Raw genomic sequence first — 72,089 nt, 5'->3', positions numbered from 1 at the left:
ACCTTATTCTCTGTCTTTACTAGCACATTTTTTTGAGACAGATGATGATGGGAAAACTTCAAAGCCCTGTAGATTACCATCAACTCCATCTATTTCCATGACCTCCGACTCTCTAGGAAAGACCACTTGAATCGACAGGATCAGTCCAACACAGTAGCTCTCCAGCCAGGTTTGCTGGCATCTGTTGCGAGGATTCAGGAGCATCCAGGTATATTAGTGTCCACTTAGACCAGTGGTCTTCAAACTCTTTAATGCCGCATCCACCCAATGGGAAAAAAAAACATTGGTGCCTCCCCTCTGAATTGTCCACAATTCTTCTATTAAATTGACACTGTTTAAATATGTCTAGACCTATTTAAACATTGCAGTTAAGTTCTGTTACTGTTTTAAAAATGCAATCAAATACATGACCCCAAATATACTATTCTGGTCAGGCCTGCCCTACTAACCAATTGCAGCGTCATGCTCTGCTGAGTAAACTGATCTCACGACAGTGAGGAATGCACAGGCCGGGTGGTGCCTGGCGCACAAAAGCGCGCCTTCTTGTGTTGTACGTCTCTTCGCGCAAATGCAAACTCAGATTTCCTGCACTGTGGTCGGCAGGAGAGACATGGGAAGGCGAAGTAGGGAAGGCTTGAGCAACGAACCGTTGGCTATGTTTTGTTGTTACTTTGTTGACATGAGCTCAAGTAATTTGAAGCAGAAGGAACGGCCAGACCTAAAAAAAACTCTCTTACCTCCAACGCCGAATAACCACTATAATTATAATATCTCAAAAGCAGCTGGCCTTGTAAACTTAATGAGCAAGCAAGCCGTTGCATTTTGGGTTTTGTTGTAAAAGAATAAAAATACTATCCCTCCTTTCCTTTTTTTCCGGCAACAAGCGATGTTACAAAGATATCACAGCACACAGTGAGATTGAGTGAAAGAAGAGGCACTGAGGCTGGCGTGCAGCACTCCACAGCTCTTGTTATTGTAATCCAGACAGGGGGCGGAAGGAGAAAAGTATGAAGGAATTGCGATAGTGAGACCAACTCTTCTATCTATCTGCATTACATGGAAAAAGGATAACTTTAGTACTCATTGCTGGTTAGCTCAGTTGGTTAGAGCGTGGTGGTAATAACGCCAAGGTCGTGGGTTCGATCCCCGTACGGGCCAGGTTGCATTTTTTCTCTCAACTAAACTCTTTTTTTATCATTTCATCAAGCTCTTATAAATCCATACACTCTGTTGCTCCAGTATACGTTCACTTTCCATTAGTCCTTCTTTTGCCACTGCTGACCAAAGCTCAAGCCGGCAGCGCCAGTAGAACAACACAAGTGCAAGGGATTGTCTCTCCAAGATGGAGACACTGCCTCAGACTATGTCTCGTGAGAGGTGGAGGGAGACCAAGAGCTGATTATTAGATGAGTGGGGATAAGAGGAACAGAACTCAGGTGAACAGATTCTGGATAGTGATGCTATAGCTAGGATCAGCAACGTTACAGGGGAAAGGATATTAAAATAATTAGGTGACAGAAGTATAGAAGTGGCTACAAGGGGGTGTGTCTCTTAAGAGGGCCGAAAGATACACTGAAGGCGAAGGTGAAGTGAAAGAAGAAAGAAAGATCAAAGGAAGTCGACAGTGATTGAGAGAAAACTCACAAAGGCAAATTGAGCAAAAGACAAGGCCTGGGGAGTTAGACTACTTCAATGCAAATTTACGCCGCAGATGAGCATGACAACTGACCCTTGTACAGTGGTGCTGAAATAATTTTCAGTGTAGGGGTGCTGCCATCAAAGGGCTTCTGAAAATCCAGGAATCATACAAAGAACTAGTCCTGCGGAATGAGCCACGCACATTCAGAAAGAGTGGTGATGCGTTGGTTACTTATTGGTAATCTTCATTAGCCTTAGTCCATTGCGTCCTTGTGACAGTCATTACAAAGTAAGGTGATGTCACCTTCCAACAGGAAGAAAGAACAGGAGGATCCTTAAATGCTAGCCCCATGCACCCAACCTGGGTGCCAAGCCCTTGCCAAAGGACTGATGGGAAGGTGGGCAGGATGTAATGTTTGTGACAAAGACAAGATGGACTAAGGGTAATGCAGAGTTCAAAACATTGGTACTCAAATGCAAAACAGAAAAATTATTAAGCCATAATGCTTGACAAATGTATGCTCTGAGGACCAAGTAGCCACCCTAGGAATTTCCTAGATTGTTACTCACTGGAATTCAACCCAGGAGGTGGCCATTCCTCTCGTAGACCATCCCTGAACTGGAAGATATTCTAAAAAGCCTTGCAAAGCCAGAAAAATTGACAACTTAATCCACCTACTCAGAGTCATAAAAGTCACCTTCTTGTCTTTTCCAGGCTGTCCAAAAGTCACAAACAAGGAGTCGGTTTTCCTGAACTGCAGAGGCCTGGTGACATAAATGAAAAGAGCTCTTTAAACATCAAGTGTATTCAGAAAATATTCCTCCGGAGAGGAAGGAGAGGGAATGAAAGAAGGAAGAATTATTTCCTAAGATCTATCAAAAATAGACTTAACCTTTGCAGCAAAGGTAAGGCTAGGCCTTAAAGTTACCCCATCTTCCAAAGTATCAAATGAAGAGAGGACAGCATTTTAAGGCTCCCAGCTCCCCAATTGTTCTCAGCAAGGTGATAGGAAATAGGAAAATAACTTTATAGGAAACAATCTTTATGTCTACAGTATCCAGATCCTCAAAGAGATAAAATTGCAAAGCCTATAAAAGAGTAGGAAGATTCTGAGTTGGAGAAAAGGGATTTTTCAACTGGTCTTACAATTGACAAAAGATCAGAACAGTCTAGACACCAAAGATTGTAACATCGACGAAGGTACAGAAAAGTCCCTAAAAACCTTTATCGCAAAGCAATGAGCTTTCAGTGTGGAAAGAGATTCAAGTGAAACCCATTCAGAAGAAAATGCAAAATAGCAGACAAACTACAGGTAGGTGCCAAAAGATCATGAGCAGAACATCACGTCTCAAAAGACTTCCAGTTCTTTGAGTAAGACTTCGAAGTAGAAGGCCTGCTGGAGTGCTGAATTAACTCCACTAAGGAAGAGGAAAGACCCTTTGCTAGCAGTCCAGACTTCTCAACCTCCAAAGCGATAGAGTGAGTTGGAACAAGAAGGTCAGGGATGACGTTCTGAGAGAGACACACTTGAGCAGTACCCAAGGAGGTAGAAGAGCCAGGGGTTCAGAAGAGGAAACCATGACATCTCTGGCCAATAAGGGCCCACAAGAATAAAGTTCCCTCGCCCCTGCTGAGACTTGAAGAGAACCATCTGGATCAATAAAAAGTGGGGGAACGTATAAAGGAGACTTCTCAGCCACTTTATCACCAATACGTCCACTACCTAGGCTCCTTGTTCGCGAAGCCTGGATCAGAATCGACAAAGATGAGCATTGTCCTTGTTTGAAAAGAGATCCAGAAAGGGTTTCACAAACTCTCGGCATATCTCTCAAAACAACGACCTGGATAACGTCAACTCCAGCAAATTTGGAAACCTCCAGCTGTCTGCCATCACATTGTCGGTGCCCTTGATGTGTACTGCCGACGTGTGCAACAGGTTGATCTCTGCCCAATATCCCAATTGTTCTGCTATTGCATTGAGGGATTTTGAATGCATGCTTCACTGTTGGTTAATGTAAAAGACAGCTACCTTATTCTCTGTCTTTACTAGCACATTTTTTTGAGACAGATGATGATGGGAAAACTTCAAAGCCCTGAAGATTACCATCAACTCCATCTATTTCCATGACCTCTGACCCTCTAGGAAAGACCACTTGAATCGACAGGATCAGTCCAACACAGTAGCTCTCCAGCCAGGTTTGCTGGCATCTGTTGCGAGGAATTCAGGAGCATCCAGGTGTACTAGTGTCCACTTAGACCAGTGGTCTTCAAACTCTTTAATGCCGCATCCACCCAGTGGGAAAAAAAAACAGTGGTGCCTCCCCTCTGAATTGTCCACAATTATTCTATTAAATTGACACTGTTTAAATATGTCTAGACCTATTTAAACATTGCAGTTAAGTTCCGTTACTGTTTTAAAAATGCAATCAAATACATGACCCCAAATATACTTTTCTGGTCAGGCCTGCCCTACTAACCAATTGCAGCGTCATGCTCTGCTGAGTAAACTGATCTCACGACAGTGAGGAATGCACAGGCCGGGTGGTGCCCCGCGCACAAAAGCGCGCCTTCTTGTGTTGTACGTCTCTTCGCGCAAATGCAAACTCAGATTTCCTGCACTGTGGTCGGCAGGAGAGACATGGGAAGGTGCAGTAGGGAAGGCTTGAGCAACGAACCGTTGGCTATGTTTTGTTGTTACTTTGTTGACATGAGCTCAAGTAATTTGAAGCAGAAGGAACGGCCAGACGTAAAAAAAACTCTCTTACCTCCAACGCCGAATAACCACTATAATTATAATATCTCAAAAGCAGCTGGCCTTGTAAACTTAATGACCAAGCAAGCCGATGCATTTTGGGTTTTGTTGTAAAAGAATAAAAATACTATCCATCCTTTCCTTTTTTTCTGGCAACAAGCGATGTTACAAAGATATCACAGCACACAGTGAGATTGAGTGAAAGAAGAGGCACTGAGGCTGGCGTGCAGCACTCCACAGCTCTTGGTATTGTAATCCAGACAGGGGGCGGAAGGAGAAAAGTATGAAGGAATTGCGATAGTAAGACGAACTCTTCTATCTATCTGCATTTCATGGAAAAAGGATATCTGTAGTACTCATGGCCGGTTAGCTCAGTTGGTTAGAGCGTGGTGCTAATAACGCCAAGGTCGCGTGTTCGATCCCCGTACGGGCCAGGTTGCATTTTTTCTCTCAACTAAACTCTTTTTTTATCATTTAATCAAGCTATTATAAATCCATACACTCTGTTGCTCCAGTATACGTTCACTTTCCATTAGTCCTTCTTTTGCCACTGCTGACCAAAGCTCAAGCCGGCAGCGCCAGTAGAACAACACAAGTGCAAGGGATTGTCTCTCCAAGATGGAGACACTGCCTCAGACTATGTCTCGTGAGAGGTGGAGGGAGACCAAGAGCTGATTATTAGATGCGTGGGATAAGAGGAACATAACTCAGGTGAACAGATTCTGGATAGTGATGCTATAGCTAGGATCAGCAACGTTACAGGGGAAAGGATAGGAAAATAATTAGGTGACAGAAGTATAGAAGTGGCTACCATGGGGTGTGTCTCTTAAGAGGGCCAAAAGATACACTGAAGGCGAAGGTGAAGTAAAAGAAGAAAGAAAGATCAAAGGAAGTCGACAGTGATTGAGAGAAAACTCACAAAGGCAAATTGAGCAAAAGACAAGGCCTGGGGAGTTAGACTACTTCAATGCAAATTTACGCCGCAGATGAGCATGACAACTGACCCTTGTACAGTGGTGCTGAAACAATTTTCAGTGTGGGGGTGCTGCCATCAAAGGGCTTCTGAAAATCCAGGAATCATACAAAGAAGAAGTCCTGCGGAATGAGCCACGCACATTCAGAAAGAATGGTGATGCGTTGGTTACTTATTGGTAATCTTCATTAGCCTTAGTCCATTGCGTCCTTGTGACAGTCATTCCAAAGTAAGGTGATGTCACCTTCCAACAGGAAGAAAGAACAGGAGGATCCTTAAATGCTAGCCCCATGCACCCAACCTGGGTCCCAAGCCCTTGCCAAAGGACTGATGGGAAGGTGGGCAGGATGTAATGTTTGTGACAAAGACAAGATGGACTAAGGGTAATGCAGAGTTCAAAACATTGGTACTCAAATGCAAAACAGAAAAATTATTAAGCCATAATGCTTGACAAATGTATGCTCTGAGGACCAAGTAGCCACCCTAGGAATTTCCTAGATTGTTACTCACTGGAATTCAACCCAGGAGGTGGCCATTCCTCTCGTAGACCATCCCTGAACTGGAAGATATTCTAAAAAGCCTTGCAAAGCCAGAAAAATTGACAACTTAATCCACCTACTCAGAGTCATAAAAGTCACCTTCTTGTCTTTTCCAGGCTGTCCAAAAGTCACAAACAAGGAGTCGGTTTTCCTGAACTGCAGAGGCCTGGTGACATAAATGAAAAGAGCTCTTTAAACATCAAGTGTATTCAGAAAATATTCCTCCGGAGAGGAAGGAGAGGGAATGAAAGAAGGAAGAATTATTTCCTAAGATCTATCAAAAATAGACTTAACCTTTGCAGCAAAGGTAAGGCTAGGCCTTAAAGTTACCCCATCTTCCAAAGTATCAAATGAAGATAGGACTGCATTTTAAGGCTCCCAGCTCCCCAATTGTTCTCAGCAAGGTGATAGGAAATAGGAAAATAACTTTATAGGAAACAATCTTTATGTCTACAGTATCCAGATCCTCAAAGAGATAAAATTGCAAAGCCTATAAAAGAGTAGGAAGATTCTGAGTTGGAGAAAAGGGATTTTTCAACTGGTCTTAAAATTGACAAAAGATCAGAACAGTCTAGACACCAAAGATTGTAACATCTTCGAAGGTACAGAAAAGTCCCTAAAAACCTTTATCGCAAAGCAATGAGCTTTCAGTGTGGAAAGAGATTCAAGTGAAACCCATTCAGAAGAAAATGCAAAATAGCAGACAAACTACAGGTAGGTGCCAAAAGATCATGAGCAGAACATCACGTCTCAAAAGACTTCCAGTTCTTTGAGTAAGACTTCGAAGTAGAAGGCCTGCTGGAGTGCTGAATTAACTCCACTAAGGAAGAGGAAAGACCCTTTGCTAGCAGTCCAGACTTCTCAACCTCCAAAGCGATAGAGTGAGTTGGAACAAGAAGGTCAGGGATGACGTTCTGAGAGAAGCCCACTTGAGCAGTACCCAAGGAGGTAGAAGAGCCAGGGGTTCAGAAGAGGAAACCATGACATCTCTGGCCAATAAGGGCCCACAAGAATAAAGTTCCCTCGCCCCTGCTGAGACTTGAAGAGAACCATCTGGATCAATAAAAAGTGGGGGAACGTATAAAGGAGACTTCTCAGCCACTTTATCACCAATACGTCCACTACCTAGGCTCCTTGTTCCGGAAGCCTGGATCAGAATCGACAAAGATGAGCATTGTCCTTGTTTGAAAAGAGATCCAGAAAGGGTTTCACAAACTCTCGGCATATCTTTCAAAACAACGACCTGGATAACGTCAACTCCAGCAAATTTGGAAACCTCCAGCTGTCTGCCATCACATTGTCGGTGCCCTTGATGTGTACTGCCGACGTGTCCAACAGGTTGATCTCTGCCCAATAACCCAATTGTTCTGCTATTGCATTGAGGGATTTTGAATGCATGCTTCACTGTTGGTTAATGTAAAAGACAGCTACCTTATTCTCTGTCTTTACTAGCACATTTTTTTGAGACAGATGATGATGGGAAAACTTCAAAGCCCTGAAGATTACCATCAACTCCATCTATTTCCATGACCTCTGACTCTCTAGGAAAGACCACTTGAATTGACAGGATCAGTCCAACACAGTAGCTCTCCAGCCAGGTTTGCTGGCATCTGTTGCGAGGAATTCAGGAGCATCCAGGTGTATTAGTGTCCACTTAGACCAGTGGTCTTCAAACTCTTTAATGCCGCATCCACCCAATGGGAAAAAAAAACAGTGGTGCCTCCCCTCTGAATTGTCCACAATTCTTCTATTAAATTGACACTGTTTAAATATGTCCAGACCTATTTAAACATTGCAGTTAAGTTCTGTTACTGTTTTAAAAATGCAATCAAATACATGACCCCAAATATACTATTCTGGTCAGGCCTGCCCTACTAACCAATTGCAGCGTCATGCTCTGCTGAGTAAACTGATCTCACGACAGTGAGGAATGCACAGGCCGGGTGGTGCCCCGCGCACAAAAGCGCGCCTTCTTGTGTTGTACGTCTCTTCGCGCAAATGCAAACTCAGATTTCCTGCACTGTGGTCGGCAGGAGAGACATGGGAAGGCGCAGTAGGGAAGGCTTGAGCAACGAACCGTTGGCTATGTTTTGCTGTTACTTTGTTGACATGAGCTCAAGTAATTTGAAGCAGAAGGAACGGCCAGACCTAAAAAAAACTCTCTTACCTCCAACGCCGAATAACCACTATAATTATAATATCTCAAAAGCAGCTGGCCTTGTAAATTTAATGAGCAAGCAAGCCAATGCATTTTGGGTTTTGTTGTAAAAGAATAAAAATACTATCCCTCCTTTCCTTTTTTTCCGGCAACAAGCGATGTTACAAAGATATCACAGCACACAGAGAGATTGAGTGAAAGAAGAGGCACTGAGGCTGGCGTGCAGCACTCCACAGCTCTTGTTATTGTAATCCAGACAGGGGGCGGAAGGAGAAAAGGATGAAGGAATTGCGATAGTGACACCAACTCTTCTATCTATCTGCATTACATGGACAAAGGATATCTTTAGTACTTATGGCCGGTTAGCTCAGTTGGTTAGAGCGTGGTGCTAATAACACCAAGGTCGTGGGTTTGATCCCCGTACGGGCCAGGTTGCATTTTTTCTCTCAACTAAACTCTTTTTTTCTCATTTAATCAAGCTCTTATAAATCCATACACTCTGTTGCTCCAGTATACGTTCACTTTCCATTAGTCCTTCTTTTGTCACTGCTGACCAAAGCTCAAGCCGGCAGCGCCAGTAGAACAACACAAGTGCAAGGGATTGTCTCTCCAAGATAGAGACACTGCCTCAGACTATGTCTCGTGAGAGGTGGAGGAAAACCAAGAGCTGATTATTAGATGCGTGGGGATAAGAGGAACATAACTCAGGTGAACAGATTCTGGATAGTGATGCTATAGCTAGGATCAGCAACGTTACAGGGGAAAGGATAGGAAAATAATTAGGTGACAGAAGTATAGAAGTGGCTACAAGGGGGTGTGTCTCTTAAGAGGGCCGAAAGATACACTGAAGGCGAAGGTGAAGTGAAAGAAGAAAGAAAGATCAAAGGAAGTCGACAGTGATTGAGAGAAAACTCACAAAGGCAAATTGAGCAAAAGACAAGGCCTGGGGAGTTAGACTACTTCAATGCAAATTTACGCCGCAGATGAGCATGACAACTGACCCTTGTACAGTGGTGCTGAAACAATTTTCAGTGTGGGGGTGCTGCCATCAAAGGGCTTCTGAAAATCCAGGAATCATACAAAGAACTAGTCCTGCGGAATGAGCCACGCACATTCAGAAAGAGTGGTGATGCGTTGGTTACTTATTGGTAATCTTCATTAGCCTTAGTCAATTGCGTCCTTGTGACAGTCATTACAAAGTAAGGTGATGTCACCTTCCAACAGGAAGAAAGAACAGGAGGATCCTTAAATGCTAGCCCCATGCACCCAACCTGGGTGCCAAGCCCTTGCCAAAGGACTGATGGGAAGGTGGGCAGGATGTAATGTTTGTGACAAAGACAAGATGGACTAAGGGTAATGCAGAGTTCAAAACATTGGTACTCAAATGCAAAACCGAAAAATTATTAAGCCATAATGCTTGACAAATGTATGCTCTGAGGACCAAGTAGCCACCCTAGGAATTTCCTAGATTGTTACTCACTGGAATTCAACCCAGGAGGTGGCCATTCCTCTCGTAGACCATCCCTGAACTGGAAGATATTCTAAAAAGCCTTGCAAAGCCAGAAAAATTGACAACTTAATCCACCTACTCAGAGTCATAAAAGTCACCTTCTTGTCTCTTCCAGGCTGTCCAAAAGTCACAAACAAGGAGTCGGTTTTCCTGAACTGCAGAGGCCGGGTGACATGAATGAAAAGAGCTCTTTAAACATCAAGTGTATTCAGCAAATGTTCCTCCGGAGAGGAAGGAGAGGGAATGAAAGAAGGAGGAATTATTTCCTAAGATCTATCAAAAATAGACTTAACCTTTGCAGCAAAGGTAAGGCTAGGCCTTAAAGTTACCCCATCTTCCAAAGTATCAAATGAAGAGAGGACAGCATTTTAAGGCTCCCAGCTCCCCAATTGTTCTCAGCAAGGTGATAGGAAATAGGAAAATAACTTTATAGTAAACAATCTTTATGTCTACAGTATCCAGATCCTCAAAGAGATAAAATTGCAAAGCCTATAAAAGAGTAGGAAGATTCTGAGTTGGAGAAAAGGGATTTTTCAACTGGTCTTACAATTGACAAAAGATCAGAACAGTCTAGACACCAAAGATTGTAACATCGACGAAGGTACAGAAAAGTCCCTAAAAACCTTTATCGCAAAGCAATGAGCTTTCAGAGTGGAAAGAGATTCAAGTGAAACCCATTCAGAAGAAAATGCAAAATAGCAGACAAACTACAGGTAGGTGCCAAAAGATCATGAGCAGAACATCACGTCTCAAAAGACTTCCAGTTCTTTGAGTAAGACTTCGAAGTAGAAGGCCTGCTGGAGTGCTGAATTAACTCCACTAAGGAAGAGGAAAGACCCTTTGCTAGCAGTCCAGACTTCTCAACCTCCAAAGCGATAGAGTGAGTTGGAGCAAGAAGGTCAGGGACGACGTTCTGACAGAGACACACTTGAGCAGTACTCAAGGAGGTAGAAGAGCCAGGGGTTCAGAAGAGGAAACCATGACATCTCTGGCCAATAACGGCCCACAAGAATAAAGTTCCCTCCCCCCTGCTGAGACTTGAAGAGAACCATCTGGATCAATAAAAAGTGGGGGAATGTATAAAGGAGACTTCTCAGCCACTTTATCACCAATACGTCCACTACCTAGGCTCCTTGTTCCGGAAGCCTGGATCAGAATCGACAAAGATGAGCATTGTCGTTGTTTGAAAAGAGATCCAGAAAGGGTTTCACAAACTCTCGGCATATCTCTCAAAACAACGACCTGGATAACGTCAACTCCAGCAAATTTGGAAACCTCCAGCTGTCTGCCATCACATTGTCGGTGCCCTTGATGTGTACTGCCGACGTGTGCAACAGGTTGATCTCTGCCCAATAACCCAATTGTTCTGCTATTGCATTGAGGGATTTTGAATGCATGCTTCACTGTTGGTTAATGTAAAAGACAGCTACCTTATTCTCTGTCTTTACTAGCACATTTTCTTGAGACAGATGATGATGGGAAAACTTCAAAGCTCTGAAGATTACCATCAACTCCACCTATTTCCATGACCTCCGACTCTCTAGGAAAGACCACTTGAATCGACAGGATCAGTCCAACACAGTAGCTCTCCAGCCAGGTTTGCTGGCATCTGTTGCGAGGAATTCAGGAGCATCCAGGTGTATTAGTGTCCACTTAGACCAGTGGTCTTCAAACTCTTTAATGCCGCATCCACCCAAAGGGAAAAAAAAACATTGGTGCCTCCCCTCTGAATTGTCCACAATTCTTCTATTAAATTGACACTGTTTAAATATGTCTAGACCTATTTAAACATTGCAGTTAAGTTCTGTTACTGTTTTAAAAATGCAATCAAATACACGACCCCAAATATACTATTCTGGTCAGGCCTGCCCTACTAACCAATTGCAGCGTCATGCTCTGCTGAGTAAACTGATCTCACGACAGTGAGGAATGCACAGGCCGGGTGGTGCCCGGCGCACGAAAGCGCGCCTTCTTGTGTTGTACGTCTCTTCGCGCAAATGCAAACTCAGATTTCCTGCACTGTGGTTGGCAGGAGAGACATGGGAAGGCGCAGTAGGGAAGGCTTGAGCAACGAACCGTTGGCTATGTTTTGTTGTTACTTTGTTGACATGAGCTCAAGTAATTTGAAGCAGAAGCAACGGCCAGACCTAAAAAAAACTCTCTTACCTCCAACACCGAATAACCACTATAATTATAATATCTCAAAAGCAGCTGGCCTTGTAAACTTAATGAGCAAGCAAGACAATGCATTTTGGGTTTTGTTGTAAAAGAATAAAAATACTATCCATCCTTTCCTTTATTTCCGGCAACAAGCGATGTTACAAAGATATCACAGCACACAGTGAGATTGAGTGAAAGAAGAGGCACTGAGGCTGGCATGCAGCACTCCACAGCTCTTGTTATTGTAATCCAGACAGGGGGCGGAAGGAGAAAAGTATGAAGGAATTGCGATAGTGAGACCAACTCTTCTATCTATATGCATTACAAGGAAAAAGGATATCTTCAGTACTCATGGCCGGTTAGCTCAGTTGGTTAGAGCGGGGTGCTAATAACACCAAGGTCGTGGGTTCGATCCCTGTACGGGCCAGGTTGCATTTTTCTCTCAACTAACCTCTTTTTATCTCATTTAATCAAGCTCTTATAAATCCATACACTCTGTCGCTCCAGTATACGTTCACTTTCCATTAGTCCTTCTTTTGCCACTGCTGACCAAAGCTCAAGCCGGCAGCGCCAGTAGAACAACACAAGTGCAAGGGATTGTCTCTCCAAGATGGAGACACTGCCTCAGACTATGTCTCGTGAGAGGTGGAGGGAGACCAAGAGCTGATTATTAGATGCGTGGGGATAAGAGGAACATAACTCAGGTGAACAGATTCTGGATAGTGATGCTATAGCTAGGATCAGCAACGTTACAGGGCAAAGGATAGGAAAATAATTAGGTGACAGAAGTATAGAAGTGGCTACAAGGGGGTGTGTCTCTTAAGAGGGCCGAAAGATACACTGAAGGCGAAGGTGAAGTGAAAGAAGAAAGAAAGATCAAAGGAAGTCGACAGTGATTGAAAGAAAACTCACAAAGGCAAATTGAGCAAAAGACAAGGCCTGGGGAGTTAGACTACTTCAATGCAAATTTACGCCGCAGATGAGCATGACAACTGACCCTTGTACAGTGGTGCTGAAACAATTTTCAGTGTGGGGGTGCTGCCATCAAAGGGTTTCTGAAAATCCAGGAATCATACAAAGAACAAGTCCTGCGGAATGAGCCACGCACATTCAGAAAGAGTGGTGATGCGTTGGTTACTTATTGGTAATCTTCATTAGCCTTAGTCCATTGCGTCCTTGTGACAGTCATTACAAAGTAAGGTGATGTCACCTTCCAACAGGAAGAAAGAACAGGAGGATCCTTAAATGCTAGCCCCATGCACCCAACCTGGGTGCCAAGCCCTTGCCAAAGGACTGATGGGAAGGTGGGCAGGATGTAATGTTTGTGACAAAGACAAGATGGACTAAGGGTAATGCAGAGTTCAAAACATTGGTACTCAAATGCAAAACAGAAAAATTATTAAGCCATAATGCTTGACAAATGTATGCTCTGAGGACCAAGTAGCCACCCTAGGAATTTCCTAGATTGTTACTCACTGGAATTCAACCCAGGAGGTGGCCATTCCTCTCGTAGACCATCCCTGAACTGGAAGATATTCTAAAAAGCCTTGCAAAGCCAGAAAAATTGACAACTTAATCCACCTACTCAGAGTCATAAAAGTCACCTTCTTGTCTTTTCCAGGCTGTCCAAAAGTCACAAACAAGGAGTCGGTTTTCCTGAACTGTAGAGGCCTGGTGACATAAATGAAAAGAGCTCTTTAAACATCAAGTGTATTCAGAAAATGTTCCTCCGGAGAGGAAGGAGAGGGAATGAAAGAAGGAAAATTTATTTCCTAAGATCTATCAAAAATAGACTTAACCTTTACAGCAAAGGTAAGGCTAGGCCTTAAAGTTACCCCATCTTCCAAAGTATCAAATGAAGAGAGGACAGCATTTTAAGGCTCCCAGCTCCCCAATTGTTCTCAGCAAGGTGATAGGAAATAGGAAAATAACTTTATAGGAAACAATCTTTATGTCTACAGTATCCAGATCCTAATAGAGATAAAATTGCAAAGCCTATAAAAGAGTAGGAAGATTCTGAGTTGGAGAAAAGGGATTTTTCAACTGGTCTTACAATTGACAAAAGATCGGAACAGTCTAGACACCAAAGATTGTAACATCTTCGAAGGTACAGAAAAGTCCCTAAGAACCTTTATCGCAAAGCAATGAGCTTTCAGAGTGGAAAGAGATTCAAGTGAAACCCATTCAGAAGAAAATGCACAATAGCAGACAAACTACAGGTAGGTGCCAAAAGATCATGAGCAGAACATCACGTCTCAAAAGACTTCCAGTTCTTTGAGTAAGACTTCGAAGTAGAAGGCCTGCTGGAGTGCTGAATTAACTCCACTAAGGAAGAGGAAAGACCCTTTGCTAGCAGTCCAGACTTCTCAACCTCCAAAGCGATAGAGTGAGTTGGAGCAAGAAGGTCAGGGACGACGTTCTGAGAGAGACACACTTGAGCAGTACCCAAGGAGGTAGAAGAGCCAGGGGTTCAGAAGAGGAAACCATGACATCTCTGGCCAATAAGGGCCCACAAGAATAAAGTTCCCTCCCCCCTGCTGAGACTTGAAGAGAACCATCTGGATCAATAAAAAGTGGGGGAATGTATAAAGGAGACTTCTCAGCCACTTTATCACCAATACGTCCACTACCTAGGCTCCTTGTTCCGGAAGCCTGGATCAGAATCGACAAAGATGAGCATTGTCCTTGTTTGAAAAGAGATCCAGAAAGGGTTTCACAAACTCTCGGCATATCTCTCAAAACAACGACCTGGATAACGTCAACTCCAGCAAATTTGGAAACCTCCAGCTGTATGCCATCACATTGTCGGTGCCCTTGATGTGTACTGCCGACGTGTGCAACAGGTTGATCTCTGCCCAATAACCCAATTGTTCTGCTATTGCATTGAGGGATTTTGAATGCATGCTTCACTGTTGGTTAATGTAAAAGACAGCTACCTTATTCTCTGTCTTTACTAGCACATTTTTTTGAGACAGATGATGATGGGAAAACTTCAAAGCTCTGAAGATTACCATCAACTCCACCTATTTCCATGACCTCCGACTCTCTAGGAAAGACCACTTGAATCGACAGGATCAGTCCAACACAGTAGCTCTCCAGCCAGGTTTGCTGGCATCTGTTGCGAGGAATTCAGGAGCATCCAGGTGTATTAGTGTCCACTTAGACCAGTGGTCTTCAAACTCTTTAATGCCGCATCCACCCAATGGGAAAAAAAAACATTGGTGCCTCCCCTCTGAATTGTCCACAATTCTTCTATTAAATTGACACTGTTTAAATATGTCTAGACCTATTTAAACATTGCAGTTAAGTTCTGTTACTGTTTTAAAAATGCAATCAAATACACGACCCCAAATATACTATTCTGGTCAGGCCTGCCCTACTAACCAATTGCAGCGTCATGCTCTGCTGAGTAAACTGATCTCACGACAGTGAGGAATGCACAGGCCGGGTGGTGCCCGGCGCACGAAAGCGCGCCTTCTTGTGTTGTACGTCTCTTCGCGCAAATGCAAACTCAGATTTCCTGCACTGTGGTTGGCAGGAGAGACATGGGAAGGCGCAGTAGGGAAGGCTTGAGCAACGAACCGTTGGCTATGTTTTGTTGTTACTTTGTTGACATGAGCTCAAGTAATTTGAAGCAGAAGGAACGGCCAGACCTAAAAAAAACTCTCTTACCTCCAACACCGAATAACCACTATAATTATAATATCTCAAAAGCAGCTGGCCTTGTAAACTTAATGAGCAACCAAGCCGATGCATTTTGGGTTTTGTTGTAAAAGAATAAAAATACTATCCATCCTTTCCTTTATTTCCGGCAACAAGCGATGTTACAAAGATATCACAGCACACAGTGAGATTGAGTGAAAGAAGAGGCACTGAGGCTGGCATGCAGCACTCCACAGCTCTTGTTATTGTAATCCAGACAGGGGGCGGAAGGAGAAAAGTATGAAGGAATTGCGATAGTGAGACCAACTCTTCTATCTATATGCATTAAAAGGAAAAAGGATATCGTTAGTACTCATGGCCGGTTAGCTCAGTTGGTTAGAGCGGAGTGCTAATAACACCAAGGTCGCGGGTTCGATCCCTGTACGGGCCAGGTTGCATTTTTCTCTCAACTAACCTCTTTTTATCTCATTTAATCAAGCTCTTATAAATCCATACACTCTGTTGCTCCAGTATACGTTCACTTTCCATTAGTCCTTCTTTTGCCACTGCTGACCAAAGCTCAAGCCGGCAGCGCCAGTAGAACAACACAAGTGCAAGGGATTGTCTCTCCAAGATGGAGACACTGCCTCAGACTATGTCTCGTGAGAGGTGGAGGGAGACCAAGAGCTGATTATTAGATGCGTGGGGATAAGAGGAACATAACTCAGGTGAACAGATTCTGGATAGTGATGCTATAGCTAGGATTAGCAACGTTACAGGGGAAAGGATAGGAAAATAATTAGGTGACAGAAGTATAGAAGTGGCTACAAGGGGGTGTGTCTCTTAAGAGGGCCGAAAGATACACTGAAGGCGAAGGTGAAGTGAAAGAAGAAAGAAAGATCAAAGGAAGTCGACAGTGATGGAGAGAAAACTCACAAAGGCAAATTGAGCAAAAGACAAGGCCTGGGGAGTTAGACTACTTCAATGCAAATTTACGCCGCAGATTAGCATGACAACTGACCCTTGTACAGTGGTGCTGAAACAATTTTCAGTGTGGGGGTGCTGCCATCAAAGGGCTCCTGAAAATCCAGGAATTATACAAAGAACAAGTCCTGCGGAATGAGCCACGCACATTCAGAAAGAGTGGTGATGCGTTGGTTACTTATTGGTAATCTTCATTAGCCTTAGTCCATTGCGTCCTTGTGACAGTCATTACAAAGTAAGGCGATGTGACCTTCCAACAGGAAGAAAGAACAGGAGGATCCTTAAATGCTAGCCCCATGCACCCAACCTGGGTGCCAAGCCCTTGCCAAAGGACTGATGGGAAGGTGGGCAGGATGTAATGTTTGTGACAAAGACAAGATGGACTAAGGGTAATGCAGAGTTCAAAACATTGGTACTCAAATGCAAAACAGAAAAATTATTAAGCCATAATGCTTGACAAATGTATGCTCTGAGGACCAAGTAGCCACCCTAGGAATTTCCTAGATTGTTACTCACTGGAATTCAACCCAGGAGGTGGCCATTCCTCTCGTAGACCATCCCTGAACTGGAAGATATTCTAAAAAGCCTTGCAAAGCCAGAAAAATTGACAACTTAATCCACCTACTCAGAGTCATAAAAGTCACCTTCTTGTCTTTTCCAGGCTGTCCAAAAGTCACAAACAAGGAGTCGGTTTTCCTGAACTGCAGAGGCCTGGTGACATAAATGAAAAGAGCTCTTTAAACATCAAGTGTATTCAGAAAATGTTCCTCCGGAGAGGAAGGAGAGGGAATGAAAGAAGGAAAATTTATTTCCTAAGATCTATCAAAAATAGACTTAACCTTTGCAGCAAAGGTAAGGCTAGGCCTTAAAGTTACCCCATCTTCCAAAGTATCAAATGAAGAGAGGACAGCATTTTAAGGCTCCCAGCTCCCCAATTGTTCTCAGCAAGGTGATAGGAAATAGGAAAATAACTTTATAGGAAACAATCTTTATGTCTACAGTATCCAGATCCTCAAAGAGATAAAATTGCAAAACCTACAAAAGAGTAGGAAGATTCTGAGTTGGAGAAAAGGGATTTTTCAACTGGTCTTACAATTGACAAAAGATCAGAACAGTCTAGACACCAAAGATTGTAACATCTTCGAAGGTACAGAAAGGTCCCTAAAAACCTTTATCGCAAAGCAATGAGCTTTCAGAGTGGAAAGAGATTCAAGTGAAACCCATTCAGAAGAAAATGCAAAATAGCAGACAAACTACAGGTAGGTGCCAAAAGATCATGAGCAGAACATCACGTCTCAAAAGACTTCCAGTTCTTTGAGTAAGACTTCGAAGTAGAAGGCCTGCTGGAGTGCTGAATTAACTCCACTAAGGAAGAGGAAAGACCCTTTGCTAGCAGTCCAGACTTCTCAACCTCCAAAGCGATAGAGTGAGTTGGAGCAAGAAGGTCAGGGGCGACGTTCTGACAGAAACACACTTGAGCAGTACCCAAGGAGGTAGAAGAGCCAGGGGTTCAGAAGAGGAAACCATGACATCTCTGGCCAATAAGGGCCCACAAGAATAAAGTTCCCTCCCCCCTGCTGAGACTTGAAGAGAACCATCTGGATCAATAAAAAGTGGGGGACTGTATAAAGGAGACTTCTCAGCCACTTTATCACCAATACGTCCACTACCTAGGCTCCTTGTTCCGGAAGCCTGGATCAGAATCGACAAAGATGAGCATTGTCCTTGTTTGAAAAGAGATCCAGAAAGGGTTTCACAAACTCTTGGCATATCTCTCAAAACAACGACCTGGATAACGTCAACTCCAGCAAATTTGGAAACCTCCAGCTGTCTGCCATCACATTGTCAGTGCCCTTGATGTGTACTGCCGACGTGTGCAACAGGTTGATCTCTGCCCAATAACCCAATTGTTCTGCTATTGCATTGAGGGATTTTGAATGCATGCTTCACTGTTGGTTAATGTAAAAGACAGCTACCTTATTCTCTGTCATTACTAGCACATTGTTTTGAGACAGATGATGATGGGAAAACTTCAAAGCCCTGTAGATTACCATCAACTCCATCTATTTCCATGACCTCCGACTCTCTAGGAAAGACCACTTGAATCAACAGGATCAGTCCAACACAGTAGCTCTCCAGCCAGGTTTGCTGGCATCTGTTGCGAGGATTCAGGAGCATCCAGGTATATTAGTGTCCACTTAGACCAGTGGTCTTCAAACTCTTTAATGCCGCATCCACCCAATGGGAAAAAAAAACATTGGTGCCTCCCCTCTGAATTGTCCACAATTCTTCTATTAAATTGACACTGTTTAAATATGTCTAGACCTATTTAAACATTGCAGTTAAGTTCTGTTACTGTTTTAAAAATGCAATCAAATACTTGACCCCAAATATACTATTCTGGTCAGGCCTGCCCTACTAAACAATTGCAGCGTCATGCTCTGCTGAGTAAACTGATCTCACGACACTGAGGAATGCACAGGCCGGGTGGTGCCCGGCGCACAAAAGCGCGCCTTCTTGTGTTGTACGTCTCTTCGCGCAAATGCAAACTCAGATTTCCTGCACTGTGGTCGGCAGGAGAGACATGGGAAGGCGCAGTAGGGAAGGCTTGAGCAAGGAACCGTTGGCTATGTTTTGTTGTTACTTTGTTGACATGAGCTCAAGTAATTTGAAGCAGAAGGAACGGCCAGACCTAAAAAAAACTCTCTTACCTCCAACGCCGAATAACCACTATAATTATAATATCTCAAAAGCAGCTGGCCTTGTAAACTTAATGACCAAGCAAGCCGATGCATTTTGGGTTTTGTTGTAAAAGAATAAAAATACTATCCATCCTTTCCTTTTTTTCCGGCAACAAGCGATGTTACAAAGATATCACAGCACACAGTGAGATTGAGTGAAAGAAGAGGCACTGAGGCTGGCGTGCAGCACTCCACAGCTCTTGTTATTGTAATCCAGACAGGGGGCGGAAGGAGAAAAGTATGAAGGAATTGCGATAGTGAGACCAACTCTTCTATCTCTCTGCATTACATGGAAAAAGGATATCTTTAGTACTCATGGCCGGTTAGCTCAGTTGGTTAGAGCGTGGTGCTAATAACACCAAGGTCGTGGGTTTCGATCCCCGTACGGGCCAGGTTGCATTTTTTCTCTCAACTAAACTCTTTTTTTCTCATTTAATCAAGCTCTTATTAATCCATACACTCTGTTGCTCCAGTATACGTTCACTTTCCATTAGTCCTTCTTTTACCACTGCTGACCAAAGCTCAAGCCGGCAGCGCCAGTAGAACAACATAAGTGCAAGGGATTGTCGCTCCAAGATGGAGACACTGCCTCAGACTATGTCTCGTGAGAGGTGGAGGGAGACCAAGAGCTGATTATTAGATGCGTGGGGATAAGAGGAACATAACTCAGGTGAACAGATTCTGGATAGTGATGCTATAGCTAGGATTAGCAACGTTACAGGGGAAAGGATAGGAAAATAATTAGGTGACAGAAGTATAGAAGTGGCTACAAGGGGGTGTGTCTCTTAAGAGGGCCGAAAGATACACTGAAGGCGAAGGTGAAGTGAAAGAAGAAAGAAAGATCAAAGGAAGTCGACAGTGATGGAGAGAAAACTCACAAAGGCAAATTGAGCAAAAGACAAGGCCTGGGGAGTTAGACTACTTCAATGCAAATTTACGCCGCAGATGAGCATGACAACTGACCCTTGTACAGTGGTGCTGAAACAATTTTCAGTGTGGGGGTGCTGCCATCAAAGGGCTCCTGAAAATCCAGGAATTATACAAAGAATAAGTCCTGCGGAATGAGCCACGCACATTCAGAAAGAGTGGTGATGCGTTGGTTACTTATTGGTAATCTTCATTAGCCTTAGTCCATTGCGTCCTTGTGACAGTCATTACAAAGTAGGGTGATGTCACCTTCCAACAGGAAGAAAGAACAGGAGGATCCTTAAATGCTAGCCCCATGCACCCAACCTGGGTGCCAAGCCCTTGCCAAAGGACTGATGGGAAGGTGGGCAGGATGTAATGTTTGTGACAAAGACAAGATGGACTAAGGGTAATGCAGAGTTCAAAACATTGGTACTCAAATGCAAAACAGAAAAATTATTAAGCCATAATGCTTGACAAATGTATGCTCTGAGGACCAAGTAGCCACCCTAGGAATTTCCTAGATTGTTACTCACTGGAATTCAACCCAGGAGGTGGCCATTCCTCTCGTAGACCATCCCTGAACTGGAAGATATTCTAAAAAGCCTTGCAAAGCCAGAAAAATTGACAACTTAATCCACCTACTCAGAGTCATAAAAGTCACCTTCTTGTCTTTTCCAGGCTGTCCAAAAGTCACAAACAAGGAGTCGGTTTTCCTGAACTGCAGAGGCCTGGTGACATGAATGAAAAGAGCTCTTTAAACATCAAGTGTATTCAGAAAATGTTCCTCCGGAGAGGAAGGAGAGAGAATGAAAGAAGGAAGAATTATTTCCTAAGATCTATCAAAAATAGACTTAACCTTTGCAGCAAAGGTAAGGCTAGGCCTTAAAGTTACCCCATCTTCCAAAGTATCAAATGAAGAGAGGACAGCATTTTAAGGCTCCCAGCTCCCCAATTGTTCTCAGCAAGGTGATAGGAAATAGGAAAATAACTTTATAGGAAACAATCTTTATGTCTACAGTATCCAGATCCTCAAAGAGATAAAATTGCAAAACCTACAAAAGAGTAGGAAGATTCTGAGTTGGAGAAAAGGGATTTTTCAACTGGTCTTACAATTGACAAAAGATCAGAACAGTCTAGACACCAAAGACTGTAACATCGACGAAGGTACAGAAAAGTCCCTAAAAACCTTTATCGCAAAGCAATGAGCTTTCAGAGTGGAAAGAGATTCAAGTGAAACCCATTCAGAAGAAAATGCAAAATAGCAGACAAACTACAGGTAGGTGCCAAAAGATCATGAGCAGAACATCACGTCTCAAAAGACTTCCAGTTCTTTGAGTAAGACTTCGAAGTAGAAGGCCTGCTGGAGTGCTGAATTAACTCCACTAAGGAAGAGGAAAGACCCTTTGCTAGCAGTCCAGACTTCTCAACCTCCAAAGCGATAGAGTGAGTTGGAGCAAGAAGGTCAGGGACGACGTTCTGACAGAAACACACTTGAGCAGTACCCAAGGAGGTAGAAGAGCCAGGGGTTCAGAAGAGGAAACCATGACATCTCTGGCCAATAAGGGCCCACAAGAATAAAGTTCCCTCCCCCCTGCTGAGACTTGAAGAGAACCATCTGGATCAATAAAAAGTGGGGGACTGTATAAAGGAGACTTCTCAGCCACTTTATCACCAATACGTCCACTACCTAGGCTCCTTGTTCCGGAAGCCTGGATCAGAATCGACAAAGATGAGCATTGTCCTTGTTTGAAAAGAGATCCAGAAAGGGTTTCACAAACTCTCGGCATATCTCTCAAAACAACGACCTGGATAACGTCAACTCCAGCAAATTTGGAAACCTCCAGCTGTCTGCCATCACATTGTCGGTGCCCTTGATGTGTACTGCCGACGTGTGCAACAGGTTGATCTCTGCCCAATAACCCAATTGTTCTGCTATTGCATTGAGGGATTTTGAATGCATGCTTCACTGTTGGTTAATGTAAAAGACAGCTACCTTATTCTCTGTCTTTACTAGCACATTTTTTTGAGACAGATGATGATGGGAAAACTTCAAAGCCCTGTAGATTACCATCAACTCCATCTATTTCCATGACCTCCGACTCTCTAGGAAAGACCACTTGAATCGACAGGATCAGTCCAACACAGTAGCTCTCCAGCCAGGTTTGCTGGCATCTGTTGCGAGGATTCAGGAGCATCCAGGTATATTAGTGTCCACTTAGACCAGTGGTCTTCAAACTCTTTAATGCCGCATCCACCCAATGGGAAAAAAAAACATTGGTGCCTCCCCTCTGAATTGTCCACAATTCTTCTATTAAATTGACACTGTTTAAATATGTCTAGACCTATTTAAACATTGCAGTTAAGTTCTGTTACTGTTTTAAAAATGCAATCAAATACATGACCCCAAATATACTATTCTGGTCAGGCCTGCCCTACTAACCAATTGCAGCGTCATGCTCTGCTGAGTAAACTGATCTCACGACAGTGAGGAATGCACAGGCCGGGTGGTGCCCGGCGCACAAAAGCGCGCCTTCTTGTGTTGTACGTCTCTTCGCGCAAATGCAAACTCAGATTTCCTGCACTGTGGTCGGCAGGAGAGACATGGGAAGGCGCAGTAGGGAAGGCTTGAGCAACGAACCGTTGGCTATGTTTTGTTGTTACTTTGTTGACATGAGCTCAAGTAATTTGAAGCAGAAGGAACGGCCAGACCTAAAAAAAACTCTCTTACCTCCAACGCCGAATAACCACTATAATTATAATATCTCAAAAGCAGCTGGCCTTGTAAACTTAATGAGCAAGCAAGCCGATGCATTTTGGGTTTTGTTGTAAAAGAATAAAAATACTATCCATCCTTTCCTTTTTTTCCGGCAACAAGCGATGTTACAAAGATATCACAGCACACAGTGAGATTGAGTGAAAGAAGAGGCACTGAGGCTGGCATGCAGCACTCCACAGCACTTGTTATTGTAATCCAGACAGGGGGCGGAAGGAGAAAAGTATGAAGGAATTGCGATAGTGAGACCAACTCTTCTATCTATATGCATTACAAGGAAAAAGGATATCTTTAGTACTCATGGCCGGTTAGCTCAGTTGGTTAGAGCGTGGTGCTAATAACACCAAGGTCGCGGGTTCGATCCCCGTACGGGCCAGGTTGCATTTTTCTCTCAACTAAACTCTTTTTTTCTCATTTAATCAAGCTCTTATAAATCCATACACTCTGTTGCTCCAGTATACGTTCACTTTCCATTAGTCCTTCTTTTGCCACTGCTGACCAAAGCTCAAGCCGGCAGCGCCAGTAGAACAACACAAGTGCAAGAGATTGTCTCTCCAAGATGGAGACACTGCCTCAGACTATGTCTCGTGAGAGGTGGAGGGAGACCTAGAGCTGATTATTAGATGCGTGGGGATAAGAGGAACATAACTCAGGTGAACAGATTCTGGATAGTGATGCTATAGCTAGGATCGGCAACGTTACAGGGCAAAGGATAGGAAAATAATTAGGTGACAGAAGTATTGAAGTGGCTACAAGGGGGTGTGTCTCTTAAGAGGGCCGAAAGATACACTGAAGGCGAAGGTGAAGTGAAAGAAGAAAGAAAGATCAAAGGAAGTCGACAGTGATTGAGAGAAAACTCACAAAGGCAAATTGAGCAAAAGACAAGGCCTGGGGAGTTAGACTACTTCAATGCAAATTTACGCCGCAGATGAGCATGACAACTGACCCTTGTACAGTGGTGCTGAAACAATTTTCAGTGTGGGGGTGCTGCCATCAAAGGGTTTCTGAAAATCCAGGAAGCATACAAAGAACAAGTCCTGCGGAATGAGCCACGAACATTCAGAAAAAGTGGTGATGCGTTGGTTACTTATTGGTAATCTTCATTAGCCTTAGTCCATTGCGTCCTTGTGAATGTCATTACAAAGTAAGGCGATGTCACCTTCCAACAGGAAGAAAGAACAGGAGGATCCTTAAATGCTAGCCCCATGCACCCAACCTGGGTGCCAAGCCCTTGCCAAAGGACTGATGGGAAGGTGGGCAGGATGTAATGTTTGTGACAAAGACAAGATGGACTAAGGGTAATGCAGAGTTCAAAACATTGGTACTCAAATGCAAAACAGAAAAATTATTAAGCCATAATGCTTGACAAATGTATGCTCTGAGGACCAAGTAGCCACCCTAGGAATTTCCTAGATTGTTACTCACTGGAATTCAACCCAGGAGGTGGCCATTCCTCTCGTAGACCATCCCTGAACTGGAAGATATTCTAAAAAGCCTTGCAAAGCCAGAAAAATTGACAACTTAATCCACCTACTCAGAGTCATAAAAGTCACCTTCTTGTCTTTTCCAGGCTGTCCAAAAGTCACAAACAAGGAGTCGGTTTTCCTGAACTGCAGAGGCCTGGTGACATAAATGAAAAGAGCTCTTTAAACATCAAGTGTATTCAGAAAATGTTCCTCCGGAGAGGAAGGAGAGGGAATGAAAGAAGGAAAAATTATTTCCTAAGATCTATCAAAAATAGACTTAACCTTTGCAGCAAAGGTAAGGCTAGGCCTTAAAGTTACCCCATCTTCCAAAGTATCAAATGAAGAGAGGACAGCATTTTAAGGCTCCCAGCTCCCCAATTGTTCTCAGCAAGGTGATAGGAAATAGGAAAATAACTTTATAGGAAACAATCTTTATGTCTACAGTATCCAGATCCTCAAAGAGATAAAATTGCAAAGCCTATAAAAGAGTAGGAAGATTCTGAGTTGGAGAAAAGGGATTTTTCAACTGGTCTTACAATTGACAAAAGATCAGAACAGTCTAGACACCAAAGATTGTAACATCTTCGAAGGTACAGAAAAGTCCCTAAAAACCTTTATCGCAAAGCAATGAGCTTTCAGAGTGGAAAGAGATTCAAGTGAAACCCATTCAGAAGAAAATGCAAAATAGCAGACAAACTACAGGTAGGTGCCAAAAGATCATGAGCAGAACATCACGTCTCAAAAGACTTCCAGTTCTTTGAGTAAGACTTCGAAGTAGAAGGCCTGCTGGAGTGCTGAATTAACTCCACTAAGGAAGAGGAAAGACCCTTTGCTAGCAGTCCAGACTTCTCAACCTCCAAAGCGATAGAGTGAGTTGAGCAAGAAGGTCAGGGACGACGTTCTGAGAGAGACACACTTGAGCAGTACCCAAGGAGGTAGAAGAGCCAGGGGTTCAGAAGAGGAAACCATGACATCTCTGGCCAATAAGGGCCCACAAGAATAAAGTTCCCTCCCCCCTGCTGAGACTTGAAGAGAACCATCTGGATCAATAAAAAGTGGGGGAATGTATAAAGGAGACTTCTCAGCCACTTTATCACCAATACGTCCACTACCTAGGCTCCTTGTTCCGGAAGCCTGGATCAGAATCGACAAAGATGAGCATTGTCCTTGTTAGAAAAGAGATCCAGAAAGGGTTTCACAAACTCTCGGCATATCTCTCAAAACAACGACCTGGATAACGTCAACTCCAGCAAATTTGGAAACCTCCAGCTGTCTGCCATCACATTGTCGGTGCCCTTGATGTGTACTGCCGACGTGTGCAACAGGTTGATCTCTGCCCAATAACCCAATTGTTCTGCTATTGCATTGAGGGATTTTGAATGCATGCTTCACTGTTGGTTAATGTAAAAGACAGCTACCTTATTCTCTGTCTTTACTAGCACATTTTTTTGAGACAGATGATGATGGGAAAACTTCAATGCCCTGTAGATTACCATCAACTCCATCTATTTCCTTGACCTCCGACTCTCTAGGAAAGACCACTTGAATCAACAGGATCAGTCCAACACAGTAGCTCTCCAGCCAGGTTTGCTGGCATCTGTTGCGAGGATTCAGGAGCATCCAGGTATATTAGTGTCCACTTAGACCAGTGGTCTTCAAACTCTTTAATGCCGCATCCACCCAATGGGAAAAAAAACCATTGGTGCCTCCCCTCTGAATTGTCCACAATTCTTCTATTAAATTGACACTGTTTAAATATGTCTAGACCTATTTAAACATTGCAGTTAAGTTCTGTTACTGTTTTAAAAATGCAATCAAATACATGACCCCAAATATACTATTCTGGTCAGGCCTGCCCTACTAACCAATTGCAGCGTCATGCTCTGCTGAGTAAACTGATCTCACGACAGTGAGGAATGCACAGGCCGGGTGGTGCCCGGTGCACAAAAGCGCACCTTCTTGTGTTGTACGTCTCTTCGCGCAAATGCAAACTCAGATTTCCTGCACTGTGGTCGGCAGGAGCGACATGGGAAGGCGCAGTAGGGAAGGCTTGAGCAAGGAACCTTTGGCTATGTTTTGTTGTTACTTTGTTGACATGAGCTCAAGTAATTTGAAGAAGAAGGAACGGCCAGACCTAAAAAAAACTCTCTTACCTCCAACGCCAAATAACCACTATAATTATAATATCTCAAAAGCAGCTGGCCTTGTAAACTTAATGAGCAAGCAAGCCGATGCATTTTGGGTTTTGTTGTAAAAGAATAAAAATACTATCCATCCTTTCCTTTTTTTCCGGCAACAAGCGATGTTACAAAGATATCACAGCACACAGTGAGATTGAGTGAAAGAAGAGGCACTGAGGCTGGCGTGCAGCACTCCACAGCTCTTGTTATCGTAATCCAGACAGGGGGCGGAAGGAGAAAAGTATGAAGGAATTGCGATAGTGAGACCAACTCTTCTATCTATCTTCATAACATGGAAAAAGGATATCTTTAGTACTCATGGCTGGTTAGCTCAGTTGGTTAGAGTGTGGTGCTAATAACACCAAGGTCGTGGGTTTCGATCCCCGTACGGGCCAGGTTGCATTTTTTCTCTCAACTAAACTCTTTTTTTCTCATTTAATCAAGCTCTTATGAATCCATACACTCTGTTGCTCCAGTATACGTTCACTTTCCATTAGTCCTTCTTTTGCCACTGCTGACCAAAGCTCAAGCCGGCAGCGCCAGTAGAACAACACAAGTGCAAGGGATTGTCTCTCCAAGATGGAGACACTGCCTCAGACTATGTCTCGTGAGAGGTGGAGGGAGACCAAGAGCTGATTATTAGATGCTTGGGGATAAGAGGAACATAACTCAGGTGAACCGATTCTGGATAGTGATGCTATAGCTAGGATTAGCAACGTTACAGGGCAAAGGATAGGAAAATAATTAGGTGAAAGAAGTATAGAAGTGGCTACAAGGGGGTGTGTCTCTTAAGAGGGCCGAAAGATACACTGAAGGCGAAGGTGAAGTGAAAGAAGAAAGAAAGATCAAAGGAAGTCGACAGTGATGGAGAGAAAACTCACAAAGGCAAATTGAGCAAAAGACAAGGCCTGGGGAGTTAGACTACTTCAATGCAAATTTACGCCGCAGATGAGCATGACAACTGACCCTTGTACAGTGGTGCTGAAACAATTTTCAGTGTGGGGGTGCTGCCATCAAAGGGGTCCTGAAAATCCAGGAATTATACAAAGAACAAGTCCTGCGGAATGAGCCACGCACATTCAGAAAGAGTGGTGATGCGTTGGTTACTTATTGGTAATCTTCATTAGCCTTAGTCCATTGCGTCCTTGTGACAGTCATTACAAAGTATGGTGATGTCACCTTCCAACAGGATGAAAGAACAGGAGGATCCTTAAATGCTAGCCCCATGCACCCAACCAGGGTGCCAAGCCCTTGCCAAAGGACTGATGGGAAGGTGGGCAGGATGTAATGTTTGTGACAAAGACAAGATGGACTAAGGGTAATGCAGAGTTCAAAACATTGGTACTCAAATGCAAAACAGAAAAAATATTAAGCCATAATGCTTGACAAACGTATGCTCTGAGGACCAAGTAGCCACCCTAGGAATTTCCTAGATTGTTACTCACTGGAATTCAACCCAGGAGGTGGCCATTCCTCTCGTAGACCATCCCTGAACTGGAAGATATTCTAAAAAGCCTTGCAAAGCCAGAAAAACTGACAACTTAATCCACCTACTCAGAGTCATAAAAGTCACCTTCTTGTCTTTTCCAGGCTGTCCAAAAGTCACAAACAAGGAGTCGGTTTTCCTGAACTGCAGAGGCCTTGTGACATGAATGAAAAGAGCTCTTTAAACATCAAGTGTATTCAGAAAATGTTCCTCCGGAGAGGAAGGAGAGGGAATGAAAGAAGGAAGAATTATTTCCTAAGATCTATCAAAAATAGACTTAACCTTTGCAGCAAAGGTAAGGCTAGGCCTTAAAGTTACCCCATCTTCCAAAGTATCAAATGAAGAGAGGACAGCATTTTAAGGCTCCCAGCTCCGCAATTGTTCTCAGCAAGGTGATAGGTAATAGGAAAATAACTTTATAGGAAACAATCTTTATGTCTACAGTATCCAGATCCTCAAAGAGATAAAATTGCAAAGCCTATAAAAGAGTAGGAAGATTCTGAGTTGGAGAAAAGGGAATTTTCAACTGGTCTTACAATTGACAAAAGATCAGAACAGTCTAGACACCAAAGACTGTAACATCGACGAAGGTACAGAAAAGTCCCTAAAAACCTTTATCGCAAAGCAATAAGCTTTCAGAGTGGAAAGAGATTCAAGTGAAACCCATTCAGAAGGAAATGCAAAATAGCAGACAAACTACAGGTAGGTGCCAAAAGATCATGAGCAGAACATCACGTCTCAAAAGACTTCCAGTTCTTTGAGTAAGACTTCGAAGTAGAAGGCCTGCTGGAGTGCTGAATTAACTCCACTAAGGAAGAGGAAAGACCCTTTGCTAGCAGTCCAGACTTCTCAACCTCCAAAGCGATAGAGTGAGTTGGAGCAAGAAGGTCAGGGACGACGTTCTGACAGAAACACACTTGAGCAGTACCCAAGGAGGTAGAAGAGCCAGGGGTTCAGAAGAGGAAACCATGACATCTCTGGCCAATAAGGGCCCACAAGAATAAAGTTCCCTCCCCCCTGCTGAGACTTGAAGAGAACCATATGGATCAATAAAAAGTGGGGGAATGTATAAAGGAGACTTCTCAGCCACTTTATCACCAATACGTCCACTACCTAGGCTCCTTGTTCCGGAAGCCTGGATCAGAATCGACAAAGATGAGCATTGTCCTTGTTTGAAAAGAGATCCAGAAAGGGTTTCACAAACTCTCGGCATATCTCTCAAAACAACGACCTGGATAACGTCAACTCCAGCAAATTTGGAAACCTCCAGCTGTCTGCCATCACATTGTCGGTGCCCTTGATGTGTACTGCTGACGTGTGCAACAGGTTGATCTCTGCCCAATAACCCAATTGTTCTGCTATTGCATTGAGGGATTTTGAATGCATGCTTCACTGTTGGTTAATGTAAAAGACAGCTACCTTATTCTCTGTCTTTACTAGCACATTTTTTTGAGACAGATGATGATGGGAAAACTTCAAAGCCCTGAAGATTACCATCAACTCCATCTATTTCCATGACCTCCGACTCTCTAGGAAAGACCACTTGAATCGACAGGATCAGTCCAACACAGTAGCTCTCCAGCCAGGTTTGCTGGCATCTGTTGCGAGGATTCAGGAGCATCCAGGTATATTAGTGTCCACTTAGACCAGTGGTCTTCAAACTCTTTAATGCCGCATCCACCCAATGGGAAAAAAAAACATTGGTGCCTCCCCTCTGAATTGTCCACAATTCTTCTATTAAATTGACACTGTTTAAATATGTCTAGACCTATTTAAACATTGCAGTTAAGTTCTGTTACTGTTTTAAAAATGCAATCAAATACATGACCCCAAATATACTATTCTGGTCAGGCCTGCCCTACTAACCAATTGCAGCGTCATGCTCTGCTGAGTAAACTGATCTCACGACAGTGAGGAATGCACAGGCCGGGTGGTGCCCGGCGCACAAAAGCGCGCCTTTTTGTGTTTACATCTCTTCGCGCAAATGCAAACTCAGATTTCCTGCACTGTGGTCGGCAGGAGAGACATGGGAAGGCGCAGTAGGGAAGGCTTGAGCAACGAACCGTTGGCTATGTTTTGTTGTTACTTTGTTGACATGAGCTCAAGTAATTTGAAGCAGAAGGAACGGCCAGACCTAAAAAAAAACTCTTTTACCTCCAACGCCGAATAACCACTATAATTATAATATCTCAAAAGCAGCTGGCCTTGTAAACTTAATGAGCAAGCAAGCCGATGCATTTTGGGTTTTGTTGTAAAAGAATAAAAATACTATCCATCCTTTCCTTTTTTTCCGGCAACAAGCGATGTTACAAAGATATCACAGCACACAGTGAGATTGAGTGAAAGAAGAGGCACTGAGGCTGGCGTGCAGCACTCCACAGCTCTTGTTATTGTAATCCAGACAGGGGGCAGAAGGAGAAAAGTATGAAGGAATTGCGATAGTGAGACCAACTCTTCTATCTATCTGCATAACATGGAAAAAGGATATCTGTAGTACTCATGGCCGGTTAGCTCAGTTGGTTAGAGCGTGGTGCTAATAACGGCAAGGTTGCGGGTTCAATCCCCGTACGGGCCAGGTTGCATTTTTTCTCTCAACTAAACTCTTTTTTTATCATTTAATCAAGCTCTTATAAATCCATACACTCTGTTGCTCCAGTATACGTTCACTTTCCATTAGTCCTTCTTTTGCCACTGCTGACCAAAGCTCAAGCCGGCAGCGCCAGTAGAACAACACAAGTGCAAGGAATTGTCTCTCCAAGATGGAGACACTGCCTCAGACTATGTCTCGTGAGAGGTGGAGGGAGACCAAGAGCTGATTATTAGATGCGTGGGGATAAGAGGAACATAACTCAGGTGAACAGATTCTGGATAGTGATGCTATAGCTAGGATCAGCAACGTTACAGTGCAAAGGATAGGAAAATAATTAAGTGACAGAAGTATAGAGGTGGCTACAAGGGGGTGTGTCTCTTAAGAGGGCCGAAAGATACACTGAAGGCGAAGGTGAAGTGAAAGAAGAAAGAAAGATCAAAGGAAGTCGACAGTGATTGAGAGAAAACTCACAAAGGCAAATTGAGCAAAAGACAAGGCCTGGGGAGTTAGACTACTTCAATGCAAATTTACGCCGCAGATGAGCATGACAACTGACCCTTGTATAGTGGTGCTGAAACCATTTTCAGTGTGGGGGTGCTGCCATCAAAGGGCTCCTGAAAATCCAGGAATTATACAAAGAACAAGTCCTGCGGAATGAGCCACGCACATTCAGAAAGAGTGGTGATGCGTTGGTTACTTATTGGTAATCTTCATTAGCCTTAGTCCATTGCGTCCTTGTGACAGTCATTACAAAGTAGGGTGATGTCACCTTCCAACAGGAAGAAAGAACAGGAGGATCCTTAAATGCTAGCCCCATGCACCCAACCTGGGTGCCAAGCCCTTGCCAAAGGACTGATGGGAAGGTGGGCAGGATGCAATGTTTGTGACAAAGACAAGATGGACTAAGGGTAATGCATAGTTCAAAACATTGGTACTCAAATGCAAAACAGAAAAATTATTAAGCCATAATGCTTGACAAATGTATGCTCTGAGGACCAAGTAGCCACCCTAGGAATTTCCTAGATTGTTACTCACTGGAATTCAACCCAGGAGGTGGCCATTCCTCTCGTAGACCATCCCTGAACTGGAAGATATTCTAAAAAGCCTTGCAAAGCCAGAAAAATTGACAACTTAATCCACCTACTCAGAGTCATAAAAGTCACCTTCTTGTCTTTTCCAGGCTGTCCAAAAGTCACAAACAAGGAGTCGGTTTTCCTGAACTGCAGAGGCCTTGTGACATGAATGAAAAGAGCTCTTTAAACATCAAGTGTATTCAGAAAATGTTCCTCCGGAGAGGAAGGAGAGGGAATGAAAGAAGGAAGAATTATTTCCTAAGATCTATCAAAAATAGACTTAACCTTTGCAGCAAAGGTAAGGCTAGGCCTTAAAGTTACCCCATCTTCCAAAGTATCAAATGAAGAGAGGACAGCATTTTAAGGCTCCCAGCTCCCCAATTGTTCTCAGCAAGGTGATAGGTAATAGGAAAATAACTTTATAGGAAACAATCTTTATGTCTACAGTATCCAGATCCTCAAAGAGATAAAATTGCAAAGCCTATAAAAGAGTAGGAAGATTCTGAGTTGGAGAAAAGGGATTTTTCAACTGGTCTTACAATTGACAAAAGATCAGAACAGTCTAGACACCAAAGACTGTAACATCGACGAAGGTACAGAAAAGTCCCTAAAAACCTTTCTCGCAAAGCAATGAGCTTTCAGAGTGGAAAGAGATTCAAGTGAAACCCATTCAGAAGAAAATGCAAAATAGCAGACAAACTACAGGTAGGTGCCAAAAGATCATGAGCAGAACATCACGTCTCAAAAGACTTCCAGTTCTTTGAGTAAGACTTCGAAGTAGAAGGCCTGCTGGAGTGCTGAATTAACTCCACTAAGGAAGAGGAAAGACCCTTTGCTAGCAGTCCAGACTTCTCAACCTCCAAAGCGATAGAGTGAGTTGGAGCAAGAAGGTCAGGGACGACGTTCTGACAGAAACACACTTGAGCAGTACCCAAGGAGGTAGAAGAGCCAGGGGTTCAGAAGAGGAAACCATGACATCTCTTGCCAATAAGGGCCCACAAGAATAAAGTTCCCTCCCCCCTGCTGAGACTTGAAGAGAACCATCTGGATCAATAAAAAGTGGGGGAATGTATAAAGGAGACTTCTCAGCCACTTTATCACCAATACGTCCACTACCTAGGCTCCTTGTTCCGGAAGCCTGGATCAGAATCGACAAAGATGAGCATTGTCCTTGTTTGAAAAGAGATCCAGAAAGGGTTTCACAAACTCTCGGCATATCTCTCAAAACAACGACCTGGATAACGTCAACTCCAGCAAATTTGGAAACCTCCAGCTGTCTGCCATCACATTGTCGGTGCCCTTGATGTGTACTGCCGACGTGTGCAACAGGTTGATCTCTGCCCAATAACCCAATTGTTCTGCTATTGCATTGAGGGATTTTGAATGCATGCTTCACTGTTGGTTAATGTAAAAGACAGCTACCTTATTCTCTGTCTTTACTAGCACATTTTTTTGAGACAGATGATGATGGGAAAACTTCAAAGCCCTGAAGATTACCATCAACTCCATCTATTTCCATGACCTCCGACTCTCTAGGAAAGACCACTTGAATCGACAGGATCAGTCCAACACAGTAGCTCTCCAGCCAGGTTTGCTGGCATCTGTTGCGAGGATTCAGGAGCATCCAGGTATATTAGTGTCCACTTAGACCAGTGGTCTTCAAACTCTTTAATGCCGCATCCACCCAATGGGAAAAAAAAACATTGGTGCCTCCCCTCTGAATTGTCCACAATTCTTCAATTAAATTGACACTGTTTAAATATGTCTAGACCTATTTAAACATTGCAGTTAAGTTCTGTTACTGTTTTAAAAATGCAATCAAATACATGACCCCAAATATACTATTCTGGTCAGGCCTGCCCTACTAACCAATTGCAGCGTCATGCTCTGCTGAGTAAACTGATCTCACGACAGTGAGGAATGCACAGGCCGGGTGGTGCCCGGCGCACAAAAGCGCGCCTTTTTGTGTTTACGTCTCTTCGCGCAAATGCAAACTCAGATTTCCTGCACTGTGGTCGGCAGGAGAGACATGGGAAGGCGCAGTAGGGAAGGCTTGAGCAACGAACCGTTGGCTATGTTTTGTTGTTACTTTGTTGACATGAGCTCAAGTAATTTGAAGCAGAAGGAACGGCCAGACCTAAAAAAAACTCTTTTACCTCCAACGCCGAATAACCACTATAATTATAATATCTCAAAAGCAGCTGGCCTTGTAAACTTAATGAGCAAGCAAGCCGATGCATTTTGGGTTTTGTTGTAAAAGAATAAAAATACTATCCATCCTTTCCTTTTTTTCCGGCAACAAGCGATGTTACAAAGATATCACAGCACACAGTGAGATTGAGTGAAAGAAGAGGCACTGAGGCTGGCGTGCAGCACTCCACAGCTCTTGTTATTGTAATCCAGACAGGGGGCGGAAGGAGAAAAGTATGAAGGAATTGCGATAGTGAGACCAACTCTTCTATCTATCTGCATAACATGGAAAAAGGATATGTGTAGTACTCATGGCTGGTTAGCTCAGTTGGTTAGAGCGTGGTGCTAATAACGGCAAGGTTGCGGGTTCGATCCCCGTACGGGCCAGGTTGCATTTTTTCTCTCAACTAAACTCTTTTTTTATCATTTAATCAAGCTCTTATAAATCCATACACTCTGTTGCTCCAGTATACGTTCACTTTCCATTAGTCCTTCTTTTGCCACTGCTGACCAAAGCTCAAGCCGGCAGCGCCAGTAGAACAACACAAGTGCAAGGAATTGTCTCTCCAAGATGGAGACACTGCCTCAGACTATGTCTCGTGAGAGGTGGAGGGAGACCAAGAGCTGATTATTAGATGCGTGGGGATAAGAGGAACATAACTCAGGTGAACAGATTCTGGATAGTGATGCTATAGCTAGGATCAGCAACGTTACAGGGCAAAGGATAGGAAAATAATTAAGTGACAGAAGTATAGAGGTGGCTACAAGGGGGTGTGTCTCTTAAGAGGGCCGAAAGATACACTGAAGGCGAAGGTGAAGTGAAAGAAGAAAGAAAGATCAAAGGAAGTCGACAGTGATTGAGAGAAAACTCACAAAGGCAAATTGAGCAAAAGACAAGGCCTGGGGAGTTAGTCTACTTCAATGCAAATTTACGCCGCAGATGAGCATGACAACTGACCCTTGTATAGTGGTGCTGAAACCATTTTCAGTGTGGGGGTGCTGCCATCAAAGGGCTCCTGAAAATCCAGGAATTATACAAAGAACAAGTCCTGCGGAATGAGCCACGCACATTCAGAAAGAGTGGTGATGCGTTGGTTACTTATTGGTAATCTTCATTAGCCTTAGTCCATTGCGTCCTTGTGACAGTCATTACAAAGTAGGGTGATGTCACCTTCCAACAGGAAGAAAGAACAGGAGGATCCTTAAATGCTAGCCCCATGCACCCAACCTGGGTGCCAAGCCCTTGCCAAAGGACTGATGGGAAGGTGGGCAGGATGCAATGTTTGTGACAAAGACAAGATGGACTAAGGGTAATGCATAGTTCAAAACATTGGTACTCAAATGCAAAACAGAAAAATTATTAAGCCATAATGCTTGACAAATGTATGCTCTGAGGACCAAGTAGCCACCCTAGGAATTTCCTAGATTGTTACTCACTGGAATTCAACCCAGGAGGTGGCCATTCCTCTCGTAGACCATCCCTGAACTGGAAGATATTCTAAAAAGCCTTGCAAAGCCAGAAAAATTGACAACTTAATCCACCTACTCAGAGTCATAAAAGTCACCTTCTTGTCTTTTCCAGGCTGTCCAAAAGTCACAAACAAGGAGTCGGTTTTCCTGAACTGCAGAGGCCTTGTGACATGAATGAAAAGAGCTCTTTAAACATCAAGTGTATTCAGAAAATGTTCCTCCGGAGAGGAAGGAGAGGGAATGAAAGAAGGAAGAATTATTTCCTAAGATCTATCAAAAATAGACTTAACCTTTGCAGCAAAGGTAAGGCTAGGCCTTAAAGTTACCCCATCTTCCAAAGTATCAAATGAAGAGAGGACAGCATTTTAAGGCTCCCAGCTCCCCAATTGTTCTCAGCAAGGTGATAGGTAATAGGAAAATAACTTTATAGGAAACAATCTTTATGTCTACAGTATCCAGATCCTCAAAGAGATAAAATTGCAAAGCCTATAAAAGAGTAGGAAGATTCTGAGTTGGAGAAAAGGGATTTTTCAACTGGTCTTACAATTGACAAAAGATCAGAACAGTCTAGACACCAAAGACTGTAACATCGACGAAGGTACAGAAAAGTCCCTAAAAACCTTTCTCACAAAGCAATGAGCTTTCAGAGTGGAAAGAGATTCAAGTGAAACCCATTCAGAAGAAAATTCAAAATAGCAGACAAACTACAGGTAGGTGCCAAAAGATCATGAGCAGAACATCACGTCTCAAAAGACTTCCAGTTCTTTGAGTAAGACTTCGAAGTAGAAGGCCTGCTGGAGTGCTGAATTAACTCCACTAAGGAAGAGGAAAGACCCTTTGCTAGCAGTCCAGACTTCTCAACCTCCAAAGCGATAGAGTGAGTTGGAGCAAGAAGGTCAGGGACGACGTTCTGACAGAAACACACTTGAGCAGTACCCAAGGAGGTAGAAGAGCCAGGGGTTCAGAAGAGGAAACCATGACATCTCTGGCCAATAAGGGCCCACAAGAATAAAGTTCCCTCCCCCCTGCTGAGACTTGAAGAGAACCATCTGGATCAATAAAAAGTGGGGGAATGTATAAAGGAGACTTCTCAGCCACTTTATCACCAATACGTCCACTACCTAGGCTCCTTGTTACGGAAGCCTGGATCAGAATCGACAAAGATGAGCATTGTCCTTGTTTGAAAAGAGATCCAGAAAGGGTTTCACAAACTCTCGGCATATCTCTCAAAACAACGACCTGGATAACGTCAACTCCAGCAAATTTGGAAACCTCCAGCTGTCTGCCATCACATTGTCGGTGCCCTTGATGTGTACTGCCGACGTGTGCAACAGGTTGATCTCTGCCCAATAACCCAATTGTTCTGCTATTGCATTGAGGGATTTTGAATGCATGCTTCACTGTTGGTTAATGTAAAAGACAGCTACCTTATTCTCTGTCTTTACTAGCACATTTTTTTGAGACAGATGATGATGGGAAAACTTCAAAGCCCTGAAGATTACCATCAACTCCATCTATTTCCATGACCTCCGACTCTCTAGGAAAGACCACTTGAATCGACAGGATCAGTCCAACACAGTAGCTCTCCAGCCAGGTTTGCTGGCATCTGTTGCGAGGATTCAGGAGCATCCAGGTATATTAGTGTCCACTTAGACCAGTGGTCTTCAAACTCTTTAATGCCGCATCCACCCAATGGGAAAAAAAAACATTGGTGCCTCCCCTCTGAATTGTCCACAATTCTTCTATTAAATTGACACTGTTTAAATATGTCTAGACCTATTTAAACATTGCAGTTAAGTTCTGTTACTGTTTTAAAAATGCAATCAAATACATGACCCCAAATATACTATTCTGGTCAGGCCTGCCCTACTAACCAATTGCAGCGTCATGCTCTGCTGAGTAAACTGATCTCACGACAGTGAGGAATGCACAGGCCGGGTGGTGCCCGGCGCACAAAAGCGCGCCTTTTTGTGTTTACGTCTCTTCGCGCAAATGCAAACTCAGATTTCCTGCACTGTGGTCGGCAGGAGAGACATGGGAAGGCGCAGTAGGGAAGGCTTGAGCAACGAACCGTTGGCTATGTTTTGTTGTTACTTTGTTGACATGAGCTCAAGTAATTTGAAGCAGAAGGAACGGCCAGACCTAAAAAAAACTCTTTTACCTCCAACGCCGAATAACCACTATAATTATAATATCTCAAAAGCAGCTGGCCTTGTAAACTTAATGAGCAAGCAAGCCGATGCATTTTGGGTTTTGTTGTAAAAGAATAAAAATACTATCCATCCTTTCCTTTTTTTCCGGCAACAAGCGATGTTACAAAGATATCACAGCACACAGTGAGATTGAGTGAAAGAAGAGGCACTGAGGCTGGCGTGCAGCACTCCACAGCTCTTGTTATTGTAATCCAGACAGGGGGCGGAAGGAGAAAAGTATGAAGGAATTGCGATAGTGAGACCAACTCTTCTATCTATCTGCATAACATGGAAAAAGGATATCTGTAGTACTCATGGCTGGTTAGCTCAGTTGGTTAGAGCGTGGTGCTAATAACGGCAAGGTGGCAGGTTCGATCCCCGTACGGGCCAGGTTGCATTTTTTCTCTCAACTAAACTCTTTTTTTATCATTTAATCAAGCTCTTATAAATCCATACACTCTGTTGCTCCAGTATACGTTCACTTTCCATTAGTCCTTCTTTTGCCACTGCTGACCAAAGCTCAAGCCGGCAGCGCCAGTAGAACAACACAAGTGCAAGGAATTGTCTCTCCAAGATGGAGACACTGCCTCAGACTATGTCTCGTGAGAGGTGGAGGGAGACCAAGAGCTGATTATTAGATGCGTGGGGATAAGAGGAACATAACTCAGGTGAACAGATTCTGGATAGTGATGCTATAGCTAGGATCAGCAACGTTACAGGGCAAAGGATAGGAAAATAATTAAGTGACAGAAGTATAGAGGTGGCTACAAGGGGGTGTGTCTCTTAAGAGGGCCGAAAGATACACTGAAGGCGAAGGTGAAGTGAAAGAAGAAAGAAAGATCAAAGGAAGTCGACAGTGATTGAGAGAAAACTCACAAAGGCAAATTGAGCAAAAGACAAGGCCTGGGGAGTTAGACTACTTCAATGCAAATTTACGCCGCAGATGAGCATGACAACTGACCCTTGTATAGTGGTTCTGAAACCATTTTCAGTGTGGGGGTGCTGCCATCAAAGGGCTCCTGAAAATCCAGGAATTATACAAAGAACAAGTCCTGCGGAATGAGCCACGCACATTCAGAAAGAGTGGTGATGCGTTGGTTACTTATTGGTAATCTTCATTAGCCTTAGTCCATTGCGTCCTTGTGACAGTCATTACAAAGTAGGGTGATGTCACCTTCCAACAGGAAGAAAGAACAGGAGGATCCTTAAATGCTAGCCCCATGCACCCAACCTGGGTGCCAAGCCCTTGCCAAAGGACTGATGGGAAGGTGGGCAGGATGCAATGTTTGTGACAAAGACAAGATGGACTAAGGGTAATGCATAGTTCAAAACATTGGTACTCAAATGCAAAACAGAAAAATTATTAAGCCATAATGCTTGACAAATGTATGCTCTGAGGACCAAGTAGCCACCCTAGGAATTTCCTAGATTGTTACTCACTGGAATTCAACCCAGGAGGTGGCCATTCCTCTCGTAGACCATCCCTGAACTGGAAGATATTCTAAAAAGCCTTGCAAAGCCAGAAAAATTGACAACTTAATCCACCTACTCAGAGTCATAAAAGTCACCTTCTTGTCTTTTCCAGGCTGTCCAAAAGTCACAAACAAGGAGTCGGTTTTCCTGAACTGCAGAGGCCTGGTGACATGAATGAAAAGAGCTCTTTAAACATCAAGTGTATTCAGAAAATGTTCCTCCGGAGAGGAAGGAGAGGGAATGAAAGAAGGAAGAATTATTTCCTAAGATCTATCAAAAATAGACTTAACCTTTGCAGCAAAGGTAAGGCTAGGCCTTAAAGTTACCCCATCTTCCAAAGTATCAAATGAAGAGAGGACAGCATTTTAAGGCTCCCAGCTCCCCAATTGTTCTCAGCAAGGTGATAGGAAATAGGAAAATAACTTTATAGGAAACAATCTTTATGTCTACAGTATCCAGATCCTCAAAGAGATAAAATTGCAAAGCCTATAAAAGAGTAGGAAGATTCTGAGTTGGAGAAAAGGGATTTTTCAACTGGTCTTACAATTGACAAAAGATCAGAACAGTCTAGACACCAAAGACTGTAACATCGACGAAGGTACAGAAAAGTCCCTAAAAACCTTTATCGCAAAGCAATGAGCTTTCAGAGTGGAAAGAGATTCAAGTGAAACCCATTCAGAAGAAAATGCAAAATAGCAGACAAACTACAGGTAGGTGCCAAAAGATCATGAGCAGAACATCACGTCTCAAAAGACTTCCAGTTCTTTGAGTAAGACTTCGAAGTAGAAGGCCAGCTGGAATGCTGAATTAACTGCACTAAGGAAGAGGAAAGACCCTTTGCTAGCAGTCCAGACTTCTCAACCTCCAAAGCGATAGAGTGAGTTGGAGCAAGAAGGTCAGGGACGACGTTCTGACAGAAACACACTTGAGCAGTACCCAAGGAGGTAGAAGAGCCAGGGGTTCAGAAGAGGAAACCATGACATCTCTGGCCAATAAGGGCCCACAAGAATAAAGTTCCCTCCCCCCTGCTGAGACTTGAAGAGAACCATCTGGATCAATAAAAAGTGGGGGAATGTATAAAGGAGACTTCTCAGCCACTTTATCACCAATACGTCCACTACCTAGGCTCCTTGTTCCGGAAGCCTGGATCAGAATCGACAAAGATGAGCATTGTCCTTGTTTGAAAAGAGATCCAGAAAGGGTTTCACAAACTCTCGGCATATCTCTCAAAACAACGACCTGGATAACGTCAACTCCAGCAAATTTGGAAACCTCCAGCTGTCTGCCATCACATTGTCGGTGCCCTTGATGTGTACTGCTGACGTGTGCAACAGGTTGATCTCTGCCCAATAACCCAATTGTTCTGCTATTGCATTGAGGGATTTTGAATGCATGCTTCACTGTTGGTTAATGTAAAAGACAGCTACCTTATTCTCTGTCTTTACTAGCACATTTTTTTGAGACAGATGATGATGGGAAAACTTCAAAGCCCTGTAGATTACCATCAACTCCATCTATTTCCATGACCTCCGACTCTCTAGGAAAGACCACTTGAATCAACAGGATCAGTCCAACACAGTAGCTCTCCAGCCAGGTTTGCTGGCATCTGTTGCGAGGATTCAGGAGCATCCAGGTATATTAGTGTCCACTTAGACCAGTGGTCTTCAAACTCTTTAATGCCGCATCCACCCAATGGGAAAAAAAACCATTGGTGCCTCCCCTCTGAATTGTCCACAATTCTTCTATTAAATTGACACTGTTTAAATATGTCTAGACCTATTTAAACATTGCAGTTAAGTTCTGTTACTGTTTTAAAAATGCAATCAAATACATGACCCCAAATATACTATTCTGGTCAGGCCTGCCCTACTAACCAATTGCAGCGTCATGCTCTGCTGAGTAAACTGATCTCACGACAGTGAGGAATGCACAGGCCGGGTGGTGCCCGGCGCACAAAAGCGCACCTTCTTGTGTTGTACGTCTCTTCGCGCAAATGCAAACTCAGATTTCCTGCACTGTGGTCGGCAGGAGAGACACGGGAAGGCGCAGTAGGGAAGGCTTGAGCAAGGAACCTTTGGCTATGTTTTGTTGTTACTTTGTTGACATGAGCTCAAGTAATTTGAAGAAGAAGGAACGGCCAGACCTAAAAAAAACTCTCTTACCTCCAACGCCAAATAACCACTATAATTATAATATCTCAAAAGCAGCTGGCCTTGTAAACTTAATGAGCAAGCAAGCCGATGCATTTTGGGTTTTGTTGTAAAAGAATAAAAATACTATCCATCCTTTCCTTTTTTTCCGGCAACAAGCGATGTTACAAAGATATCACAGCACACAGTGAGATTGAGTGAAAGAAGAGGCACTGAGGCTGGCGTGCAGCACTCCACAGCTCTTGTTATCGTAATCCAGACAGGGGGCGGAAGGAGAAAAGTATGAAGGAATTGCGATAGTGAGACCAACTCTTCTATCTATCTTCATAACATGGAAAAAGGATATCTTTAGTACTCATGGCTGGTTAGCTCAGTTGGTTAGAGCGTGGTGCTAATAACACCAAGGTCGTGGGTTTCGATCCCCGTACGGGCCAGGTTGCATTTTTTCTCTCAACTAAACTCTTTTTTTCTCATTTAATCAAGCTCTTATAAATCCATACACTCTGTTGCTCCAGTATACGTTCACTTTCCATTAGTCCTTCTTTTGCCACTGCTGACCAAAGCTCAAGCCGGCAGCGCCAGTAGAACAACACAAGTGCAAGGGATTGTCTCTCCAAGATGGAGACACTGCCTCAGACTATGTCTCGTGAGAGGTGGAGGGAGACCAAGAGCTGATTATTAGATGCTTGGGGATAAGAGGAACATAACTCAGGTGAACAGATTCTGGATAGTGATGCTATAGCTAGGATTAGCAACGTTACAGGGCAAAGGATAGGAAAATAATTAGGTGACAGAAGTATAGAAGTGGCTACAAGGGGGTGTGTCTCTCAAGAGGGCCGAAAGATACACTGAAGGCGAAGGTGAAGTGAAAGAAGAAAGAAAGATCAAAGGAAGTCAACAGTGATTGAGAGAAAACTCACAAAGGCAAATTGAGCAAAAGACAAGGCCTGGGGATTTAGACTACTTCAATGCAAATTTACGCCGCAGATGAGCATGACAACTGACCTTTGTACAGTGGTGCTGAAACAATTTTCAGTGTGGGGGTGCTGCCATCAAAGGGCTTCTGAAAATCCAGGAATTATACAAAGAACAAGTCCTGCGGAATGAGCCACGCACATTCAGAAAGAGTGGTGATGCGTTGGTTACTTATTGGTAATCTTCATTAGCCTTAGTCCATTGCGTCCTTGTGACAGTCATTACAAAGTAAGGTGATGTCACCTTCCAACAGGAATAAAGAACAGGAGGATCCTTAAATGCTAGCCCCATGCACCCAACCTGGGTACCAAGCCCTTGCCAAAGGACTGATGGGAAGGTGGGCAGGATGTAATGTTTGTGACAAAGACAAGATGGACTAAGGGTAATGCAGAGTTCAAAACATTGGTACTCAAATGCAAAACAGAAACATTATTAAGCCATAATGCTTGACAAATGTATGCTCTGAGGACCAAGTAGCCACCCTAGGAATTTCCTAGATTGTTTCTCACTGGAATTCAACCCAGGAGGTGGCCATTCCTCTCGTAGACCATCCCTGAACTGGAAGATATTCTAAAAAGCCTTGCAAAGCCAGAAAAATTGACAACTTAATCCACCTACTCAGAGTCATAAAAGTCACCTTCTTGTCTTTTCCAGGCTGTCCAAAAGTCACAAACAAGGAGTCGGTTTTCCTGAACTGCAGAGGCCTGGTGACATGAATGAAAAGAGCTCTTTAAACATCAAGTGTATTCAGAAAATGTTCCTCCGGAGAGGAAGGAGAGGGAATGAAAGAAGGAAGAATTATTTCCTAAGATCTATCAAAAATAGACTTAACCTTTGCAGCAAAGGTAAGGCTAGGCCTTAAAGTTACCCCATCTTCCAAAGTATCAAATGAAGAGAGGACAGCATTTTAAGGCTCCCAGCTCCCCAATTGTTCTCAGCAAGGTGATAGGAAATAGGAAAATAACTTTATAGGAAACAATCTTTATGTCTACAGTATCCAGATCCTCAAAGAGATAAAATTGCAAAGCCTATAAAAGAGTAGGAAGATTCTGAGTTGGAGAAAAGGGATTTTTCAACTGGTCTTACAATTGACAAAAGATCAGAACAGTCTAGACACCAAAGACTGTAACATCGACGAAGGTACAGAAAAGTCCCTAAAAACCTTTATCGCAAAGCAATGAGCTTTCAGAGTGGAAAGAGATTCAAGTGAAACCCATTCAGAAGAAAATGCAAAATAGCAGACAAACTACAGGTAGGTGCCAAAAGATCATGAGCAGAACATCACGTCTCAAAAGACTTCCAGTTCTTTGAGTAAGACTTCGAAGTAGAAGGCCTGCTGGAGTGCTGAATTAACTCCACTAAGGAAGAGGAAAGACCCTTTGCTAGCAGTCCAGACTTCTCAACCTCCAAAGTGATAGAGTGAGTTGGAGCAAGTAGGTCAGGGACGACGTTCTGACAGAGATACACTTGAGCAGTACCCAAGGAGGTAGAAGAGCCAGTGGTTCAGAAGAGGAAACCATGACATCTCTGGCCAATAAGGGCCCACAAGAATAAAGTTCCCTCCCCCCTGCTGAGACTTGAAGAGAACCATCTGGATCAATAAAAAGTGGGGGAATGTATAAAGGAGACTTCTCAGCCACTTTATCACCAATACGTCCACTACATAGGCTCCTTGTTCCGGAAGCCTGGATCAGAATCGACAAAGATGAGCTTTGTCCTTGTTTGAAAAGAGATCCAGAAAGGGTTTCACAAACTCTCGGCATATCTCTCAAAACAACGACCTGGATAATGTCAACTCCAGCAAATTTGGAAACCTCCAGCTGTCTGCCATCACATTGTCGGTGCCCTTGATGTGTACTGCCGACGTGTGCAACAGGTTGATCTCTGCCCAATAACCCAATTGTTCTGCTATTGCATTGAGGGATTTTGAATGCATGCTTCACTGTTGGTTAATGTAAAAGACAGCTACCTTATTCTCTGTCATTACTAGCACATTTTTTTGAGACAGATGATGATGGGAAAACTTCAAAGCCCTGAAGATTACCATCAACTCCATCTATTTCCATGACCTCCGACTCTCTAGGAAAGACCACTTGAATCGACAGGATCAGTCCAACACAGTAGCTCTCCAGCCAGGTTTGCTGGCATCTGTTGCGAAGAATTCAGGAGCATCCAGGTGTATTAGTGTCCACTTAGACAAGTGGTCTTCAAACTCTTTAATGCCGCATCCACCCAATGGGAAAAAAAAACATTGGTGCCTCCCCTCTGAATTGTCTACAATTCTTCTATTAAATTGACACTGTTTAAATATGTCTAGACCTATTTAAACATTGCAGTTAAGTTCTGTTACTGTTTTAAAAATGCAATCAAATAAATGACCCCAAATATACTATTCTGGTCAGGCCTGCCCTACTAACCAATTGCAGCGTCATGCTCTGCTGATTAAACTGATCTCACGACAGTGAGGAATGCACAGGCCGGGTGGTGCCCGGCGCACAAAAGCGCGCCTTCTTGTGTTGTACGTCTCTTCGCGCAAATGCAAACTCAGATTTCCTGCACTGTGGTCGGCAGGAGAGACATGGGAAGGCGCAGTAGGGAAGGCTTGAGGAACGAACCGTTGGCTATGTTTTGTTGTTACTTTGTTGACAAGAGCTCAAGTAATTTGAAGCAGAAGGAACGGCCAGACCTAAAAAAAACTCTCTTACCTCCAACGCCGAATAACCACTATAATTATAATATCTCAAAAGCAGCTGGCCTTGTAAACTTAATGACCAAGCAAGCCGATGCATTTTGGGTTTTGTTGTAAAAGAATAAAAATACAATCCATCCTTTCCTTTTTTTCCGGCAACAAGCGATGTTACAAAGATATCACAGCACACAGTGAGATTGAGTAAAAGAAGAGGCACTGAGGCTGGCGTGCAGCACTCCACAGCTCTTGTTATTGTAATCCAGACAGGGGGCGGAAGGAGAAAAGTATGAAGGAATTGCGATAGTGAGACCAACTCTTCTATCTATCTGCATTACATGGAAAAAGGATATTTTTAGTATTCATGGCCGGTTAGCTCAGTTGGTTAGCGCGTGGTGCTAATAACGCCAAGGTCGCGCGTTCGATCCCCGTATGGGCCAGGTTGCATTTTTTCTCTCAACTAAACTCTTTTTTTCTCATTTAATCAAGCTCTTATAAATCCATACACTCTGTTGCTCCAGTATACGTTCACTTTCCATTAGTCCTTCTTTTGCCACTGCTGACCAAAGCTCAAGCCGGCAGTGCCAGTAGAACAACACAAGTGCAAGGGATTGTCTCTCCAAGATGGAGACACTGCCTCAGACTATGTCTCGTGAGAGGTGGAGGGAGACCAAGAGCTGATTATTAGATGCGTGGGGATAAGAGTAACATAACTCAGGTGAACAAATTCTGGATAGTGATGCTATAGCTAGGATCAGTAACGTTACAGGGCAAAGGATAGGAAAATAATTAGGTGACAGAAGTATAGAAGTGGCTACAAGGGGGTGTGTCTCTTAAGAGGGCCGAAAGATACACTGAAGGCGAAGGTGAAGTGAAAGAAGAAAGAAAGATCAAAGGAAGTCGACAGTGATTGAGAGAAAACTCACAAAGGCAAATTGAGCAAAAGACAAGGCCTGGGGAGTTAGACTACTTCAATGCAAATTTACGCCGCAGATGAGCATGACAACTGACCCTTGTACAGTGGTGCTGAAACAATTTTCAGTGTGGGGGTGCTGCCATCAAAGGGCTTCTGAAAATCCAGGAATTATACAAAGAACAAGTCCTGCGGAATGAGCCACGCACATTCAGAAAGAGTGGTGATGCGTTGGTTACTTATTGGTAATCTTCATTAGCCTTAGTCCATTGCGTCCTTGTGACAGTCATTACAAAGTAGGGTGATGTCACCTTCCAACTGGAAGAAAGAACAGGAGGATCCTTAAATTCTAGCCCCATGCACCCAACCTGGGTGCCAAGCCCTTGCCAAAGGACTGATGAGAAGGTGGGCAGGATGTAATGTTTGTGACAAAGACAAGATGGACTAAGGGTAATGCAGAGTTCAAAACATTGGTACTCAAATGCAAAACAGAAAAATTATTAAGCCATAATGCTTGACAAATGTATGCTCTGAGGACCAAGTAGCCACCCTAGGAATTTCCTAGATTGTTACTCACTGGAATTCAACCCAGGAGGTGGCCATTCCTCCCGTAGACCATCCCTGAACTGGAAGATATTCTAAAAAGCCTTGCAAAGCCAGAAAAATTGACAACTTAATCCACCTACTCAGAGTCATAAAAGTCACCTTCTTGTCTTTTCCAGGCTGTCCAAAAGTCACAAACAAGGAGTCGGTTTTCCTGAACTGCAGAGGCCTGGTGACATGAATGAAAAGAGCTCTTTAAACATCAAGTGTATTCAGAAAATGTTCCTCCGGAGAGGAAGGAGAGAGAATGAAAGAAGGAAGAATGATTTCCTAAGATCTATCAAAAATAGACTTAACCTTTGCAGCAAAGGTAAGGCTAGGCCTTAAAGTTACCCCATCTTCTAAAGTATCAAGTGAAGAGAGGACAGCATTTTAAGGCTCCCAGCTCCCCAATTGTTCTCAGCAAGATGATAGGAAATAGGAAAATAACTTTATAGGAAACAATCTTTATGTCTACAGTATCCAGATCCTCAAAGAGATAAAATTGCAAAGCCTATAAAAGAGTAGGAAGATTCTGAGTTGGAGAAAAGGGATTTTTCAACTGGTCTTACAATTGCAAAAGATCAGAACAGTCTAGACACCAAAGACTGTAACATCGACGAAGGTACAGAAAAGTCCCTAAAAACCTTTATCGCAAAGCAATGAGCTTTCAGAGTGGAAAGAGATTCAAGTGAAACCCATTCAGAAGAAAATGCAAAATAGCAGACAAACTACAGGTAGGTGCCAAAAGACCATGAGCAGAACATCACGTCTCAAAAGACTTCCAGTTCTTTGAGTAAGACTTTGAAGTAGAAGGCCTGCTGGAGTGCTGAATTAACTCCACTAAGGAAGAGGAAAGACCCTTTGCTAGCAGTCCAGACTTCTCAACCTCCAAAGTGATAGAGTGAGTTGGAGCAAGTAGGTCAGGGACGACGTTCTGACAGAGATACACTTGAGCAGTACCCAAGGAGGTAGAAGAGCCAGGGGTTCAGAAGAGGAAACCATGACATCTCTGGCCAATAAGGGCCCACAAGAATAAAGTTCCCTCCCCCCTGCTGAGACTTGAAGAGAACCATTTGGATCAATAAAAAGTGGGGGAATGTATAAAGGAGACTTCTCAGCCACTTTATCACCAATACGTCCACTACCTAGGCTCCTTGTTCCGGAAGCCTGGATCAGAATCGACAAAGATGAGCATTGTCCTTGTTTGAAAAGAGATCCAGAAAGGGTTTCACAAACTCTCGGCATATCTCTCAAAACAACGACCTGGATAATGTCAACTCCAGCAAATTTGGAAACCTCCAGCTGTCTGCCATCACATTGTCGGTGCCCTTGATGTGTACTGCCGACGTGTGCAACAGGTTGATCTCTGCCCAATAACCCAATTGTTCTGCTATTGCATTGAGGGATTTTGAATGCATGCTTCACTGTTGGTTAATGTAAAAGACAGCTACCTTATTCTCTGTCATTACTAGCACATTTTTTTGAGACAGATGATGATGGGAAAACTTCAAAGCCCTGAAGATTACCATCAACTCCATCTATTTCCATGACCTCCGACTCTCTAGGAAAGACCACTTGAATCGACAGGATCAGTCCAACACAGTAGCTCTCCAGCCAGGTTTGCTGGCATCTGTTGCGAAGAATTCAGGAGCATCCAGGTGTATTAGTGTCCACTTAGACAAGTGGTCTTCAAACTCTTTAATGCCGCATCCACCCAATGGGAAAAAAAAACATTGGTGCCTCCCCTCTGAATTGTCTACAATTCTTCTATTAAATTGACACTGTTTAAATATGTCTAGACCTATTTAAACATTGCAGTTAAGTTCTGTTACTGTTTTAAAAATGCAATCAAATACATGACCCCAAATATACTATTCTGGTCAGGCCTGCCCTACTAACCAATTGCAGCGTCATGCTCTGCTGAGTAAACTGATCTCACGACAGTGAGGAATGCACAGGCCGGGTGGTGCCCGGCACACAAAAGCGCGCCTTCTTGTGTTGTACGTCTCTTCGCGCAAATGCAAACTCAGATTTCCTGCAATGTGGTCGGCAAGAGAGACATGGGAAGGCGCAGTAGGGAAGGCTTGAGGAACGAACCGTTGGCTATGTTTTGTTGTTACTTTGTTGACATGAGCTCAAGTAATTTGAAGCAGAAGGAACGGCCAGACCTAAAAAAAACTCTCTTACCTCCAACGCCGAATAACCACTATAATTATAATATCTCAAAAGCAGCCGGCCTTGTAAACTTAATGACCAAGCAAGCCGATGCATTTTGGGTTTTGTTGTAAAAGAATAAAAATACTATCCATCCTTTCCTTTTTTTCCGGCAACAAGCGATGTTACAAAGATATCACAGCACACAGTTAGATTGAGTGAAAGAAGAGGCACTGAGGCTGGCGTCCAGCACTCCACAGCTCTTGTTATTGTAATCCAGACAGGGGGCGGAAGGAGAAAAGTATAAAGGAATTGCGATAGTGAGACCAACTCTTCTATCTATCTGCATTACATGGAAAAAGGATATCTTTAGTACTCATGGCTGGTTAGCTCAGTTGGTTAGAGCGTGGTGCTAATAACACCAAGGTTGCGGGTTCGATCCCCGTACGGGCCAGGTTGCATTTTTTCTCTTAACTAAACTCTTTTTTTCTCATTTAATCAAGCTCGTATAAATCCATACACTCTGTTGCTCCAGTATACGTTCACTTTCCATTAGTCCTTCTTTTGCCACTGCTGACCAAAGCTCAAGCCGGCAGCGCCAGTAGAACAACACAAGTGCAAGGGATTGTCTCTCCAAGATGGAGACACTGCCTCAGACTATGTCTCGTGAGAGGTGGAGGGAGACCAAGAGCTGATTATTAGATGCATGGGGATAAGAGGAACATAACTCAGGTGAACAGATTCTGGATAGTGATGCTATAGCTAGGATCAGCAACGTTACAGGGCAAAGGATAGGAAAATAATTAGGTGTCAGAAGTATAGAAGTGGCTACTAGGGGGTGTGTCTCTTAAGAGGGCCGAAAGATACACTGAAGGCGAAGGTGAAGTGAAAGAAGAAAGAAAGATCAAAGGAAGTCGACAGTGATGGAGAGAAAACTCACAAAGGCAAATTGAGCAAAAGACAAGGCCTGGGGAGTTAGACTACTTCAATGCAAATTTACGCCGCAGATGAGCATGACAACTGACCCTTGTACAGTGGTGCTGAAACAATTTTCAGTGTGGGGGTGCTGCCATCAAAGGGCTTCTGAAAATCCAGGAATTATACAAAGAACAAGTCCTGCGGAATGAGCCACGCACATTCAGAAAGAGTGGTGATACGTTGGTTACTTATTGGTAATCTTCATTAGCCTTAGTCCATTGCGTCCTTGTGACAGTCATTACAAAGTAGGGTGATGTCACCTTCCAACAGGAAGAAAGAACAGGAGGATCCTTAAATGCTAGCCCCATGCACCCAACCTGGGTGCCAAGCCCTTGCCAAAGGACTGATGGGAAGGTGGGCAGGATGTAATGTTTGTGACAAAGACAAGATGGACTAAGGGTAATGCAGTGTTCAAAACATTGGTACTCAAATGCAAAACAGAAAAATTATTAAGCCATAATGCTTGACAAATGTATGCTCTGAGGACCAAGTAGCCACCCTAGGAATTTCCTAGATTGTTACTCACTGGAATTCAACCCAGGAGGTGGCCATTCCTCTCGTAGACCATCCTTGAACTGGAAGATATTCTAAAAAGCCTTGCAAAGCCAGAAAAATTGACAACTTAATCCACCTACTCAGAGTCATAAAAGTCACCTTCTTGTCTTTTCCAGGCTGTCCAAAAGTCACAAACAAGGAGTCGGTTTTCCTGAACTGCAGAGGCCTGGTGACATAAATGAAAAGAGCTCTTTAAACATCAAGTGTATTCAGAAAATGTTCCTCCGGAGAGGAAGGAGAGGGAATGAAAGAAGGAAAAATTATTTCCTAAGATCTATCAAAAATAGACTTAACCTTTGCAGCAAAGGTAAGGCTAGGCCTTAAAGTTACCCCATCTTCCAAAGTATCAAATAAAGAGAGGACAGCATTTTAAGGCTCCCAGCTCCCCAATTGTTCTCAGCAAGGTGATAGGAAAATAACTTTATAGGAAACAATCTTTATGTCTACAGTATCCAGATCCTCAAAGAGATAAAATTGCAAAGCCTATAAAAGAGTAGGAAGATTCTGAGTTGGAGAAAAGGGATTTTTCAACTGGTCTTACAATTGACAAAAGATCAGAACAGTCTAGACACCAAAGATTGTAACATCTTCGAAGGTACAGAAAAGTCCCTAAAAACCTTTATCGCAAAGCAATGAGCTTTCAGAGTGGAAAGAGATTCAAGTGAAACCCATTCAGAAGAAAATGCAAAATAGCAGACAAACTACAGGTAGGTGCCAAAAGATCATGAGCAGAACATCACGTCTCAAAAGACTTCCAGTTCTTTGAGTAAGACTTCGAAGTAGAAGGCCTGCTGGAGTGCTGAATTAACTCCACTAAGGAAGAGGAAATACCCTTTGCTAGCAGTCCAGACTTCTCAACCTCCAAAGCTATAGAGTGAGTTGGAGCAAGAAGGTCAGGGACGACGTTCTGAGAGAGACACACTTGAGCAGTACCCAAGGAGGTAGAAGAGCCAGGGGTTCAGAAGAGGAAACCATGACATCTCTGGCCAATAAGGGCCCACAAGAATAAAATTCCCTCCCCCCTGCTGAGACTTGAAGAGAACCATCTGGATCAATAAAAAGTGGGGGAATGTATAAAGGAGACTTCTCAGCCACTTTATCACCAATACGTCCACTACCTAGGCTCCTTGTTCCGGAAGCCTGGATCAGAATCGACAAAGATGAGCATTGTCCTTGTTTGAAAAGAGATCCAGAAAGGGTTTCACAAAGTCTCGGCATATCTCTCAAAACAACGACCTGGATAACGTCAACTCCAGCAAATTTGGAAACCTCCAGCTGTCTGCCATCACATTGTCGGTGCCCTTGATGTGTACTGCCGACGTGTGCAACAGGTTGATCTCTGCCCAATAACCCAATTGTTCTGCTATTGCATTGAGGGATTTTGAATGCATGCTTCACTGTTGGTTAATGTAAAAGACAGCTACCTTATTCTCTGTCTTTACTAGCACATTTTTTTGAGACAGATGATGATGGGAAAACTTCAAAGCCCTGAAGATTACCAACAACTCCATCTATTTCCATGACCTCCGACTCTCTAGGAAAGACCACTTGAATCGACAGGATCAGTCCAACACAGTAGCTCTCCAGCCAGGTTTGCTGGCATCTGTTGCGAGGATTCAGGAGCATCCAGGTATATTAGTGTCCACTTAGACCAGTGGTCTTCAAACTCTTTAATGCCGCATCCACCCAATGGGAAAAATAAACATTGGTGCCTCCCCTCTGAATTGTCCACAATTCTTCTATTAAATTGACACTGTTTAAATATGTCTAGACCTATTTAAACATTGCAGTTAAGTTCTGTTACTGTTTTAAAAATGCAATCAAATAAATGACCCCTAATATACTATTCTGGTCAGGCCTGCCCTACTAACCAATTGCAGCGTCATGCTCTGCTGAGTAAACTGATCTCACGACAGTGAGGAATGCACAGGCCGGGTGGTGCCTGGCGCACGAAAGCGCGCCTTCTTGTGTTGTACGTCTCCTCGCGCAAATGCAAACTCAGATTTCCTGCACTGTGGTCGGCAGGAGAGACATGGGAAGGCGCAGTAGGGAAGGCTTGAGCAACGAACAGTTGGCTTTGTTTTGTTGTTACTTTGTTGACAAGAGCTCAAGTAATTTGAAGCAGAAGGAACGGCCAGACCTAAAAAAAACTCTCTTACCTCCAACGCCGAATAACCACTATAATTATAATATCTCAAAAGCAGCTAGCCTTGTAAACTTAATGAGCAAGCAAGCCGATGCATTTTGGGTTTTGTTGTAAAAGAATAAAAATACTATCCATCCTTTCCTTTTTTTCGGCAACAAGCGATGTTACAAAGATATCACAGCACACAGTGAGATTGAGTAAAAGAAGAGGCACTGAGGCTGGCGTGCAGCACTCCACAGCTCTTGTTATTGTAATCCAGACAGGGGGCGGAAGGAGAAAAGTATGAAGGAATTGCGATAGTAAGACCAACTCTTCTATCTATCTGCATTTCATGGAAAAAGGATATCGATAGTACTCATGGCTGGTTAGCTCAGTTGGTTAGTGCGTGGTGCTAATAATGCCAAGGTCACGGGTTCGATCCCCGTACGGGCTAAGTTGCATTTTATCTCTCAACTAAACTATTTTTTTATCATTTAATCAAGCTCTTATAAATCCATACACTCTGTTGCTCCAATATACGTTCACTTTCCATTAGTCCTTCTTTTGCCACTGCTGACCAAAGCTCAAGCCGGCAGCGCCAGTAGAACAACACAAGTGCAAGGGATTGTCTCTCCAAGATGGAGACACTGCCTCAGACTATGTCTCGTGAGAGGTGGAGGGAGACCAAGAGCTGATTATTAGATGCGTGGGGATAAGAGGAACATAACTCAGGTGAACAGATTCTGGATAGTGATGCTATAGCTAGGATCACCAACGTTACAGGGGAAAGGATAGGAAAATAATTATGTGACAGAAGTATAGAAGTGGCTACAAGGGGGTGTGTCTCTCAAGAGGGCCGAAAGATACACTGAAGGCGAAGGTGAAGTGAAAGAAGAAAGAAAGATCAAAGGAAGTCGACAGTGATTGAGAGAAAACTCACAAAGGCAAATTGAGCAAAAGACAAGGCCTGGGGAGTTAGACTACTTCAATGCAAATTTACGCCGCAGATGAGCATGACAACTGACCCTTGTACAGTGGTGCTGAAACAATTTTCAGTGTGGGGGTGCTACCATCAAAGGGCTTCTGAAAATCCAGGAATTATACAAAGAACAAGTCCTGCGGAAAGAGCCACGCACATTCAGAAAGAGTGGTGATGCGTTGGTTACTTATTGGTAATCTTCATTAGCCTTAGTCCATTGCGTCCTTGTGACAGTCATTACAAAGTAAGGTGATGTCACCTTCCAACAGGAATAAAGAACAGGAGGATCCTTAAATGCTAGCCCCATGCACCCAACCTGGGTACCAAGCCCTTGCCAAAGGACTGATGGGAAGGTGGGCAGGATGTAATGTTTGTGACAAAGACAAGATGGACTAAGGGTAATGCAGAGTTCAAAACATTGGTACTCAAATGCAAAACAGAAACATTATTAAGCCATAATGCTTGACAAATGTATGCTCTGAGGACCAAGTAGCCACCCTAGGAATTTCCTAGATTGTTACTCACTGGAATTCAACCCAGGAGGTGGCCAGTCCTCTCGTAGACCATCCCTGAACTGGAAGATATTCTAAAAAGCCTTGCAAAGCCAGAAAAATTGACAACTTAATCCACCTACTCAGAGTCATAAAAGTCACCTTCTTGTCTTTTCCAGGCTGTCCAAAAGTCACAAACAAGGAGTCGGTTTTCCTGAACTGCAGAGGCCTGGTGACATGAATGAAAAGAGCTCTTTAAACATCAAGTGTATTCAGAAAATGTTCCTCCGGAGAGGAAGGAGAGGGAATGAAAGAAGGAAGAATTATTTCCTAAGATCTATCAAAAATAGACTTAACCTTTGCAGCAAAGGTAAGGCTAGGCCTTAAAGTTACCCCATCTTCTAAAGTATCAAGTGAAGAGAGGACAGCATTTTAAGGCTCCCAGCTCCCCAATTGTTCTCAGCAAGATGATAGGAAATAGGAAAATAACTTTATAGGAAACAATCTTTATGTCTACAGTATCCAGATCCTCAAAGAGATAAAATTGCAAAGCCTATAAAAGAGTAGGAAGATTCTGAGTTGGAGAAAAGGGATTTTTCAACTGGTCTTACAATTGACAAAAGATCAGAACAGTCTAGACACCAAAGACTGTAACATCGACGAAGGTACAGAAAAGTCCCTAAAAACCTTTATCGCAAAGCAATGAGCTTTCAGAGTGGAAAGAGATTCAAGTGAAACCCATTCAGAAGAAAATGCAAAATAGCAGACAAACTACAGGTAGGTGCCAAAAGATCATGAGCAGAACATCACGTTTCAAAAGACTTCCAGTTGTTTGAGTAAGACTTCGAAGTAGAAGGCCTGCTGGAGTGCTGAATTAACTCCACTAAGGAAGAGGAAAGACCCTTTGCTAGCAGTCCAGACTTCTCAACCTCCAAAGCGATAGAGTGAGTTGGAGCAAGTAGGTCAGGGACGACGTTCTGACAGAGATACACTTGAGCAGTACCCAAGGAGGTAGAAGAGCCAGGGGTTCAGAAGAGGAAACCATGACATCTCTGGCCAATAAGGGCCCACAAGAATAAAGTTCCCTCCCCCCTGCTGAGACTTGAAGAGAACCATCTGGATCAATAAAAAGTGGGGGAATGTATAAAGGAGACTTCTCAGCCACTTTATCACCAATACGTCCACTACCTAGGCTCCTTGTTCCGGAAGCCTGGATCAGAATCGACAAAGATGAGCATTGTCCTTGTTTGAAAAGAGATCCAGAAAGGGTTTCACAAACTCTCGGCATATCTCTCAAAACAACGACCTGGATAATGTCAACTCCAGCAAATTTGGAACCCTCAAGCTGTCTGCCATCACATTGTCGGTGCCCTTGATGTGTACTGGCGACATGTGCAACAGGTTGATCTCTGCCCAATAACCCAATTGTTCTGCTATTGCATTGAGGGATTTTTAATGCATGCTTCACTGTTGGTTAATGTAAAAGACAGCTACCTTATTCTCTGTCATTACTAGCACATTTTTTTGAGACAGATGATGATGGGAAAACTTCAAAGCCCTGAAGATTACCATCAACTCCATCTATTTCCATGACCTCCGACTCTCTAGGAAAGACCACTTGAATCGACAGGATCAGTCCAACACAGTAGCTCTCCAGCCAGGTTTGCTGGCATCTGTTGCGAAGAATTCAGGAGCATCCAGGTGTATTAGTGTCCACTTAGACAAGTGGTCTTCAAACTCTTTAATGCCGCATCCACCCAATGGGAAAAAAAAACATTGGTGCCTCCCCTCTGAATTGTCCACAATTCTTCTATTAAATTGACACTGTTTAAATATGTCTAGACCTATTTAAACATTGCAGTTAAGTTCTGTTACTGTTTTAAAAATGCAATCAAATAAATGACCCCTAATATACTATTCTGGTCAGGCCTGCCCTACTAACCAATTGCAGCATCATGCTCTGCTGAGTAAACTGATCTCACGACAGTGAGGAATGCACAGGCCGGGTGGTGCCCGGCGCACGAAAGCGCGCCTTCTTGTGTTGTCCGTCTCTTCGCGCAAATGCAAACTCAGATTTCCTACACTGTGGTCGGCAGGAGAGACATGGGAAGGCGCAGTAGGGAAGGCTTGAGCAACGAACCGTTGGCTATGTTTTGTTGTTACTTTGTTGACAAGAGCTAAAGTAATTGGAAGCAGAAGGAACGGCCAGACCTAAAAAAAACTCTCTTACCTCCAACGCCGAATAACCACTATAATTATAATATCTCAAAAGCAGCTGGCCTTGTAAACTTAATGAGCAAGCAAGCCGATGCATTTTGGGTTTTGTTGTAAAAGAATAAAAATACTATCCATCCTTTCCTTTTTTTCCGGCAACAAGCGATGTTACAAAGATATCACAGCACACAGTGAGATTGAGTGAAAGAAGAGGCACTGAGGCTGGCGTGCAGCACTCCACAGCTCTTGTTATTGTAATCCAGACAGGGGGCGGAAGGAGAAAAGTATGAAGGAATTGCGATAGTAAGACCAACTCTTCTATCTATCTGCATTTCATGGAAAAAGGATATCGATAGTACTCATGGCCGGTTAGCTCAGTTGGTTAGAGCGTGGTGCTAATAACACCAACGTCACGGGTTCGATCCCTGTACGGGCTAGGTTGCATTTTTTCTCTCAACTAAACTCTTTTTTTATCATTTAATCAAGCTCTTATAAATCCATACACTCTGTTGCTCCAGTATACGTTCACTTTCCATTAGTCCTTCTTTTGCCACTGCTGACCAAAGCTCAAGCCGGCAGCGCCAGTAGAACAACACAAGTGCAAGGGATTGTCTCTCCAAGATGGAGACACTGCCTCAGACTATGTCTCGTGAGAGGTGGAGGGAGACCAAGAGCTGATTATTAGATGCGTGGGGATAAGAGGAACATAACTCAGGTGAACAGATTCTGGATAGTGATGCTATAGCTAGGATCACCAACGTTACAGGGGAAAGGATAGGAAAATAATTAGGTGACAGAAGTATAGAAGTGGCTACAAGGGGGTGTGTCTCTCAAGAGGGCCGAAAGATACACTGAAGGCGAAGGTGAAGTGAAAGAAGAAAGAAAGATCAAAGGAAGTCGACAGTGATTGAGAGAAAACTCACAAAGGCAAATTGAGCAAAAGACAAGGCCTGGGGAGTTGGACTACTTCAATGCAAATTTACGCCGCAGATGAGCATGACAACTGACCCTTGTACAGTGGTGCTGAAACAATTTTCAGTGTGGGGGTGCTACCATCAAAGGGCTTCTGAAAATCCAGGAATTATACAAAGAACAAGTCCTGCGGAATGAGCCACGCACATTCAGAAAGAGTGGTGATGCGTTGGTTACTTATTGGTAATCTTCATTAGCCTTAGTCTATTGCGTCCTTGTGACAGTCATTACAAAGTAAGGTGATGTCACCTTCCAACAGGAATAAAGAACAGGAGGATCCTTAAATGCTAGCCCCATGCACCCAACCTGGGTACCAAGCCCTTGCCAAAGGACTGATGGGAAGGTGGGCAGGATGTAATGTTTGTGACAAAGACAAGATGGACTAAGGGTAATGCAGAGTTCAAAACATTGGTACTCAAATGCAAAACAGAAACATTATTAAGCCATAATGCTTGACAAATGTATGCTCTGAGGACCAAGTAGCCACCCTAGGAATTTCCTAGATTGTTACTCACTGGAATTCAACCCAGGAGGTGGCCATTCCTCCCGTAGACCATCCCTGAACTGGAAGATATTCTAAAAAGCCTTGCAAAGCCAGAAAAATTGACAACTTAATCCACCTACTCAGAGTCATAAAAGTCACCTTCTTGTCTTTTCCAGGCTGTCCAAAAGTCACAAACAAGGAGTCGGTTTTCCTGAACTGCAGAGGCCTGGTGACATGAATGAAAAGAGCTCTTTAAACATCAAGTGTATTCAGAAAATGTTCCTCCGGAGAGGAAGGAGAGGGAATGAAAGAAGGAAGAATGATTTCATAAGATCTATCAAAAATAGACTTAACCTTTGCAGCAAAGGTAAGGCTAGGCCTTAAAGTTACCCCATCTTCTAAAGAAGGCTCCCAGCTCCCCAATTGTTCTCAGCAAGATGATAGGAAATAGGAAAATAACTTTATAGGAAACAATCTTTATGTCTACAGTATCCAGATCCTCAAAGAGATAAAATTGCAAAGCCTATAAAAGAGTAGGAAGATTCTGAGTTGGAGAAAAGGGATTTTTCAACTGGTCTTACAATTGCAAAAGATCAGAACAGTCTAGACACCAAAGACTGTAACATCGACGAAGGTACAGAAAAGTCCCTAAAAACCTTTATCGCAAAGCAATGAGCTTTCAGAGTGGAAAGAGATTCAAGTGAAACCCATTCAGAAGAAAATGCAAAATAGCAGACAAACTACAGGTAGGTGCCAAAAGACCATGAGCAGAACATCACGTCTCAAAAGACTTCCAGTTCTTTGAGTAAGACTTTGAAGTAGAAGGCCTGCTGGAGTGCTGAATTAACTCCACTAAGGAAGAGGAAAGACCCTTTGCTAGCAGTCCAGACTTCTCAACCTCCAAAGTGATAGAGTGAGTTGGAGCAAGTAGGTCAGGGACGACGTTCTGACAGAGATACACTTGAGCAGTACCCAAGGAGGTACAAGAGCCAGGGGTTCAGAAGAGGAAACCATGACATCTCTGGCCAATAAGGGCCCACAAGAATAAAGTTCCCTCCCCCCTGCTGAGACTTGAAGAGAACCATTTGGATCAATAAAAAGTGGGGGAATGTATAAAGGAGACTTCTCAGCCACTTTATCACCAATACGTCCACTACCTAGGCTCCTTGTTCCGGAAGCCTGGATCAGAATCGACAAAGATGAGCATTGTCCTTGTTTGAAAAGAGATCCAGAAAGGGTTTCACAAACTCTCGGCATATCTCTCAAAACAACGACCTGGATAATGTCAACTCCAGCAAATTTGGAAACCTCCAGCTGTCTGCCATCACATTGTCGGTGCCCTTGATGTGTACTGCCGACGTGTGCAACAGGTTGATCTCTGCCCAATAACCCAATTGTTCTGCTATTGCATTGAGGGATTTTGAATGCATGCTTCACTGTTGGTTAATGTAAAAGACAGCTACCTTATTCTCTGTCATTACTAGCACATTTTTTTGAGACAGATGATGATGGGAAAACTTCAAAGCCCTGAAGATTACCATCAACTCCATCTATTTCCATGACCTCCGACTCTCTAGGAAAGACCACTTGAATCGACAGGATCAGTCCAACACAGTAGCTCTCCAGCCAGGTTTGCTGGCATCTGTTGCGAAGAATTCAGGAGCATCCAGGTGTATTAGTGTCCACTTAGACAAGTGGTCTTCAAACTCTTTAATGCCGCATCCACGCAATGGGAAAAAAAAACATTGGTGCCTCCCCTCTGAATTGTCTACAATTCTTCTATTAAATTGACACTGTTTAAATATGTCTAGACCTATTTAAACATTGCAGTTAAGTTCTGTTACTGTTTTAAAAATGCAATCAAATACATGACCCCAAATATACTATTCTGGTCAGGCCTGCCATACTAACCAATTGCAGCGTCATGCTCTGCTGAGTAAACTGATCTCACGACAGTGAGGAATGCACAGGCCGGGTGGTGCCCGGCACACAAAAGCGCGCCTTCTTGTGTTGTACGTCTCTTCGCGCAAATGCAAACTCAGATTTCCTGCAATGTGGTCGGCAGGAGAGACATGGGAAGGCGCAGTAGGGAAGGCTTGAGGAACGAACCGTTGGCTATGTTTTGTTGTTACTTTGTTGACATGAGCTCAAGTAATTTGAAGCAGAAGGAACGGCCAGACCTAAAAAAAACTCTCTTACCTCCAACGCCGAATAACCACTATAATTATAATATCTCAAAAGCAGCCGGCCTTGTAAACTTAATGACCAAGCAAGCCGATGCATTTTGGGTTTTGTTGTAAAAGAATAAAAATACTATCCATCCTTTCCTTTTTTTCCGGCAACAAGCGATGTTACAAAGATATCACAGCACACAGTTAGATTGAGTGAAAGAAGAGGCACTGAGGCTGGCGTCCAGCACTCCACAGCTCTTGTTATTGTAATCCAGACAGGGGGCGGAAGGAGAAAAGTATGAAGGAATTGCGATAGTGAGACCAACTCTTCTATCTATCTGCATTACATGGAAAAAGGATATCTTTAGTACTCATGGCTGGTTAGCTCAGTTGGTTAGAGCGTGGTGCTAATAACACCAAGGTTGCGGGTTCGATCCCCGTACGGGCCAGGTTGCATTTTTTCTCTTAACTAAACTCTTTTTTTCTCATTTAATCAAGCTCGTATAAATCCATACACTCTGTTGCTCCAGTATACATTCACTTTCCATTAGTCCTTCTTTTGCCACTGCTGACCAAAGCTCAAGCCGGCAGCGCCAGTAGAACAACACAAGTGCAAGGGATTGTCTCTCCAAGATGGAGACACTGCCTCAGACTATGTCTCGTGAGAGGTGGAGGGAGACCAAGAGCTGATTATTAGATGCATGGGGATAAGAGGAACATAACTCAGGTGAACAGATTCTGGATAGTGATGCTATAGCTAGGATCAGCAACGTTACAGGGCAAAGGATAGGAAAATAATTAGGTGACAGAAGTATAGAAGTGGCTACTAGGGGGTGTGTCTCTTAAGAGGGCCGAAAGATACACTGAAGGCGAAGGTGAAGTGAAAGAAGAAAGAAAGATCAAAGGAAGTCGACAGTGATGGAGAGAAAACTCACAAAGGCAAATTGAGCAAAAGACAAGGCCTGGGGAGTTAGACTACTTCAATGCAAATTTACGCCGCAGATGAGCATGACAACTGACCCTTGTACAGTGGTGCTGAAACAATTTTCAGTGTGGGGGTGCTGCCATCAAAGGGCTTCTGAAAATCCAGGAATTATACAAAGAACAAGTCCTGCGGAATGAGCCACGCACATTCAGAAAGAGTGGTGATACGTTGGTTACTTATTGGTAATCTTCATTAGCCTTAGTCCATTGCGTCCTTGTGACAGTCATTACAAAGTAGGGTGATGTCACCTTCCAACAGGAAGAAAGAACAGGAGGATCCTTAAATGCTAGCCCCATGCCCCCAACCTGGGTGCCAAGCCCTTGCCAAAGGACTGATGGGAAGGTGGGCAGGATGTAATGTTTGTGACAAAGACAAGATGGACTAAGGGTAATGCAGAGTTCAAAACATTGGTACTCAAATGCAAAACAGAAAAATTATTAAGCCATAATGCTTGACAAATGTATGCTCTGAGGACCAAGTAGCCACCCTAGGAATTTCCTAGATTGTTACTCACTGGAATTCAACCCAGGAGGTGGCCATTCCTCTCGTAGACCATCCTTGAACTGGAAGATATTCTAAAAAGCCTTGCAAAGCCAGAAAAATTGACAACTTAATCCACCTACTCAGAGTCATAAAAGTCACCTTCTTGTCTTTTCCAGGCTGTCCAAAAGTCACAAACAAGGAGTCGGTTTTCCTGAACTGCAGAGGCCTGGTGACATAAATGAAAAGAGCTCTTTAAACATCAAGTGTATTCAGAAAATGTTCCTCCGGAGAGGAAGGAGAGGGAATGAAAGAAGGAAAAATTATTTCCTAAGATCTATCAAAAATAGACTTAACCTTTGCAGCAAAGGTAAGGCTAGGCCTTAAAGTTACCCCATCTTCCAAAGTATCAAATAAAGAGAGGACAGCATTTTAAGGCTCCCAGCTCCCCAATTGTTCTCAGCAAGGTGATAGGAAAATAACTTTATAGGAAACAATCTTTATGTCTACAGTATCCAGATCCTCAAAGAGATAAAATTGCAAAGCCTATAAAAGAGTAGGAAGATTCTGAGTTGGAGAAAAGGGATTTTTCAACTGGTCTTACAATTGACAAAAGATCAGAACAGTCTAGACACCAAAGATTGTAACATCTTCGAAGGTACAGAAAAGTCCCTAAAAACCTTTATCGCAAAGCAATGAGCTTTCAGAGTGGAAAGAGATTCAAGTGAAACCCATTCAGAAGAAAATGCAAAATAGCAGACAAACTACAGGTAGGTGCCAAAAGATCATGAGCAGAACATCACGTCTCAAAAGACTTCCAGTTCTTTGAGTAAGACTTCGAAGTAGAAGGCCTGCTGGAGTGCTGAATTAACTCCACTAAGGAAGAGGAAATACCCTTTGCTAGCAGTCCAGACTTCTCAACCTCCAAAGCTATAGAGTGAGTTGGAGCAAGAAGGTCAGGGACGACGTTCTGAGAGAGACACACTTGAGCAGTACCCAAGGAGGTAGAAGAGCCAGGGGTTCAGAAGAGGAAACCATGACATCTCTGGCCAATAAGGGCCCACAAGAATAAAATTCCCTCCCCCCTGCTGAGACTTGAAGAGAACCATCTGGATCAATAAAAAGTGGGGGAATGTATAAAGGAGACTTCTCAGCCACTTTATCACCAATACGTCCACTACCTAGGCTCCTTGTTCCGGAAGCCTGGATCAGAATCGACAAAGATGAGCATTGTCCTTGTTTGAAAAGAGATCCAGAAAGGGTTTCACAAACTCTCGGCATATCTCTCAAAACAACGACCTGGATAACGTCAACTCCAGCAAATTTGGAAACCTCCAGCTGTCTGCCATCACATTGTCGGTGCCCTTGATGTGTACTGCCGACGTGTGCAACAGGTTGATCTCTGCCCAATAACCCAATTGTTCTGCTATTGCATTGAGGGATTTTGAATGCATGCTTCACTGTTGGTTAATGTAAAAGACAGCTACCTTATTCTCTGTCTTTACTAGCACATTTTTTTGAGACAGATGATGATGGGAAAACTTCAAAGCCCTGAAGATTACCAACAACTCCATCTATTTCCATGACCTCCGACTCTCTAGGAAAGACCACTTGAATCGACAGGATCAGTCCAACACAGTAGCTCTCCAGCCAGGTTTGCTGGCATCTGTTGCGAGGATTCAGGAGCATCCAGGTATATTAGTGTCCACTTAGACCAGTGGTCTTCAAACTCTTTAATGCCGCATCCACCCAATGGGAAAAATAAACATTGGTGCCTCCCCTCTGAATTGTCCACAATTCTTCTATTAAATTGACACTGTTTAAATATGTCTAGACCTATTTAAACATTGCAGTTAAGTTCTGTTACTGTTTTAAAAATGCAATCAAATAAATGACCCCTAATATACTATTCTGGTCAGGCCTGCCCTACTAACCAATTGCAGCGTCATGCTCTGCTGAGTAAACTGATCTCACGACAGTGAGGAATGCACAGGCCGGGTGGTGCCTGGCGCACGAAAGCGCGCCTTCTTGTGTTGTACGTCTCTTCGCGCAAATGCAAACTCAGATTTCCTGCACTGTGGTCGGCAGGAGAGACATGGGAAGGCGCAGTAGGGAAGGCTTGAGCAACGAACCGTTGGCTTTGTTTTGTTGTTACTTTGTTGACAAGAGCTCAAGTAATTTGAAGCAGAAGGAACGGCCAGACCTAAAAAAAACTCTCTTACCTCCAACGCCGAATAACCACTATAATTATAATATCTCAAAAGCAGCTGGCCTTGTAAACTTAATGAGCAAGCAAGCCGATGCATTTTGGGTTTTGTTGTAAAAGAATAAAAATACTATCCATCCTTTCCTTTTTCTCGGCAACAAGCGATGTTACAAAGATATCACAGCACACAGTGAGATTGAGTAAAAGAAGAGGCACTGAGGCTGGCGTGCAGCACTCCACAGCTCTTGTTATTGTAATCCAGACAGGGGGCGGAAGGAGAAAAGTATGAAGGAATTGCGATAGTAAGACCAACTCTTCTATCTATCTGCATTTCACGGAAAAAGGATATTGATAGTACTCATGGCCGGTTAGCTCAGTTGGTTAGAGCGTGGTGCTAATAATGCCAAGGTCACGGGTTCGATCCCCGTACGGGCTAAGTTGCATTTTTTCTCTCAACTAAACTATTTTTTTATCATTTAATCAAGCTCTTATAAATCCATACACTCTGTTGCTCCAGTATACGTTCACTTTCCATTAGTCCTTCTTTTGCCACTGCTGACCAAAGCTCAAGCCGGCAGCGCCAGTAGAACAACACAAGTGCAAGGGATTGTCTCTCCAAGATGGAGACACTGCCTCAGACTATGTCTCGTGAGAGGTGGAGGGAGACCAAGAGCTGATTATTAGATGCGTGGGGATAAGAGGAACATAACTCAGGTGAACAGATTCTGGATAGTGATGCTATAGCTAGGATCACCAACGTTACAGGGGAAAGGATAGGAAAATAATTATGTGACAGAAGTATAGAAGTGGCTACAAGGGGGTGTGTCTCTTAAGAGGGCCGAAAGATACACTGAAGGCGAAGGTGAAGTGAAAGAAGAAAGAAAGATCAAAGGAAGTCGACAGTGATTGAGAGAAAACTCACAAAGGCAAATTGAGCAAAAGACAAGGCCTGGGGAGTTAGACTACTTCAATGCAAATTTACGCCGCAGATGAGCATGACAACTGACCCTTGTACAGTGGTGCTGAAACAATTTTCAGTGTGGGGGTGCTACCATCAAAGGGCTTCTGAAAATCCAGGAATTATACAAAGAACAAGTCCTGCGGAAAGAGCCACGCACATTCAGAAAGAGTGGTGATGCGTTGGTTACTTATTGGTAATCTTCATTAGCCTTAGTCCATTGTGTCCTTGTGACAGTCATTACAAAGTAAGGTGATGTCACCTTCCAACAGGAATAAAGAACAGGAGGATCCTTAAATGCTAGCCCCATGCACCCAACCTGGGTACCAAGCCCTTGCCAAAGGACTGATGGGAAGGTGGGCAGGATGTAATGTTTGTGACAAAGACAAGATGGACTAAGGGTAATGCAGAGTTCAAAACATTGGTACTCAAATGCAAAACAGAAACATTATTAAGCCATAATGCTTGACAAATGTATGCTCTGAGGACCAAGTAGCCACCCTAGGAATTTCCTAGATTGTTACTCACTGGAATTCAACCCAGGAGGTGGCCATTCCTCTCGTAGACCATCCCTGAACTGGAAGATATTCTAAAAAGCCTTGCAAAGCCAGAAAAATTGACAACTTAATCCACCTACTCAGAGTCATAAAAGTCACCTTCTTGTCTTTTCCAGGCTGTCCAAAAGTCACAAACAAGGAGTCGGTTTTCCTGAACTGCAGAGGCCTGGTGACATGAATGAAAAGAGCTCTTTAAACATCAAGTGTATTCAGAAAATGTTCCTCCGGAGAGGAAGGAGAGGGAATGAAAGAAGGAAGAATTATTTCCTAAGATCTATCAAAAATAGACTTAACCTTTGCAGCAAAGGTAAGGCTAGGCCTTAAAGTTACCCCATCTTCTAAAGTATCAAGTGAAGAGAGGACAGCATTTTAAGGCTCCCAGCTCCCCAATTGTTCTCAGCAAGATGATAGGAAATAGGAAAATAACTTTATAGGAAACAATCTTTATGTCTACAGTATCCAGATCCTCAAAGAGATAAAATTGCAAAGCCTATAAAAGAGTAGGAAGATTCTGAGTTGGAGAAAAGGGATTTTTCAACTGGTCTTACAATTGACAAAAGATCAGAACAGTCTAGACACCAAAGACTGTAACATCGACGAAGGTACAGAAAAGTCCCTAAAAACCTTTATCGCAAAGCAATGAGCTTTCAGAGTGGAAAGAGATTCAAGTGAAACCCATTCAGAAGAAAATGCAAAATAGCAGACAAACTACAGGTAGGTGCCAAAAGACCATGAGCAGAACATCACGTCTCAAAAGACTTCCAGTTCTTTGAGTAAGACTTTGAAGTAGAAGGCCTGCTGGAGTGCTGAATTAACTCCACTAAGGAAGAGGAAAGACCCTTTGCTAGCAGTCCAGACTTCTCAACCTCCAAAGTGATAGAGTGAGTTGGAGCAAGTAGGTCAGGGACGACGTTCTGACAGAGATACACTTGAGCAGTACCCAAGGAGGTAGAAGAGCCAGGGGTTCAGAAGAGGAAACCATGACATCTCTGGCCAATAAGGGCCCACAAGAATAAAGTTCCCTCCCCCCTGCTGAGACTTGAAGAGAACCATCTGGATCAATAAAAAGTGGGGGAATGTATAAAGGAGACTTCTCAGCCACTTTATCACCAATACGTCCACTACCTAGGCTCCTTGTTCCGGAAGCCTGGATCAGAATCGACAAAGATGAGCATTGTCCTTGTTTGAAAAGAGATCCAGAAAGGGTTTCACAAACTCTCGGCATATCTCTCAAAACAACGACCTGGATAATGTCAACTCCAGCAAATTTGGAACCCTCAAGCTGTCTGCCATCACATTGTCGGTGCCCTTGATGTGTACTGGCGACATGTGCAACAGGTTGATCTCTGCCCAATAACCCAATTGTTCTGCTATTGCATTGAGGGATTTTTAATGCATGCTTCACTGTTGGTTAATGTAAAAGACAGCTACCTTATTCTCTGTCATTACTAGCACATTTTTTTGAGACAGATGATGATGGGAAAACTTCAAAGCCCTGAAGATTACCATCAACTCCATCTATTTCCATGACCTCCGACTCTCTAGGAAAGACCACTTGAATCGACAGGATCAGTCCAACACAGTAGCTCTCCAGCCAGGTTTGCTGGCATCTGTTGCGAAGAATTCAGGAGCATCCAGGTGTATTAGTGTCCACTTAGACAAGTGGTCTTCAAACTCTTTAATGCCGCATCCACCCAATGGGAAAAAAAAACATTGGTGCCTCCCCTCTGAATTGTCCACAATTCTTCTATTAAATTGACACTGTTTAAATATGTCTAGACCTATTTAAACATTGCAGTTAAGTTCTGTTACTGTTTTAAAAAAGCAATCAAATAAATGACCCCTAATATACTATTCTGGTCAGGCCTGCCCTACTAACCAATTGCAGCATCATGCTCTGCTGAGTAAACTGATCTCACGACAGTGAGGAATGCACAGGCCGGGTGGTGCCCGGCGCACGAAAGCGCGCCTTCTTGTGTTGTCCGTCTCTTCGCGCAAATGCAAACTCAGATTTCCTACACTGTGGTCGGCAGGAGAGACATGGGAAGGCGCAGTAGGGAAGGCTTGAGCAACGAACCGTTGGCTATGTTTTGTTGTTACTTTGTTGACAAGAGCTAAAGTAATTGGAAGCAGAAGGAACGGCCAGACCTAAAAAAAACTCTCTTACCTCCAACGCCGAATAACCACTATAATTATAATATCTCAAAAGCAGCTGGCCTTGTAAACTTAATGAGCAAGCAAGCCGATGCATTTTGGGTTTTGTTGTAAAAGAATAAAAATACTATCCATCCTTTCCTTTTTTTCCGGCAACAAGCGATGTTACAAAGATATCACAGCACACAGTGAGATTGAGTGAAAGAAGAGGCACTGAGGCTGGCGTGCAGCACTCCACAGCTCTTGTTATTGTAATCCAGACAGGGGGCGGAAGGAGAAAAGTATGAAGGAATTGCGATAGTAAGACCAACTCTTCTATCTATCTGCATTTCATGGAAAAAGGATATCGATAGTACTCATGGCCGGTTAGCTCAGTTGGTTAGAGCGTGGTGCTAATAACGCCAACGTCACGGGTTCGATCCCTGTACGGGCTAGGTTGCATTTTTTCTCTCAACTAAACTCTTTTTTTATCATTTAATCAAGCTCTTATAAATCCATACACTCTGTTGCTCCAGTATACGTTCACTTTCCATTAGTCCTTCTTTTGCCACTGCTGACCAAAGCTCAAGCCGGCAGCGCCAGTAGAACAACACAAGTGCAAGGGATTGTCTCTCCAAGATGGAGACACTGCCTCAGACTATGTCTCGTGAGAGGTGGAGGGAGACCAAGAGCTGATTATTAGATGCGTGGGGATAAGAGGAACATAACTCAGGTGAACAGATTCTGGATAGTGATGCTATAGCTAGGATCACCAACGTTACAGGGGAAAGGATAGGAAAATAATTAGGTGACAGAAGTATAGAAGTGGCTACAAGGGGGTGTGTCTCTCAAGAGGGCCGAAAGATACACTGAAGGCGAAGGTGAAGTGAAAGAAGAAAGAAAGATCAAAGGAAGTCGACAGTGATTGAGAGAAAACTCACAAAGGCAAATTGAGCAAAAGACAAGGCCTGGGGAGTTGGACTACTTCAATGCAAATTTACGCCGCAGATGAGCATGACAACTGACCCTTGTACAGTGGTGCTGAAACAATTTTCAGTGTGGGGGTGCTACCATCAAAGGGCTTCTGAAAATCCAGGAATTATACAAAGAACAAGTCCTGCGGAATGAGCCACGCACATTCAGAAAGAGTGGTGATGCGTTGGTTACTTATTGGTAATCTTCATTAGCCTTAGTCTATTGCGTCCTTGTGACAGTCATTACAAAGTAAGGTGATGTCACCTTCCAACAGGAATAAAGAACAGGAGGATCCTTAAATGCTAGCCCCATGCACCCAACCTGGGTACCAAGCCCTTGCCAAAGGACTGATGGGAAGGTGGGCAGGATGTAATGTTTGTGACAAAGACAAGATGGACTAAGGGTAATGCAGAGTTCAAAACATTGGTACTCAAATGCAAAACAGAAACATTATTAAGCCATAATGCTTGACAAATGTATGCTCTGAGGACCAAGTAGCCACCCTAGGAATTTCCTAGATTGTTACTCACTGGAATTCAACCCAGGAGGTGGCCATTCCTCCCGTAGACCATCCCTGAACTGGAAGATATTCTAAAAAGCCTTGCAAAGCCAGAAAAATTGACAACTTAATCCACCTACTCAGAGTCATAAAAGTCACCTTCTTGTCTTTTCCAGGCTGTCCAAAAGTCACAAACAAGGAGTCGGTTTTCCTGAACTGCAGAGGCCTGGTGACATGAATGAAAAGAGCTCTTTAAACATCAAGTGTATTCAGAAAATGTTCCTCCGGAGAGGAAGGAGAGGGAATGAAAGAAGGAAGAATGATTTCATAAGATCTATCAAAAATAGACTTAACCTTTGCAGCAAAGGTAAGGCTAGGCCTTAAAGTTACCCCATCTTCTAAAGAAGGCTCCCAGCTCCCCAATTGTTCTCAGCAAGATGATAGGAAATAGGAAAATAACTTTATAGGAAACAATCTTTATGTCTACAGTATCCAGATCCTCAAAGAGATAAAATTGCAAAGCCTATAAAAGAGTAGGAAGATTCTGAGTTGGAGAAAAGGGATTTTTCAACTGGTCTTACAATTGCAAAAGATCAGAACAGTCTAGACACCAAAGACTGTAACATCGACGAAGGTACAGAAAAGTCCCTAAAAACCTTTATCGCAAAGCAATGAGCTTTCAGAGTGGAAAGAGATTCAAGTGAAACCCATTCAGAAGAAAATGCAAAATAGCAGACAAACTACAGGTAGGTGCCAAAAGACCATGAGCAGAACATCACGTCTCAAAAGACTTCCAGTTCTTTGAGTAAGACTTTGAAGTAGAAGGCCTGCTGGAGTGCTGAATTAACTCCACTAAGGAAGAGGAAAGACCCTTTGCTAGCAGTCCAGACTTCTCAACCTCCAAAGTGATAGAGTGAGTTGGAGCAAGTAGGTCAGGGACGACGTTCTGACAGAGATACACTTGAGCAGTACCCAAGGAGGTACAAGAGCCAGGGGTTCAGAAGAGGAAACCATGACATCTCTGGCCAATAAGGGCCCACAAGAATAAAGTTCCCTCCCCCCTGCTGAGACTTGAAGAGAACCATTTGGATCAATAAAAAGTGGGGGAATGTATAAAGGAGACTTCTCAGCCACTTTATCACCAATACGTCCACTACCTAGGCTCCTTGTTCCGGAAGCCTGGATCAGAATCGACAAAGATGAGCATTGTCCTTGTTTGAAAAGAGATCCAGAAAGGGTTTCACAAACTCTCGGCATATCTCTCAAAACAACGACCTGGATAATGTCAACTCCAGCAAATTTGGAAACCTCCAGCTGTCTGCCATCACATTGTCGGTGCCCTTGATGTGTACTGCCGACGTGTGCAACAGGTTGATCTCTGCCCAATAACCCAATTGTTCTGCTATTGCATTGAGGGATTTTGAATGCATGCTTCACTGTTGGTTAATGTAAAAGACAGCTACCTTATTCTCTGTCATTACTAGCACATTTTTTTGAGACAGATGATGATGGGAAAACTTCAAAGCCCTGAAGATTACCATCAACTCCATCTATTTCCATGACCTCCGACTCTCTAGGAAAGACCACTTGAATCGACAGGATCAGTCCAACACAGTAGCTCTCCAGCCAGGTTTGCTGGCATCTGTTGCGAAGAATTCAGGAGCATCCAGGTGTATTAGTGTCCACTTAGACAAGTGGTCTTCAAACTCTTTAATGCCGCATCCACGCAATGGGAAAAAAAAACATTGGTGCCTCCCCTCTGAATTGTCTACAATTCTTCTATTAAATTGACACTGTTTAAATATGTCTAGACCTATTTAAACATTGCAGTTAAGTTCTGTTACTGTTTTAAAAATGCAATCAAATACATGACCCCAAATATACTATTCTGGTCAGGCCTGCCATACTAACCAATTGCAGCGTCATGCTCTGCTGAGTAAACTGATCTCACGACAGTGAGGAATGCACAGGCCGGGTGGTGCCCGGCACACAAAAGCGCGCCTTCTTGTGTTGTACGTCTCTTCGCGCAAATGCAAACTCAGATTTCCTGCAATGTGGTCGGCAGGAGAGACATGGGAAGGCGCAGTAGGGAAGGCTTGAGGAACGAACCGTTGGCTATGTTTTGTTGTTACTTTGTTGACATGAGCTCAAGTAATTTGAAGCAGAAGGAACGGCCAGACCTAAAAAAAACTCTCTTACCTCCAACGCCGAATAACCACTATAATTATAATATCTCAAAAGCAGCCGGCCTTGTAAACTTAATGACCAAGCAAGCCGATGCATTTTGGGTTTTGTTGTAAAAGAATAAAAATACTATCCATCCTTTCCTTTTTTTCCGGCAACAAGCGATGTTACAAAGATATCACAGCACACAGTTAGATTGAGTGAAAGAAGAGGCACTGAGGCTGGCGTCCAGCACTCCACAGCTCTTGTTATTGTAATCCAGACAGGGGGCGGAAGGAGAAAAGTATGAAGGAATTGCGATAGTGAGACCAACTCTTCTATCTATCTGCATTACATGGAAAAAGGATATCTTTAGTACTCATGGCCGGTCAGCTCAGTTGGTTAGAGCGTGGTGCTAATAACACCAAGGTTGCGGGTTCGATCCCCGTATGGGCCAGGTTGCATTTTTTCTCTTAACTAAACTCTTTTTTTCTCATTTAATCAAGCTCGTATAAATCCATACACTCTGTTGCTCCAGTATACGTTCACTTTCCATTAGTCCTTCTTTTGCCACTGCTGACCAAAGCTCAAGCCGGCAGCGCCAGTAGAACAACACAAGTGCAAGGGATTGTCTCTCCAAGATGGAGACACTGCCTCAGACTATGTCTCGTGAGAGGTGGAGGGAGACCAAGAGCTGATTATTAGATGCATGGGGATAAGAGGAACATAACTCAGGTGAACAGATTCTGGATAGTGATGCTATAGCTAGGATCAGCAACGTTACAGGGCAAAGGATAGGAAAATAATTAGGTGACAGAAGTATAGAAGTGGCTACTAGGGGGTGTGTCTCTTAAGAGGGCCGAAAGATACACTGAAGGCGAAGGTGAAGTGAAAGAAGAAAGAAAGATCAAAGGAAGTCGACAGTGATTGAGAGAAAACTCACAAAGGCAAATTGAGCAAAAGACAAGGCCTGGGGAGTTAGACTACTTCAATGCAAATTTACGCCGCAGATGAGCATGACAACTGACCCTTGTACAGTGGTGCTGAAACAATTTTCAGTGTGGGGGTGCTACCATCAAAGGGCTTCTGAAAATCCAGGAATTATATAAAGAACAAGTCCTGCGGAATGAGCCACGCACATTCAGAAAGAGTGGTGATGCGTTGGTTACTTATTGGTAATCTTCATTAGCCTTAGTCCATTGCGTCCTTGTGACAGTCATTACAAAGTAAGGTGATGTCACCTTCCAACAGGAATAAAGAACAGGAGGATCCTTAAATGCTAGCCCCATGCACCCAACCTGGGTACCAAGCCCTTGCCAAAGGACTGATGGGAAGGTGGGCAGGATGTAATGTTTGTGACAAAGACAAGATGGACTAAGGGTAATGCAGAGTTCAAAACATTGGTACTCAAATGCAAAACAGAAACATTACTAAGCCATAATGCTTGACAAATGTATGCTCTGAGGACCAAGTAGCCACCCTAGGAATTTCCTAGATTGTTACTCACTGGAATTCAACCCAGGAGGTGGCCATTCCTCTCGTAGACCATCCCTGAACTGGAAGATATTCTAAAAAGCCTTGCAAAGCCAGAAAAATTGACAACTTAATCCACCTACTCAGAGTCATAAAAGTCACCTTCTTGTCTTTTCCAGGCTGTCCAAAAGTCACAAACAAGGAGTCGGTTTTCCTGAACTGCAGAGGCCTGGTGACATGAATGAAAAGAGCTCTTTAAACATCAAGTGTATTCAGAAAATGTTCCTCCGGAGAGGAAGGAGAGGGAATGAAAGAACGAAGAATTATT

General features: G+C 43.4%; 7 non-coding genes across 7 annotated transcripts; all 7 read left to right on the top strand.

Moving 5' to 3' along the window:
- Nucleotides 1-4,751: 4,751 nt before the first annotated feature.
- TRNAI-AAU (transfer RNA isoleucine (anticodon AAU)) lies at nt 4,752-4,825 on the top strand. Its single transcript has one exon. It is a non-coding gene; the product is annotated as a tRNA-Ile (tRNA).
- An 18,257-nt stretch (nt 4,826-23,082) lies between these two features.
- On the top strand, nt 23,083-23,156 carry TRNAI-AAU (transfer RNA isoleucine (anticodon AAU)). The gene has a single exon. It is a non-coding gene; the product is annotated as a tRNA-Ile (tRNA).
- Nucleotides 23,157-30,413: 7,257 nt separating this feature from the next.
- On the top strand, nt 30,414-30,487 carry TRNAI-AAU (transfer RNA isoleucine (anticodon AAU)). The gene has a single exon. It is a non-coding gene; the product is annotated as a tRNA-Ile (tRNA).
- A 3,591-nt stretch (nt 30,488-34,078) lies between these two features.
- On the top strand, nt 34,079-34,152 carry TRNAI-AAU (transfer RNA isoleucine (anticodon AAU)). The gene has a single exon. It is a non-coding gene; the product is annotated as a tRNA-Ile (tRNA).
- Nucleotides 34,153-48,743: 14,591 nt separating this feature from the next.
- TRNAI-AAU (transfer RNA isoleucine (anticodon AAU)) lies at nt 48,744-48,817 on the top strand. The gene has a single exon. It is a non-coding gene; the product is annotated as a tRNA-Ile (tRNA).
- Nucleotides 48,818-59,707: 10,890 nt separating this feature from the next.
- TRNAI-AAU (transfer RNA isoleucine (anticodon AAU)) lies at nt 59,708-59,781 on the top strand. The gene has a single exon. It is a non-coding gene; the product is annotated as a tRNA-Ile (tRNA).
- Nucleotides 59,782-63,365: 3,584 nt separating this feature from the next.
- Nucleotides 63,366-63,439, top strand: TRNAI-AAU (transfer RNA isoleucine (anticodon AAU)). Its single transcript has one exon. It is a non-coding gene; the product is annotated as a tRNA-Ile (tRNA).
- Nucleotides 63,440-72,089: the final 8,650 nt, after the last annotated feature.

The sequence above is a fragment of the Pleurodeles waltl genome, chromosome 12 (genome assembly GCF_031143425.1).
Source record: "Pleurodeles waltl isolate 20211129_DDA chromosome 12, aPleWal1.hap1.20221129, whole genome shotgun sequence".
Taxonomy (NCBI): domain Eukaryota; kingdom Metazoa; phylum Chordata; class Amphibia; order Caudata; family Salamandridae; genus Pleurodeles; species Pleurodeles waltl.
The sequence above is the reverse complement of the archived record's forward strand: the minus strand, read 5'-3'. Positions and strand labels throughout refer to the sequence as shown.